Source organism: Oryctolagus cuniculus, chromosome 21, assembly GCF_964237555.1.
Source record: "Oryctolagus cuniculus chromosome 21, mOryCun1.1, whole genome shotgun sequence".
Classification (NCBI taxonomy): Eukaryota; Metazoa; Chordata; class Mammalia; order Lagomorpha; family Leporidae; genus Oryctolagus; species Oryctolagus cuniculus.
In genome coordinates, this window is record NC_091452.1 from 4,222,109 (window position 1) to 4,293,030 (window position 70,922).

At 56.2% G+C, this 70,922-nt stretch overlaps 1 protein-coding gene and 1 long non-coding RNA gene across 2 annotated transcripts in view; both read right to left on the reverse strand.

The window, feature by feature from the left end:
• Positions 1–9,961: 9,961 nt before the first annotated feature.
• LOC103345336 (uncharacterized) lies at positions 9,962–38,374 on the reverse strand. The gene is made up of 3 exons (XR_007915464.2): positions 38,195–38,374; positions 27,424–27,544; positions 9,962–10,856 (listed from the first exon to the last, which is right to left on the reverse strand). It is a non-coding gene; the product is annotated as an uncharacterized lncRNA (long non-coding RNA).
• A 26,459-nt stretch (positions 38,375–64,833) lies between these two features.
• LOC138847467 (uncharacterized) overlaps positions 64,834–70,922 on the reverse strand; it is a 16,043-nt gene continuing 9,954 nt past the window's right edge. The window contains exon 2 of the mRNA XM_070066293.1: positions 64,834–65,564. Within this exon, the coding sequence (XP_069922394.1) occupies positions 64,834–65,564 (731 nt within the window). The remainder of the gene's footprint in view (positions 65,565–70,922) is intronic.

Genomic DNA, 70,922 nt, shown 5'->3' on the forward strand with positions numbered 1-70,922 from the left:
ATTCTGCTCTGTCACACAGTAGTCCCTCAGAAGGGACTGTCACCTGCTTTAAGAACCACCATTCGTTATTTGAATGGAGAAGAAGAATTGCCCCCACCACAGGTGGAGTCCGGGCGAGATCAGCACCATGCGTCTGCTGCTGTTGACACGAGTAGTCCTTCCCTGCAGGGCACGGTGCTCGCTGCGATCCTAACGGCACTGGGGACGGGGAGACAGGAAGACAGGGTCACATTTCCGGGGATCAATGCACACGCTGCTCCCTGCTAAGGAGAGAAGATCCCAGTGCTTCTCTCTGACTTTTCCCAAGTTTCCAGTAACTGCGAATTTCGACTCCGGTGCGGCTACAGCCCGTGTTCCCCGTCCCTCTCCGTGGTATCCGAGGAGACGGCTGGTCCGTGGCAATGTGGGTGGTGTGGTCTTGCCATGCGATCTCACTTCCCCTCTGGCACCTTGAGAAACCTCAGCGTTGGCGGCCTCAACGCTGGTGCCTGATTAGCTGGAAGCAATCAGAGCAGACCAGCCTTTAGCGACTCCGTGCTCGGCCGATTATTTTGCTCAGGGACTCTGAGAGGCGTCCAAAGCCACCGGGCTGCCCGGCCCTCAGCCTTCCGGTTTGTGCCTTCACTTGGAAGGGACAAAGCCCCTGCCGGAAGCAGCGCATGTCCCAGCTCTCCTGAGACCCGCAGCCGCATTGCCATCGCTGAGTGGGCTGCCTGCGCCAGGTCGTGTCGTGGCCCCTGCATGTCCAACGCTTCTCCCACCACTCCCTCCTATCTGGGCAGACCCAGGGCCCCTCCCCCACAGTGTGCACCCCTCCCCCAGAGCCGCCCTGTCTGGGGGAGCGCGCTGCTCTGGGTGCTTTGGTCCCACAATGCCAGTTATCAAGGACCCCCGGGGGAGAAGATGGGAACTGGGTTTCGGGAAGCGTGGGCTGATTCCTGCTTCAGTCCAGGCCACTTCTGTGCTGCGCACTGGCTGACCGTGGGAACCAAGGGCCCCTTCTGCATTTAGGAAGAACGCACTGACCTCCTGCCTTCACGGCCTGGACCGGGGCTCCAGAACTCACTGCTGCACGTTGAGCTGTGTCGTGCCTTTCGGGGTAGTCGGGGCTGGCGGTGTTCATGGCCGCATGGTCGGAGCAGCAGGCCCAGCCCTCTCCTCTTTGCCCCGTGGCTGCAACCACGGATGTTCCCAGTGCTGCCAGCTGTTCCCTGAGGACGCCTGGGGCTAACAGCACCGCCCTCATTAACCGTGATCGCTGCATCTCGGTTTTCTGTGCCAGCGCCAGCGTATGTGGAACCACTGAGCGCCAGCTTTCAGAGGCCAGGCCCCCACCAACCGCAATGTGTGTCAGGCTCACAGACAGCGCGAGAGATAAAGAAACAGCCCTCTGAGTCGAGTTCCCATCCGTATCAGTCCACTCCAGGGAGGCACTGACCTCGGCCGAGCTCCGTCCTCAGCCACGTGGAGCTGTGGCACTGGCTCTCGTGTCCTCCCGACGTCCTTTCCTGATCCTCTGTGTCCTGGAGATGCCCACGCCTCGGCAGAGCCCCGAATAAGCCACGCCCAGCCGCCGCCTGCTTCGGAAGCCACTTCAGCAGGGGCACAGGCCGGCTGTGCCACGTCCCCACCTGGGAGCCACGACTGCTCCAGACCGCGTACTCTGAACCTCGCTCCCCATGAGCCGCCACTTCTCATCCTCTGTGCTTTTCACAGCGGCTGCGTCTTTCACCTTGAAAGAGCCGCTGCTGTTTCGTGACGTTGGAAAACTCCCGTGTTTTTAATCCCTCACAGCATGCCTGAGACAGCGTGTCTTTTCCAGAATCACAACCGGGATCATCCGACGGATGGGTCTCCGCATGCGAGGAAGGGACCCATCGATCGCCCTTGGACGCGGGAATGCGGGCGACGTGGATCCACGGCGGCGGCCAGGCTGTTTCCACGTGCGGCACATCAGCGCCATTCTCGAGTTTGCTTGGGCGGTAAGAGGTTGACACCCAAGTGGCTGCCGTTCAGGAATGCGCCCCTCTTTCCCCGCGTGTCCCAGTGTCAGAGGACAAAGGCAAGCCTGCTGGTGCGTCGCAGTCTTTATCCACACATCCCAAGACACTCACAGTGGCAGAGAGGCAACCCTCGTTAGCAATTACTGGCTAGATTAATGCGCAATCGAAAGAGGCAGAGCCTGTAGCCCGTGACTGTGCATTGTTTAAGCTCCTGGAGAGGGTCTCATTGGTTGGGGAAGTGCAGAAGGGTTGTCTCCGATGACACGCACCCTGGGACGGCACGGAAGCCACGGCTGTGACTGGTACCGCAGATGCTAAGAGCTGACAAGGAAGCAGTGGCTGCTTCAGACCTCCCACGCTGGCTGTGTGGTGTGAATTCCATACAACTCTCTCTCTCTCTCTCTCTCTCTCTCTCTTTTGACAGGCAGAGTTAGACAGTGAGAGAGAGAGACAGAGAGAAAGGTCTTCCTTCTGTTGGTTCACCCCCCAAATGACCACTATGGCTGCCACTGCACCGATCCGAAGCCAGGAGCCAGGTGCTTCTCCTGGTCTCCCATATGGGTGCAGAGGCCCAAGCACCTGGGCCATCCTCCACTGCCCTCCCGGGCCACAGCAGAGAACTGGCCTGGAAGAGGGGCAGCCGGGACAGAATCCGGCGCCCCAACTGGGACTAGAACCCAGGGTGCCGGCGCCGCAGGCGGAAGATTAGCCTAGTGAGCCGCGGCGCCGGCCACAACTTTCTCTCTTGAACTTCCAGCTTCTTACAAGTGTCTAAAAAGTTGGTTATGAGTTTGACATATGTACAGATTTTAGAGCCTGTTTATACAGCGTGCAAGCTGGGTATTTTTGCCGTGGGCGACTCTTGTCTGGCGCCCTGAGGACACTGACTGCGGCACGAACACTGTCCTGAGACTCTGAGCGCCCACCGTGTCTGCAACGAGATGTCAGGATGTTTGTAGACTCCCACTGTGCAATGACACGAAGACTTCGCAGCGTAGACTGCACGCCAGGTGGCAGACAAACCTCTCACACACTGTCCTCATGGCTCAGCATGCGAGCAGGACATTCGGTATGGAAAAGCCCACAGGACAAGGTGCGCGTTTGGACCGCACCACTTCGTAACAGAAGGGGAGCATTTTGCGCTTTCTACTTCAGAAGGAATGCCAGAGACCGTGAGAGCCAGGCTCTGATGCCTGCTAAAACGCCACATACCCAAGCACACGAGATACTGGCAAGCTTGAAAACACAGCGGTTCTGGGATCATTTTATCATGATTTGGTTAAATTTTAAAGCCGGAGGGAAGTTTTGGTGTTGACAGTTATCATAGCAAATCATAGCACTTGGGAACCTATGAATTATACTTACTAATTATAAGTTCAAGCAGGTGAAGTTGAATGTCCCCATTTAAAAGCCTTTTCTGTGGCAAAAAAAAAAAGGAAAATCCAAACTTTCTGTCATGGTGTGGCAGCAAACTGTACCCTGCACAGACGAGCCTGCTGGAAAGTAAAAGACAAATGGACACGAAGCGTCGGGGAGCAAACCTGAGCCCAGCCACGGTGCGTGGCTCCGAGACTGGGGGGCTGGGAGAGATCAAGACGCTTCAAGGGGCTCCATGCCTGGCTTCCACTGGTTTTTTTTTTTTTTGCATGATGCAAAAATGGAGAGGGAGAGAGAGAGAAAGTGGGAGAGAGAGAGGGAGAGGCAGAGATACAGAGGTGGAGGCACAGAGAGGGAGATTTCAAGTGAGCAGTGCACAGGGCCTCTTGGAAGCTGAGCTGTTGTGGGTCCTGGAACACTGGCCCCCACAGCTGACGCTGAGAGCCTTCCCCTGTCTGCTCTGGGGAAGAAGTCGGTCAATCACAAGTCACACAGCCAGCACTGTGATGCCGACGCATTTGCTTAAAATTTTATTTATTTTCACTTTACTTGAAATGGTAGAGAGAGACAGAGATCTTCCATCCACTGGCTCACTCCCTAACTGCCCACAACAGCCAGGGCTGGGCCCGGCCAATGCCAGGAGCCCAGAACACAAGTACTTGAGCCATCGCCTCAGGGCCCAGGGTGCCCATTCGCAGGAGCAGGGTCTGAGGCAGGGATGTCGGCATCCTGGACAGTGTCTGCACCGCTGCCGTCCCTGGGGACCAGCAGACAGAAGGCCCTGGGTTCACATCCCGACTTCGCATCTTACGGCTGAGGGGTTGGAAAAAATATTTCGGAGGTCATGCCCAGATGCCCAGCTGTAAAATACTTACTGCCTAGGGCTGATCAATAATTTACACAAACAGAAGGCTGGAAAGCAGCGCCCGTAGGCTCTGGGGAGCGTCAGCTGCTCTCAGCCCCACTTCTTTCTCCTGACCACGTCGCATCACCTCCAAAAGTCCTCAAGCCGTCCCCAAGAGGGGCTGGCAGCGGGCCTGTCACTCACGGCCTCGGGGACAGCCTGAGAGGTATGTGGGCCTCTTGTCTTTGTCTTTTATAATCGGAACAGCTGTTAAGTGGGAGGATGAACAGGCCGGCCATTAGCTGCAAACTGTCTTCCCAGATAACGCCACCAAGCGCGGAGCTGGGAGCCACTATTCAACACAAACGCTTTCCCATCTAACTCACGCTGTGGGTGCACCACAGGAAGGCCCATCCGGCCCCTTATCCTGGCGTCTCTGCTGCCTGGAACTCAGCCATGGCCCCCAGGCAGCCGCCTCCTCCCTCATTACGCCCCCATGCTGGGGACCCACTGCTGCAAGACACTTGATTTCTTGAGTGGATAACCATTTCCAAAACTAAGAGGAAGAACACACTCGATTCCCGTGGTGTTGGCGAGTCTTCCCTGATGCCTGGTGAGTTTACGATGCACCTCGCTCTTACAGACGCAGACACAACAATTGTGCGATGGCGTCGAGCGGCCCTCCCAGTTCTGAGCACTACTGCCCTCCCGTGGATGCCCAGTGAACTGAGCCACAGCAGTGGGTGGGGGCTTCAGCTCTCCTGCCCAGGGGACGCGCAAGGACCACACGGGGGGCAGGATAGCCTGAGAGCCACCGCTGGCACCGCCTGCCCCACCTGCACCTCGTCCCTCCCTCCCCCGACCTGCAGATCCTCCGGCTCTCGCTCCTCTGTGAGGCCGGGGCTCCTGCTCTGTGGCATCTCCTGGTGGTCAAAAGGGGATTCTCCCATCCCCAGAGAGAGAGAGACAGAGAGAGAGAGAGGGGATGGAGGGACAGCCAGATAGATAGACAGCAGATGAAGATGCATAGATGACAGATAGATGGTAGATGGAAGATGAAGATAGACAGACATGGAGCTGGAGACATCCCTAGACGCACACACACACACACACACACAGAGATGACTTCTCCAGAGATGACTGAAGGGCAAGATTCAGTCAAACTTCGTTTCATAATCTGAATTTCAAGATACTTCCCCGAGTCCGGTGCCCCACCCCCTACAACGTGTCCCAGTAGGTCACTTCCTGGCTTGGGATCATAGCGTTCCCCTCTGCAGAGCGGGACTGTGCCCCTCGACCCCAATCCATCCGACACTCTCTCCAGAAAGGCATGAGGAAGAGAACGGAAGGGAGGGGGCACATTCTCCTGGGTTTCGTCCCAGCGCAGCCCCCACCTCTCTCCTCAGAACTCCGTGGTGCCCTCCGTGTGCAGGTGCACACAGCCGGGGGACCCAGCAGAGTGAGGTCACCACCACACAGCCGGGGTTGAGGGCAGGTTCACAAGCCACCGGGTCTATTCCTGCCTCCTTCACAGGCGAAACAAGACAAGCACAAGCATCAACCCCAAAAGTTAGGAGAGCCACAGAGGCGGCAACACCGCTGTCACGGCTTCTCGGCTGTGCCTTGCTCCGGCCGCCCCCCTGGCTCCCCCGGCTCCCCGGGGGATGGACAGACAGGGCAGGGGAAGGATGGCGTCGCAGGGGATGCTTGGGGTGCCAGCAGATGTCTTCCTCCTCAGAAGCCGAGCTCCCACCCGGCCACAGAGAATCCACCTCCCTCCCGACACGCACAAGGAGCCGCCTGTGCACGCGTGCTCCCCACACCTGCAGCTTCGAGCCCGCCATCGACCAGGGCCCCGTGTTTGTCCCAGATCCTGCCTTTCCAAGCAGACTTGTGCGAGTGTGTGTGCATGTGTGTGTGTGTGTGTCTCCTCTGTGGAAGCGATCATCCCAGCACTGGCTATGTTTTTCAGCACATTCAGTCCTTTGTGAATTGCTTTAAACTTCTTGGTCTTTTGTTACAGCTTTCCCTCTCACTACCTTCCTTTTGTCCCAAGACATCACCTGTTCCGCTGCAAACTCGCTTCCACTAACGAGAGTTAGTGACTGCGCGGCTCCGCCCCCTGCCCTGGGCCCACCCTTCCTGGCAAACCTCTGGATAAACCCTTCGGAGCTGCCTCAAACGCAGGGAGAACCAGAGCCTTCGGCAGTCTCGCTGCTCAGGTTCAGGGCATATTGGAAGATGAGTGTCTATTTTCTGGCACAGGTAATGGAATTACGGAGGCTGTCTCCCTGTGGAAGGCGCAGGCAGGGTGCACTTACGGCCCGGGGGAGGAACCACAGTTATTCATGGGTTTCTCCCCGGGGGGCCTGCAGTAGTGGATTGCGCCTAGAAATAGCTGAAAATATGAATTGCAGGGAGGATGGGGGGATGAATGCCAGGAACAGAAAGGAAATAATGGGGCTGTGTGACCCAGAAGGCAGGGGCGACAGCCCCAAGAGAAGCAGCACAGTGAGAAATCACAGAAATACCTGCCCGCGTCTCTCCCGAATGCTGAGAGAGATGGTTAGCCACGGCACAGCGACCCACGCCTCTCCCGCCGGGGCCTCAGCTCCAGGGCCGACGTGGCAAATCCACGACCCCCAGAGAGCACCGACGCCAGGGCCCTTCTCAGATCAGCTGAACGGGACTCTAGGGAGGGAGGCCACGGGACTTCCAGCAAGATGAAAGTGTTTCCAGGTGCCTGCACTTCAGACACCTTGGTCTACTTGATGGGACGCCGTGGTCCCCGTCACAGGCCTATGGGGACCCTTTTTCCCATCATGTGACCTGAGCCTGGCTACACACCCTCCAAGCAAAGATAAAACTCGGGGGCCAGCGTCGTGGTGCAGTGGGCAAAGCCACCACCTGTGCCCTGGCGGCCCCTACGAGAGCCACGTTTCAGCTCCAGCTGCTCCGCTTCCGGTCCAGCTGTTTGCTGTTGTGTCTGGGAGAGCAGAGGGAGAAGCCCAAGTACTGGGGCCCCTGCACCCACACGGGAGACCCAGATGCAGTTCCCGGCTCTTGGCTTCAGCCTGGCCCAGCCCTGGCTGTTGAGGCCATTTGGGAAGTGAACCAGCAGATGGAAGATCTCTTTCTCGCCCTCTCTCTCTGTAACTCTGCCTTTCAAATACATAGAATAATCTCTTTTTTAATAAAAAGGTAATGCTTTGGATATCTGTATCGCATATCAGAATGCCTGGGTTCAGGTCCCAGCTCTGCGTCTCATCCAGCTTCCTGCTAACCACACTCGGGGAGGCAGCAGGCACTTGTCCCTGCCACCAGCTCAGGCACTTGCCCCCCCCACCAGGAGACCCAGCTCAGGCACTTGCCCCCCCCCCCAGCTCAGGCACTTGTCCTCCCCCACCCCCCCAGGAGACTCAGATGTAGCTCCCTGCTCCAGGCTTCAGCCCGCCCTCGCCACAGCTGCCACTGGCATTTGGTGAGTGAGCCATTAGATAGAAAGCCCCCCTCCCCCCGCCACCCTTTAAAATAAATGATTAAATATGACCGTCCCGCGCAGATCTCACATCTGATTCATTAGGATACAGTAAGTCACCATGTGTGAAGTCTATAAATCACGAATAAAACAAACCACCGCTGTTATTCTGAGTGGGGCGGGGAGCGGCGAGAGCAAACCCTACCCACAGAATCGAAGCGGGCCTGGGGCAGCGGCATCCATCTTTGTGTCCTCAGAAGGACTGGGAAAGAGGAAGCGAACACGGGGTGGGGTGGGGGACCAGGCTGAGGGGGTGACTCTGCATGGGAAGCCTGGCGGGGGCTTGGGCGCCCCCTGCAGTCCGCTGCTCTGGTGCAGGGCTTGTGCCTGCTGCCCGCCCGACACACACCGGGGCGGTCGCCCTGGCCTCGCGCCTTCCAGCTGCCCCCTTGACGCCCAGCTGGGGTGGCCCCGGGCGTTCCTCGGCCAAGTCCTCTGCTGCCAGTGCCCCCATCACCACCACCACTGCTCAAGGCTGCGCCAGCCTCCCTGCCCTGCATACATTGTCCCTGCTGTCGTGTATGGTCCTCCAGGTCCCCCCACGTGTCCTGGCCGCCGTGGTCCAGAGGAACCAGCTGGAGGCTGCAGCACGGCTTTGCCCTTGGCCGCGCCCTCTCCTCCCCATCTCCAGCGCCAACCCTCCTCCTTCCCAGCCAGCACCGTCGCCCTCACGGGGGACTGCGTAGTGTCTTTCCAGCCCAGCCTGAGACTGTGCTGCGGGTCTCCTGGACACTGCTGACTCCACACGCCCCTGCAAACCAGCCCTCCCGGCCTCTCACGTCTGCCGGCTGGAGGGACGACAGCCCGTTACGCCACCCTGTGCCGGACTCGTTTTCTGTCGGACTTTCCCTCTTCAAGCAGCGGCGTGGTTTCTCTGCTGTCAGGGCCCTCGGAGGACTGGAGGCCTGAGGGTGGCAGAGGCAGGGCAGGGGTGCCCCTGCGCCTTCAGCCTGTCGCAGCTCCCCGCACCCCTGCCTCTTCTGGGAGTCCCGTGGCTGTGGGGGACATGGACTCCAGCTCCAGGGGCAGCAATGGGCCAGCCTCGGGGACCAGCACGCCCCGTCCTCCTGACCACAGGGTTGGTTCAGAGAGAGCCGGGAGGGGACACCAGAGCCCAGGAGACCACGAGGGGCTGAGCAGGGCTCCGGAGTCGGGGCAGCCCTTCCAGACAGCAGCCGGGAGGGAGCCCGAGCCGGAGGCAGTGCCCCCGCTGCTGCGAGGGGGCGGTGGCCCAGTACAGACCTGGGGGCACCATGTTGCCAAGGAAGTCGCAGAGAAAGGCCTCGAGAAGTTGTGGGGGCCGGCGGCAGGGCGGGGGTCGGGGGAATAGAGGGGGAAGGACTGAGAACCGAGCCAGAGTAGAGGAGAGAGGTCCTCAAGGCTTCCCCTCCCCCACAAGGTGCCTGGGAAGCCCTGGGCGGGGGGGGGGGCTCTGCCCGGCTAAGAGTGCGCGTCTGCGCGTGCAAATACCCGGAGCCCAGTGGCGACCTCTGGAAGCCACCTCTCCATCCTGTTCCTTCGAGCCAAAACCTTGGCAGGGCGGGATCTCAGGTTGAGCACCCGCAGGGGCAGCAGCCCGTGCCCAGGAAGGACACAGGGCCCACGAGAGGGGCCCTCACTTGCTCAGCACAGCCTGTCCACCTCCCCACCACAGGCAGCTACCGGCCTGGGGGCTGGCGGCCCACTGAGGAGTGCGGACCTGCAACCGGAAGGGAAAACCATCCTCCTTTCCTTCAACAAGGCTGTGCAGAAACGACCCTGGCCCTGCTGCTGGCCTCCCTCCGTGCCCTAATGGGGAAGTTGCTCTGGGGAAGTGAAACGCGTCCCCAAGGCAAAGCCAGAGGCCTGACAGGGTCCCTCTCCTCCTACCCCGCGCCGTGAAGGCCCCTTCCTTTCCAGCTTGCTCCGAGGGTAATGCATTCCTCCTGGCCCACTTCTTTGGGGAGGTGGGTTAAATTGACCTTGCCGCCTGTGCCAGGAAGCTGAATCGATTCGCTTTTATTTCCAGGCCATACCCCGAGGCCATACACTGAGGCTGCACGCTCTGCTCTCCCCTTTGAGGTGAATAAATATTGAAGAGAATAAATGTTGACACCACACGGCATCTATCCTGTAAAGAGGCAAGATTTGCTTCAAGTAAATTGATTTTCATTTGCACATGACTCCACCGGAGCAAATGTCAAATGCATTCCCCTCAACCTTTTATTTTGTTCCTATTCTTGTAATCGTTACAACTTCATCTTTAGAGTTAAATCTTGGAACCACAGGACCCATTAGGCCTAAGTTTCTGATATAACTCTATTAAGGATTCATGTTTTATTCAGGCTAGAAATGTGGGCCTATTGATTTGGCTTTAAATAGTGCATTATTCGATTAGCGGGGATGTTTACTGTTGTGCCGCTTGTAGGCTCCGGGTGCCTAGCAGACCTTGGCTATTGGCGGCCCGCAGATGGGTGCAAACCACTGGTTTTATGGGTGACCCAAGGAGCAGTGCGAAAGGACTCGGAGCAGTCACGGTGCACTTCTAGCCGCAAACCAGCCACGTGCAGCTGCCCCGGGAAGAGGAGGACCCTGACGGCTGCTGTGGTCCAGGACGGGAACGTGTGCTCTTCCCCAGCCGGTTTTTGGGAAGCGATTTCTCCTGCTAGAGCTCTGTTAACTCTCACACACGTGTGTCCCACAGTCCTCAGCTCTCGGCGTAGAACCCCTGCTCAGCCACGTTGCTGGGTTGCTTCTGCCGTCTGCAAACACAAAAGAGCCCGCACACCAGTTCCCGCGAGAGTGGCCGTCTTCCGTGTTTTATAGACTCTGTCGCGCTATGCGCTCGGCCAAACACAGATCCCAGAGGGAGGCTGATCCAAGCCCAAGACTCAGGTCCATCAGACCCAAACCTCCGTTGGCCTGTCTTTGATCCTTGTGCACAAAGTAGATGCTGTGTTTGATCCTTGTGCACAAAGTAGGCGCCGTGACTCACTGGGAAGAGCTGGGAGAACCTTCTGGGAGAGCTTCAAGCTCCTGCAAGGTCTTCCACAAACTTGAGAATATTAATTCCAGTCGCTCCTGTCCCGACTGAAGGGAGGTGAGAAAGGACGAGCTGGGAAAAAGAGAGAGAGGGAAAAAGTCGTTCTTGGTGTGAAAATTAGACCAAGAGGCATTTGGAGTTAATGTCTCTGTGTATTTCATACAGTCTTGGTATTTTTTAAAACGATGTATTTAGTTATTTGAAAGGCAGACTTACAGGGGCTGGGGCAGGGAGAGATAAACTTCCATCCACTGATTTACTTCTCCAATGGCCACAATGGTCAGAGGTGGGCTGGTCCAAAGCCAGGAGCCAGGAACCCCATCCAGGTCTCCCACGTGGGTAGCAGGCACCCAAGCATTTGGACCATCTTCTACTGCTTTCCCAGGCGCGTTAGCAGGGAGCTGGCTCAGAAGTGGAGTAGCTGGGACTTGAACCAGTGCCCCATGGGATGTTGGCTCTGCAGGAGGTGGCTTTACCTCTTGTACCACAGCACTGGCTCTGGTCCTGGGATTTCACTACAGGAGATGGAATAAGGGTTGGGTGCGGCCCTGCTCTGCTCATCGGCCGATGGCGTGATGCTGTAGGTTAGTGGTGGCCTCTCTGCAATGACACGGTGCTTGCGGTATAGATGAGCCACCCCCCAGGTTTCTAAAGAAGGTCAGGGGACACAGGAATGTGTCTGCTAGCGGTAGCTGGGTCAGATCCCAACAGAACTCCAGCAGAAGGGTGACCCGAAGCTGGAGCTGCCAAGAGGCTTGATAAAGACGGTGGCTTCACCCTGCCAAGGCAGGAGTGCTGCACAGGCTCTCAGCCCCACAGTGCTGCTCTCACCCCCACCCCTCTGTAAGGAGATGCACCCCTGTGACAGCCGTGCGTGACCACGCCGGGGACGACTGACGGTTATTAAGGCCGGCCGTGTGCCAGGCCTGCCGCACTGTCCTGCTCCTGCTGTCGTGTGTTTATAGCCAAACGTCTTTGCTACAGACTGCAAGTGCTGGACCAGACTTCCTGGCATTCTAGCCTTCTGGTTGCAGCCATGATAGGAGGCCCGAGGAACCAGGGCCACCAAGTCTTCAGGCTTCCTGGTATCATGATCAGCGCCGCACAGGTGAGTTTTCAGACTCAGGAAAAGCTCATAAACGCACTTCTCGTATCGTTTTACACAACTGCACTCAAGGGAGGGAAGCAGACCGAGATGGCCAGCCATGTGTCCACTGAGGGCTGCGCTAAAAGGGGGTTAGGGGTCCTGGGATAATTAAGAGAGGGAGATGTGGGGGCCGGCGCCGTGGTATAGCAGGTAAAGCCACCGCCTGCAGTGCCAGCATCCTGTATGGGTGTTGGTTCGAGTCCAGGCTGCCCCACTTCCAATCCAGCTCTCTGCTTTGGCCTGGGAAAGCAGTAAAAGATGATCCAAGTCCTTGGGCCCTGCATCACGTGGGAGACCCGGAAGAAGCTCCTGGCTCCTGGCTTTGGATCAGTGCAGCTCTGGCCGTTGAAGCCAATTGCGGAGTAAACCAGTGGATGGAAGAATTCTCTCTCTCTCTCTCCCTCTCTCTCTCCCTCTCTTTCTACCTCTCCTTCTCCCTCTCCCTCTCCCTTTCATTCTTTCTGTGTAACTCTGACTTTCAAATAAATAAATAAATCTTTAAAAAGAAAGAGGGTTTGGCAATATTGGATTTACAGCAGACCCATCGTGGCCACAGTTTTCCTTTCCATGGTTTCACTTGTTCACGGTCAATCATGGTAAAAAAAATAAACAAATAAAAACACTAAAGCAAAGTTCCAGAAATACATGAAAATTCATCAGCGTTGCATCCCGTCCCATTTTGAGTAGCACAGGTAAGTCTTGCACCAGCCTCTTCGCCCTCCCGGGATGTGAACCATGCAATGAGTGGGCTGTGCACGCTGTCCCCCGCAAGTCACTCAGCAGGTGTCGTAGGTATCACATCACTGTCACAGCACTGCGGTCCTCGTGTTCAGGCAATTATGAATTTAATTAACTAACAGCCACGCTCCCGCTCCCCCACCAGGCACCACCGCGGTGATGTCAGCGATGGTATGGCCAACGAGAAGCGGCAGAGTGCCTCCCTGAAGTGAAAAGGTGGAAGTTTACCGTAGCTGTGGATGTATAGGGAAGAACCCAGAATGTCCAGAGCTCAGTGCTAGCCACAGTCCCGGGCATCCGCCAGGGGTCTTGCAGTGAGCAGATAAGGGGGCCACGGTGTTCGCCGTCCTGTGCTCTGTGACACAGTCACTGAGCGAGTTTAGGCTCGAAGCCCCTCACCAACAAGGGCGGCTGAAGTCCAGAGGGTGGGCTTGGACTGCGCAATACTTACAGATCAATGCCTTCGTTTGAGCAATCAGGAGAAATCAGGAGGCTAGCAAGGCTGGCCTTGCCACCAGTCGTCACACGTTGCTAGCTGACTTCTTTGCCTGGGAGAGCTGGTCTTTAAGAAATTTAACGCAATCTCTCAGGGAAGAAGAGAAATTAAAACAAAGACGCACGTTGAATCTGTGTTGTTTTCTTCTCATTGTGGCGCAGCCACAATGGCGAATTAAACCAAGCAGCAGCTTGGGAGATGTAGTCAGAAATGAGCGGATGTGGGCTAAGAATAGAAGCCAGCACAAGCTGGCGCCACAGCTCACTAGGCTAATCCTCCGCCCTGCGGCGCCGGCACACCGGGTTCTAGCCCCGGTCGGGGCGCCTGATTCTGTCCCGGTTGCCCCTCTTCCAGGCCAGCTCTCTGCTGTGGCCTGGGAGTGCAGTGGAGGATGGCCCAAGTGCTTGGGCCCTGCACCCCATGGGAGACCAGGAGAAGCACCTGGCTCCTGGCTTCAGATCAATGTGGTGCGCCGGCTGCAGTGCACTGGCGGCAGCGGCCATTGGAGGGTGGACCAACGGCAAAGGAAGACCTTTCTCTCTGTCTCTCTCTCTCACTGTCCACTCTGCCTGTCCAAAAAAAAAGGAAAAGAAAAAAAGAAAAGAAAGAGATAAAGGTGTCCCTGAAATAAGCAACCCCCTGTTCTCGCGGGGCTGTGCTCACTGGGAAATCGGAGCATCTGTTCAAGGACTTGGGTGAGAACACACATTCCTGGGTTCAAGCCCCCGCTCCACCATCTGCAGGGGCGTCTCTGGGCTAAGACAAGAACTCCCCAACAGTAGCCAGCCTAAGATGCGGAAAGGACCAAACAGGTCGGGAGACAGGCGCACTTGCTCGGTGCCTTAGCCGCCCAGCGCTCCTGTCTGACGTCCAGAGCTGGACTGGAGGGGTGGGCGTTCGGTGCAACGCGGTGTCATTGCTTGAGATGCCCCTCACCAGTGTGGGAGTCCTTGGGGGTGGGTTTGGCTCTACTCCAGTGCTACTCCCTGCAGCTGGTGATGGGTTCCTGCCACCATGGTGGGGGATGGATAGGATGGAGTTTCAGACTCCTGCTTCAGCCTGGCCCAGCCCTAACTATGGTGAGCATGTGTGAAGTTTCTTTGTGTGTGTGTCTCTGATAAGTAAAATAAACAACACAATGTTTAAAAGTTTAAAGGTCATTTGCACAGCTTCCTCAGAGAGTGACAGCGGAGCCGAGACACCCAACACAAAACCCGGGCCTCTTTCCGTATCCGCAGCCTGGTTTTCCGGACAAGTGCACTTCCCTAATGGATGTATTGATCCCTTGGGATGGGGACCTCATGTGCACCTGGCCTGGTTTAGATCTTAGTGTCCTTGCCTTGAACCGATAGCATGAAAGGACGAGATTTTCATGGGATCTTGGGACCTTCTGCTGTGAGAGGCAACCAGGGAGTGTGGGCTGGGCTCAGGCACGGGTGTGACACAGGAGGAGCCACGGGCCCTCTGGCACTCGGGCACTCACGCCAGGCGCCAGGCTGTCCTCCCTGCCCCCTTTTCTCCCCCTCTCTTCCTCCTTCACACTCCTCACATTGGGGGGCCCATGCCACACCATGGAAACACAGAACAGGCTCCCGTGGTGAGGAGCCCAGGGCCAGCCTGGTAGCCATGGGAGTGGCCACTTGGTAGTGGACTTTGGTGCCCAGAGAAGACTCAAGATGATGGCAGCCTTTGTGGGCATCTTTTATTTTTTAAGATCAATTTATTTAATTTGAAAGGCAGAGTTACAGAAAGACGAGGGGAAGAAGAGAGAGGGAGAGAGAGAGAAAGAGAGCCCTTCCATCTCTGGTTCCCTTCCCAGATGGCTGAAGCCAGGGTACAGAGGCCCAAGCGTGTGGGCCATCTTCCCATGCTTTTCCCAGGCCATCAGCGGGAGCTGGATCAAAGGTGGACCAGCCGGGACTCGACCCAGCGCCCATTTGGGATGCCGGCGTCTCAGGCAGTGGCTTTACCCGCTAGACCACAATGCTGCCCCTCCCGGGGGGGCATCCTAACTGCAACTTCGGGAGCTGCCCTGACCCAGAGCCTCCCAGGTGGACCAGGGCCAGGCTCCTGACCCTCAGAAACTCCGTGTAGCAGATGCTGCTGTCTCTAAGTGGCTCCCTGGTGGCCACTGTCATGCAGCCACAGAGAAGTGACACAGCCAGGGACTCAGCAAGTGTCTGGTGGCCCCCAGGGCTGTTCCCAGAGCAGAGGGCAGACATCTCTGAACACGGTGCACGGTGCCCGGGCGTGGCAGGCATCTCACCCCCCCGTCCTCGTGTTCTCCCCAAGAGAAGGCAGGGATCCTCATGGGAGCCATGACAGGTACCTCCCGTTCTTGGCCTGTCCAGCGCCCTCGCCCTCACCCCTGCCCTCGCCCTCGCCCTCACCCCTGCCCTCATTTGTGGGCTTTTGGAGGTTCACAGAGGAGGAGTGGCTTGGGTTGAACTCTCAGCCCTGGAACCATATTTGGACACCCACACAGGTCTGGCCCATGGGCGTATTTTCTCCTAGGACCATGGAGCCATCAGCTTGGAAATGGACCCTGACCCAAGCTGCTGGATCCAGGGGTTCTTGGTGAAGTGGCTGGGGACAGTGTCCTACGTGACTGGGAGCTGAGCGTGATGTAAGCCCCGGCCCTGCCGGAGCCAGTGCCAGCCCCGGGAAGGGCGTGAGGACCACAGCCTGGGGACGCCCCCTGGCAACTTCCCAATGATCTTAAAAGTCCTTTCTAGGGACGTGATCCAGCGAATTTCCTTTCTGTCTTAAGAAAACATGATTTGGGTTTTTGTCATTTGAAACCAAACTGTCCAGTTTCAACAGGGATGTGCATCAGGCCTGGCCGCCTCATCTCTGCCTACACGGTCAAGGGCGCCCTCTGCTGGGGGGGGCGTGTCTCCGAGCCCCCGGGAGCCCATGCAGACCATGTGCCACAGCCTTTAGGAAGGCATGGTCAGGGAGCTTTTCCTAACCGCGTGCTTTAAGCCTGGCGAGGCTGGTGCTATTCGAAAGCCAAAGTTTTCCTCTGTTTAGGAGCTGTCGGCTACACATGTCTAAGCAAGGCACGTGTGACAGTCCGTCCACGAGAAGACCCCCTCGGCACTCCTCAGTCAGGTTCAGAAACACAGGGCTTTCCTGGAGACGGAAGACTAAGCACATGCTGTCTCCGTGCTGGGTCCTTGCATGTCCTTGTCACCTGGCCCGGCTCAGCCCCGGCGTGGAGTTATTGCAGGGAGAAGTTAGTCAGTGTGCCTCCTCGCTGTGCTACCCTGGTTTTATGTTTTCAAGAAGGCACAGAATGAAGTAGCTGCTAATGACAGACTTCGGAGGCCCTGGGAGCCACCACCATCGATGGGCAAGCAACAGAATTACGAGCCCATGAAGGATGAGGCTATCACTTCATCCGAAAGAGAGGCATAAAGGCGTCACCACCATAAATGAAATTTTTTTTTTTTATTTTTGACAGGCAGAGTGGACAGTGAGAGAGAGAGACAGAGAGAGAAAGGTCTTCCTTTTGCCGTTGGTTCACCCTCCAATGGCCGCCGCTGCAGCCGGCACACCGCACTGATCCGATGGCAGGAGCCAGGATCCAGGTGCTTTTCCTGGTCTCCCATGGGGTGCAGGGCCCAAGCACCTGGGCCATCCTCCACTGCACTCCCTGGCCATAGCAGAGAGCTGGCCTGGAAGAGGGGCAACCGGGACAGAATCCGGCGCCCCAACCGGGACTAGAACCCGGTGTGCCGGCGCCGCAAGGTGGAGGATTAGCCTATTGAGCCACGGCGCCGGCCTCATAAATGAAATTTTTTTGACAAGCAGAGTAGACGGTGAAAGAGAGAGAGAGACAGAGAGAAAGGTCTTCCTTTTCCATTGGTTCACCCGCAATGGTCGCTGCGGCCGGAGCACTGCTGCCAGCGCACCGTGCCGATCTGAAGCCAGGAGCCAGGTGCTTCTCCTGGTCTCCCATGGGGTGCAGGGCCCAAGCACCTGGGCCATCCTCCACTGCACTCCCGGGCCACAGCAGAGAGCTGGACTGGAAGAGGGGCAACCGGGACAGAATCCGGTGCCCTGACCGGGACTAGAACCCGGTGTGCCGGCACTGCAAGGTGGAGGATTAGCCTAGTGAGCCACAGCCCTGCCAATGCAATTTATTTTATGCTTCCTGTGAAGGCCTTCAGAGAGGCTTGGCCACTTCACCTTTCGGGTGACGGAGTTGAAAACACGGGTGCTGTCATCTTCAGAAAGCTCAGAATCGGCCACTGACCCCTCCGTGGGGAAGCAGCAGGGATGGAGCTTTGCTGTTGCCCAGGACACCGCCCCTCCCACGCTGTGCGCAGCCTGGAGAGAAGACAGAGCCGCGTGCACAGGGCCACGGACGCAGGCGCAAGGCTCCGGCAGCTCTCGCACCTCCGCTGCCCCCACTCGCGGGAGAATGTTCCGGGCTTTTCTTACCCCCTTCACGCCTCTGATTCCTCACCTCTAAGATGCAGGCGGTCATTACCTCCCTAAGGGCTTGCCGGAGACTTTCCCAGGTTGACACGGCTGAGTGTCCACCATGGTTCCTGTCCACTGTCCACACTGTCAGGCGGAGGATTAGCCTAGTGAGCCAGGCCTGTAATTCAGTTTTTATAATCAACACCTGATTAAATTAAACAAAGCGTGTGCCAGCAGAGCTTTCAACCAAACTGTTAGCTGGATTTTGACCTCAAAACCATCATTGGATGCGGCTAAATATCACATGAACCCTTTGGGAAGCCTCCTGACTCAACTGACAGCCAAGAGCCCACTGCGGATGAAACGCCCAGGGCTTTTCTCATGGCCGTCGCCTTTCCTTCCCAAGTCCTGCGTTTGCTTTCCTGCTTCTACACCTACAGGCACAAGTGCCCTGCTTTGTTTATTTATACCCGAATGCAGAGCCTTGTATTTGCTTCTCCTAATCTTCTTGATTGAATCCCAGGCTCAGCCTAGCAACATCTGTTTTCTCTCCGTCCAGATCCTGTGTACTAAACCCGCCTGATTCCACTTCCCAAAGATCAGGCAGTCCTGGCCCACACAGGAGAATATGGGTTTCAGACCCGGGTTACCGTAATCGCATTTGCATCCGGTTCACACTGCTTCTCTGAAAAGTCAGGGTCCCAACAGTCTTCCAGAAACGCAGTCCAGAAACGCAACTGCCCTGCGGAAGAGCCCGGAGCCCGAAGCCTGCAGGCAGGTGTCCGCCCCCGGGTGCTCAGAGCGTCTGCACCTTTGGAGACGTCCACTGGCGGACACAGAGGTTGTTCTAAGACGAGAAAAGCTGCGCTGAGAACCGCTGTTCGTGGGGTTGCCATAATTCGCTGATGATGTAGACAGCCGGTGTGTTGCAGCTACTCCTGATACCCCTGCGCTGGCACAGGCCACCAGACTGGCTGTAGAACCTGGCTCTCCCCGGAAACGTTCAAACAGCTGCCTGCCTGAGATCCAAGGCTCCACCCATCATCCCGGCCCACGCAGGCTGGGGAGAGACTGACTTGGAACAGGTGACTTATCCACCCAACTGGGCTTCCACGCTTCGGCGCACTGCTGGGGAGGGCAGACCAGAAAGCAGCATGCATCGGGGGCTCCAGGCCTCCGAGGGCTTGGCCTGCCCCCTGCAGGGTGGCGCTCTCCAGGGCATGGCTTGTTCAGGGCCAGCCTGGCCTGGGCTGCAGACACTATGTCACTGTCTGGAAGCGTCTCAGCGATGCCCCTGCCCGCTCCGACACCATGATGGGGATGATAAATCGCACGGCTGTCGACGCAGCCAAGGGCAGCGAGTCCTGATCAGTGTCGTCTGCCGACGAGTTCTGCAGTTTGGATTAGGTCTCTCGAAACGCTGAATGGTGAAGCGCTTTTGACTTATTTAATCAAAACCTGCCCATAAAATGCGTGGATTTCAAGCAAGCCAGCCAGATTCAGGAAAGGAAAACACAGAATCATCGGTTAGATGTGAATTTCAAACCAACAACAAACGATTTTTAGTATAAGTTTGTTTCATGCAATATTCGAGACTAAAAAACAACAACAACAAAAACCTGTTGTTTGCCTGAAGTTCAAATCCAGCTGGCACAGGGAGTCCTGCGCTTTGTTTGTTGATCCCGGTTGCGAGGAACGGCCACCGTTTCTGTAAACGCAGAGTGGGCCAGTGTTCCACAGCGGTTTTCCCGGCCATGGAATCGGTGACGGTGGTGGCGCCTGAGTATTTAGGCTGCAGATGATTGATCTGGTGGTTTTTACGGCTCATTATTTACTTTTTTTAAAAAAATATTTATTTTATTTATTTGAAAGACAGAGTTACAGAGAGAGGTAGAGAGAGAGAGAGAGGTCTTCCATCCGCTGGTTCACTCTCCAGATGGCCGCATCTGCCAGAGCTGTGCAATCCAAAGCCAGGAGTCAGGGGCTTCCTCCGGGTCTCCCACGCAGATGCAGGACCCCAAGCACTTGGGCCATCTTCTACTGTTTTCCCAGGACATAGCAGAGAGCTGGGTCAGAAGAGAAACAGCCGGGACTAGAACCCGCACCCTTATGGGATGCCAGCACTGCAGGCCAGGGCTTTAACCCACTGTGCCACACACAGTGCCTGCTCCTCATTATTTACTTTTATTTGAAAGGCAAAGTGATAGATAGATAATAGATAATCTGACAGATGCATAGACTCCTCAAATGCCCACAACAGCTGGGGCTGGGCAGACCCGATTCAGGAGCCAGGAATGGCACTCGGGTCGCCCACGTGGCGGCTGTCCGAGCACTCAGGCTGCTGTCTACCTCCTGCCGAGGTGCACAGCAGCCAAAAGTGCATCAGAAGCAGAGGCCGCACCTGCTCCCAGCGCTGCGACAGGGGAGGCGGCACCCCAAGTGGCAGCTTAACCCACTGGGCCACAGCGCCCACCCTGCTTTTCTTCTTTTAAAATTTTCCTACTTTAATATCTTAGTACACATCAAGAAATGTAGCACACACAATACTCATTGATTATAATACACACTGATTATACACTTGGAATATGACTGCTTTTTATTTTTCAGCCTAAAAGTTGAAGTCATTTAAGAAAAAATACTACGTATATAAAGGCACAAGTTTCATGTTGGTTTGGCAACATTTATGAAGCTGGTGTGGAAATGCACTTTTTTTTAAAAAAAAAGATGTATTTATTTATTTGAACATCAAAGTTACACAGAGAGAAGGAGAGGCAGAGAGAGAGAGAGAGAGAGAGAGAGAGAGAGAGGTCTTCCATCCACTGGTTCACTCCCCAGTTGACTGCAACTGCTTCTTCCAGGTCTCCCATGCAGTTGCAGGGCCCCAAGCACTTGGGCCATCTTCCACTGCTTTCCCAGGCCACAGCAGAGAGCTGGATCAGAAGTAGAGCAGCCAGGACTTGAACTGGCACCCGTATGTGATGCCGGCACTGCAGGCGGCGGCTTTACCTGCTGCGCCACCGTGCCGGCCCCTAGGAAACGCACTTTTGGAAACAGCATCCATGAGATGGTTCTGCTACAGACTACGAACGTGACACCTGCTCCAGGGAGCAGAACTCCGCGTCTCCCTGAGTCGGCCGTCACTCACTCACTCCTGCGGCCGTCAGTCTGGCTCCAGGCCTTGGAGCACAGGACGCTAAGGCAGGACAAGAAGGAAGTCTACAGACAAAGCCCTGCGTGCTCTCTCATCTTCACCCACAGCTGTGCGCTCCCGAGACTCCTGGCCCCCGCCCCACATCAGCACTCACTGCCCCGGTGCAGTCCAGGCCTCTGCGTTGCTTAGCGATTGCTTTGCAACCAAGAGCGCCCCCTTCAGCTTCCTCATGATTTCTGTCTTTTGCAACCTGGCCCAAGTCCCGAGGACAGCCTGACCCTCCTTTCACGCATGGAGGGGGCACTTCTCCGGGTTAATGGTTTACGTTGTTCCCCCAGATTCCTCGTACATCAGTGGACACGAGGAGCCCACTCTCACTTCTGCCCCAGCTCTGAGTCTTACGCGTTACGAGCACGCTTGGGTTCTTTTACAGGGACCGGCTGCCACCAGGCTATCCCAGTAGTCAAGCAGTGGGAGGCTGTGTCCTGGCACCTCCAAAGCCCCTGGGGTGCACACGCGGGAGGCACTTGCAGCTTTGTGGAGGGTGGAGAGAGCAGCACACGGAATGACTGCAATGGGGCGGGGGAGTATTCAGAACCAGCACTTGCACACCACCACCCAGCGTCACAGCCGTGCCAGGAAGGAACCAGCCCCAGCCTCCACGCACATCGGAGAATTCGTCTCCAGCAACCTCCCAGATTCTCCCCGTGTGCTGCCCAGCGTCGCCCGAGGACAGGGCCTGCTGTGGATCCTGCAGCCGCTCTCACAGACCTGGGAACAGGTGCTGGGCCGCCACGGGGTAAGACGTGGCCCTGCCCACCTGGCCATCATGGGTGGGTCCACAGGTGAGCCCAAACAGAGGGGCCCTCTGAGCCAATTCTGGGGGGATTCTGGTGGAGAACCCATAGGTGCTGCTCTTGGTCTGACCCCCTCTAGAAAGCAGGAGACGGCAGCACAGGCAGGGCTGGGGGCCTGAGGCCATGTACGGCCACGGGGTTGGGAAGGAAAGAGCTTGGCAAGGGAGGCCGCAGAGATGCACACAGAGACTGAGATGCACAGAGACTGAGATGCACACAGAGACTGAGATGCACACAGAGACTGAGATGCACACAGAGACTGAGATGCACAGAGACTGAGATGCACACAGAGACTGAGATGCACACAGACTGAGATGCACACAGAGACTGAGATGCACAGAGACTGAGATGCACACAGAGACTGAGATGCACACAGACTGAGATGCACACAGAGACTGAGATGCACACACAGACTGAGATGCACACAGACTGAGATGCACACAGACTGAGATGCACACAGACTGAGATGCACACAGAGACTGAGATGCACACAGAGACTGAGAAGCACACAGAGACTGAGATGCACACAGAGACTGAGATGCACACAGAGACTGAGATGCACACAGAGACTGAGATGCACAGAGACTGAGATGCACACAGAGACTGAGATGCACACAGACTGAGATGCACACAGAGACTGAGATGCACAGAGACTGAGATGCACACAGAGACTGAGATGCACAGAGACTGAGATGCACACAGAGACTGAGATGCACACAGAGACTGAGATGCACACAGACTGAGATGCACACAGACTGAGATGCACACAGACTGAGATGCACACAGACTGAGATGCACACAGAGACTGAGATGCACACAGAGACTGAGAAGCACACAGAGACTGAGATGCACACAGAGACTGAGATGCACACACAGACTGAGATGCACACAGAGACTGAGATGCACACAGACTGAGATGCACAGAGACTGAGATGCCCAGAGACTGAGATGCACACAGACTGAGATGCACAGAGACTGAGATGCACACAGACTGAGATGCACAGAGACTGAGATGCACACAGACTGAGATGCACAGAGACTGAGATGCCCAGAGACTGAGATGCACACAGAGACTGAGATGCACACAGACTGAGATGCACACAGAGACTGAGATGCACACAGAGACTGAGATGCACACACAGACTGAGATGCACACAGAGACTGAGATGCACAGAGACTGAGATGCACACAGACTGAGATGCACACAGAGACTGAGATGCACACAGAGACTGAGATGCACACAGAGACTGAGATGCACAGAGACTGAGATGCACACAGAGACTGAGATGCACACAGACTGAGATGCACACAGACTGAGATGCACACACAGACTGAGATGCACACAGACTGAGATGCACACAGACTGAGATGTACAGAGACTGAGATGCACACAGACTGAGATGCACACACAGACTGAGATGCACACAGACTGAGATGCACACAGACTGAGATGCACACAGACTGAGATGCACACAGAGACTGAGATGCACACAGAGACTGAGATGCACACACAGACTGAGATGCACACAGAGACTGAGATGCACACAGACTGAGATGCACACACAGAGACTGAGATGCACACACAGACTGAGATGCACACACAGACTGAGATGCACACAGAGACTGAGATGCACACAGACTGAGATGCACACACAGACTGAGATGCACACACAGACTGAGATGCACACACAGACTGAGATGCACAGAGACTGAGATGCACACAGACTGAGATGCACACAGACTGAGATGCACACAGACTGAGATGCACACACAGACTGAGATGCACACAGACTGAGATGCACACAGACTGAGATGCACACAGACTGAGATGCACAGAGACTGAGATGCACACACAGACTGAGATGCACACAGACTGAGATGCACACAGAGACTGAGATGCACACACAGACTGAGATGCACACAGAGACTGAGATGCACACAGACTGAGATGCACACACAGAGACTGAGATGCACACACAGACTGAGATGCACACACAGACTGAGATGCACACAGAGACTGAGATGCACACAGACTGAGATGCACACACAGACTGAGATGCACACACAGACTGAGATGCACACACAGACTGAGATGCACAGAGACTGAGATGCACACAGACTGAGATGCACACAGACTGAGATGCACAGAGACTGAGATGCACACACAGACTGAGATGCACACAGACTGAGATGCACACAGACTGAGATGCACACAGACTGAGATGCACAGAGACTGAGATGCACACACAGACTGAGATGCACACAGACTGAGATGCACACAGAGACTGAGATGCACACACAGACTGAGATGCACACACAGACTGAGATGCACAGAGACTGAGATGCACACAGAGACTGAGATGCACACAGACTGAGATGCACACACAGACTGAGATGTACACAGAGACTGAGATGCACACACAGACTGAGATGCACAGAGACTGAGCAGACTGAGATGCACACATGGACTGGGATGCACAGAGAGTAGGGATCAGGAGACATGGGTGCACGCCCAGGGCCTGGTGACACAGCGCCAGCAGTTCTCACCCACGAGGGTGGAACCATGGATGCTCAGCCCACCAGGTCCCCCACCGTGGTCACGAGAAGCACGACAGCCATGGTCCAGCTGGGCGGGAGGAAACACTAGTGTGAAGGAGTCGTCGTGTAGCACAGACACGAGCCACGTGGGTGACAAATAAGACGAGAGCCGCCCGAGTGGGTGATGAGACCCCAGCAGGGACTGGAGAGGGGACGACACTTACTGAGGCAGTCCTCAGCAGGGGACGGGGCACCACGGCGTCCCAGCCCAAGGACAGGCCCCCAGATGCCACTTCTGAGGCACCCACCCCAAGCAGTCCCTGCGCAGCCTGACGGGAATCGCCCTCAGAGAGGATGAGTGGCTGCTGGGGCCGCAGGGACCAGACACCAGCCACGAGTGGCTTTTGCCGTGTGGACGTCTGAGCAGAATTGGACTGTTTTAACGGAGGAAGTGCCAGGCACATGCGCAAGCCACGGGCGTGACTCAAAGGATGGGTAAATGAAGTCGGGACGTTCTGGGCCCCTGGTCTACATCATCCGGGGCTGAACAGAGAGGGCTGTGTGAGGGACCAGCCCCCGTGCGACGGTCAAAGGCAGAGGCAGCTGCTTGGTGCTGGGCTCAGAGGGACAAGCCCAGGACCACTTCTCTGAGTAGGAGAGAGGAAGACGTGGAAGCCAGCAAGGCAGTCGGAGGGCCGAGACACGGCTTGGCGGTAAAAGAGACGGGGACCCCAGGAGAGGGCACAGGCGCTTCAATGGGGAGAAACGGACAGCAGCGAGACGGACGGACGCGAAGGAGACAGTTACAGAGACCGACAGAGAGCTGGGTCCTGGCAGGTAGGGAAAGAGAGCCAGCACGATGAGAGGCGGAGAGAGGACGGCAGGCAGACGGTGGCAGAGGGAGACGGAGGCCGCGGAGGGCAGAGAGCACCGGGTGGAGCAGACAGGAGGAGCCCCCTGCTGCAGAAGTGGGGATCCGGCTGCCATGGACAGAGAGAGGGGGCGGCGCCTTGAGCAGACAGAATGGGCACATCGCAGAAGGAGACGCACAGGTTTGAACGGTGGGGCCGTGCCGCCCCTGTCCTGGGCTCCAGCCAGCGCCGTCGGCCTCTGCACCCCAGCTCCGAGCTCCTCTCCCCGGCGCCCTGTACCTGCCCTCAGCGCATGCGCGTAGGCCTCAGCTCGAGTGGACCTCGACAATGGCACCCCTGTGCCGCCTGAAGAAAATCTGCTTCCCCAGCTTGAACGAAATTAAAATTTAAAACAACATCAGGTGGCCACGGGACAAACAAGCAAACGGCAGCTGTTTAATTAAAACTTAAACTTGATGAGACGGCAGGACAGAGAGATGCACGCAGGGGAAGCTCACGGCACTGAGCTAGAAATCAAGCCTGAATTACAGTCGTGGTGCACACGTGAGCAGGCCCCTGCCCGGAGGGAACTCCCGACGGCTCGGCGCCGCGCGGGCCCAGAGGCTGGATCCAGAGCTGACTTCTCCGGCAGCTGCGGAGCTGCCACAGAGCAGCGCATCAGGGCCCTTGCACGGCACCGGGAGCCCGCAGTGTGCGGGGCCTATGCCTGACACTGCGCTAGGGACAGGTGAGGGCAGAGGGGGAGACACGGCCCCTTCTGCTGCAGTCCTGAGCTGGCGCCAGGGAGCCAGGGCCGAGGCCCGAGAAGCATTCCAGAGGGGCAGGTCTGGGAGGAGGCCTTCGTAGTACTATGGGGGAGAGAGAAGGAGAGGGAGGGGGAGGGAGAGAGAGAGAAGGAGAGAGAGAGAGGAAGAGGGAGAGGGAGAGAGAGACAGGGAGGGAGAGGGAGAGAGAGACAGGGAGGGAGAGGGAGAGAGAGACAGAGAGGGAGAGAGAGACAGGGAGGGAGGGAGAGAGGGAGGGAGAGGGAGAGAGAGACAGGGAGGGAGAGGGAGAGAGAGACAGGGAGAGAGGGAGGGAGAGGGAGAGAGAGGGAGGGAGAGGGAGAGAGAGGGAGGGGGGAGAGAGAGAGAGGGAGAAAGAGGGAGGGAGAAAGAGGGAGGGAAAGGGAGAGAGAGACAGGGAGAGAGGGAGGGGGAGAGAGTGAGAGGGAGGGAAAGGGAGAGAGAGACAGGGAGAGAGGGAGAGGGAGGGGGGAGAGAGAGAGAGGGAGAAAGAGGGAGGGAGAAAGAGGGAGGGAAAGGGAGAGAGAGACAGGGAGAGAGGGAGAGGGAGGGAGGGAGAGAGAGAGGGAGGGAGAAGGAGAGAGAGAGGGAGGGAGAGAGAGGGAGCGAGAGGGAGGGAGAAGGAGAGAGAGAGGGAGGGAGAGGGGCCAGGGAGGGAGGGGGAGGGAGGGAGAGAGAGAGGGAGGGAGGGAGAGAGAAGAGGGAGGGAGGGAGAGGGAGAAAGAGGGAGGGAGGAGAGAGAGGAAGGAGAGAGGGAGGAAGGGAGGGAGGAGAGAGAGGGAGGAGAGAGAGGGAGAGAGAGGGAGGGGATATGAATGAAAGAAGGAAGAGAGGAAAAGGATGGAAGGAAGAAGAGAAGAGAGGGAGGAAGGGGGAGGAGGGAGAGAGGGAGGGAGGGAGGGAGGAGGAGGGAGGGAGGGAGAAGAGAAGGAGAGAAGGAAAGAAAGTCCTTTGTGGAAAGTTGGTGGAGAATACGGATCCCCCATCTGCCTGGGCGTCAGGAGCTCCATCCGGGCCTCCCAGCTGAGTGGCAGGGACCAGGCTGCCTGCGCCATCACTGCTGCCTCTTGGGGCGTACGCTAGCAGGAAGCTGGGGTCGGACAGAGCTGGGGCTGAAACCCAAGCGTTCCACCCGGCATGGGTGCAGGGTGTCCTAACCCCCCACTAAATGCCCACGGCAGCAGCAGGATTTTTAACCCGTATTTCCACCTGATTACATGCAATTCTGTGTTATAAATATGTGTCTGTCACTTCCACGTTGGATTCACAGATAGGAACGCGCGACGTGAGGAGTAGCTGGGGAGAACGCATGCCAGAGAGAATCAGATTCTTGCAATACCTCGTCTGAAAAATAGAAACTCAAGGCCAATCCTGAGAGCTGTCTTCAGTCCTGATCTGGGTTTGTGTGGACCAGCTGCTGGGCTAAATTATTATCCTCCCAGGCAATGTCAGTGTGAGAGCGGAGGGTGGCCAGGGTGGCCACGCCGTGCGCGTGTGCTGAAGGAGAGCCCGCTGCGAAGCCCATGCTGTCCTCCTGGACCGAATCCAGCCCCAGCAGTCCCTTACCCGAGTCTTGGAGCAGGTGCAGTGAGGAAAACGTTCTAGAAGCTGCTGGCTGACTCACCTGCCGCGGCTACTGAGCGTCCGACCGCGACTCCCGCCACTGAGGACTGGATCTTGAAATCATTCAAACAGCCGCAGGTCCATGGTCACCGTCCTGCCCAATCCAGCCTACGGGACAACACCTAACACTGGAGTTATCTTCCCTGATGTTGACCTCTTAGAAAAACACACAATCTTATGTCACTTATAACTGAAAGAAAACCCAGTCTTTCTCATCCTATAACAAATCCTCCCCATGAGCGAGAAATCATTTGTGTCTACTCATCTGCTTGCTTTGATTTTCTTTTCTCTTTTAAACAGAGGACTCAAAAATGCAGAATATGGTGTTGTGCCATATGGGCCTCGCTGCCACCTGCCATCCCTTACAGGCACCAGTTCAAGTCCCGGCTGCTCCACTCCCCAACCAGCTTCCTGCTAATGGCCTGAGAAGGCAGCAGCAGATGGCCCACGTGCGTGTGCCCCTGACGCCCACGTGGGAGACCCGGATGAAGCTTCTGCCTCCTGATTTCAGCCTGGCCCAGCACTGGCCATTGCAGTCATTTGAGGAGTGAGCCAGCAGAGGGAAGATTTCTCTCTGTGTCTGTCTCTCCCTCTTGCTCTGTAACTCTTTCAAATAAGTAATTTTTTTAAATGCAGAATGATGGAACGTTCGATGTAGGTGACAACTGTTTGACAAATGGAAGCACAGAAGTCAGCACCCTCCAACGCGGGGACAATCCCGGAGCTGTCACCGTTGCGTTTGAGCACCCAGCCCGGAAGCCGGTGTTGCCTGCCATCTCGAGAGCAGTGGGCCGGGCACTCAGGCCTCTCCTTTCTAAGTGTCGCCAAGGACACGCTCTCTCTACACTGCACCACCTGCAGGACCAGGGACCGTCGGGACCTGGAGACCTGAGACCCCTGTGCTTTGTCACTGCAGTGGTCAGACGGTCACTTCTGTAGCTTTGACGTTGCAGGGCACAGCCCATCAACACCAGGCACCTGGCGCTCCTCCGTCACTCGTGCTGGCCCCCCATCCCTGGGGCTGTTCCCTTACTCGTAAGCACGGCCATCCTACCCACCACACAGACTGTGTCAGGGCACTGCGTCCACCTCTCTCCGTGCCCCCAGCGTAGCTCCCACTGTCTGCTTCATAGATGAGGAGGCAGATGTCACACAAGCTAAGCATCTTTTTCAAGGTCAGGAGGAAAAACAATAGAACAAAATTAGAAATAACATCCAGGCTCAATGACCCATTCCCAGCACTACATAGGGCTGTGTCGGCAATGACCGTGACGTCACCGCGGGACTCACAGATACTTCCCATCACAATGCAGCCACCGCAGATGCTGGCAACTGCCCCTGGCGTGCAGCTGTCAAGCCTGCACTAGGTCTGGTTTCTAATTCGGCCACGAAACACACACTGCTTCGCAGACTGTGCTAACTGCCTCAGTGGACTCGTCTCCTTTGTCGTGTGATGCAATTTACTTTACCCGTTTAAGACCGATAATTTTGGGAGGGGGTTTGGTCTGCAGTTAAGACGCCACGTCCCTGGGCAGGCATTCGGGGCAACAGTTAGGACGATGCCGGGGACGCTGACACCGACATTGACGGCTCCAGCCTCAGCTTCCTGCCGACCTGCACCCTGGGAGGCAGCGCCATGTGGCTCAGCCGGTTGGGACCCACGAGGGAGACCTGGATTCCTGGATTGTGCCCCCAGCACACAGGTTCAGCTCAGCCAGGTCCTGGCCATCGGAGTGTCATTCTTAACAAGAACTGCTGCTCTGTGTATCTGTCAGAAGTGCCAGCTCTTAGAGGCAAATACGTAAGCGGCTCTACAGCTTCGGGTTGGCCATGCTGCTGGCAACGGCGTGATGAGGACTGAAACGTAGAGGTGCCTCAGCCTTGGACTGCGGTGTGAGGCCGGGAGCCCCACAGAGGGCGGTCAGTGTTGGCCAGGGCGCCTCCCCTCCGCCCAGACTCCACACAACCAGCAGCCGTGACCCACACAACAGCTCCTGACATGGGCGTTGGACCTCCATGGATGGTCGGCCTGGTCAGAAGCAGACCCGGGATTGAAGGAGGGGTACAACTGCTCCGGAGAGCTGTCTTGGAGATGAGGTTTCTAGTGGACTATTACTGTGGGCTTCTAGTGGAACTATTACTGTGGGCTTCTAGTGGACTATTACTGTGGGCTTCCAGTGAACTATAGTGGACTATTACTGTGGGTTCTAGTGAACTATTACTGTGGGTTTTAATGGCAAGAAATAGAGCCAGGACTCGCAGCACATCCTTAGAGCAACTGCTGAGACCACGAAGACGGATGCTGGACTAGGCTCTGTCTGCACCCTGAGCCCTGGTGTTGGGGGAGGGAGGCGGTCTGCTCAGAAACCCGGGAGTAATCATGGGGTGTAGACAGCAGACATCACATGGTGTAGACAGCAGGCTTCACGGGGTACAGACAGCAGGTGTCATGTGGTGCAGATAGCTGGAGCCACGGGGTGTAGACAGCAGGCATCATGTGGTATAGACAGCAGGCATCACTGGGTGTAGACAGCAGACATCACATGGTGTAGACAGCAGGTGTTGCGGGGTGTAGACAGCAGGTGTCACAGGGTGTAGGCAGCAGACATCACATGGTGTAGACAGCAGGTGTCACAGAGTGTAGACAGCAGGTGTCTCAGTGTGTAGACAGCAGACATCACATGGTGTAGACAGCAGGTGTCACGGGGTGTAGACAGCAGGTGTCACAGAGTGTAGACAGCAGGTGTCACAGGGTGTAGACAGCAGACATCACATGGTGTAGACAGCAGGTGTCATGTGGTGCAGATAGCTGGAGCCACGGGGTGTAGACAGCAGGCATCATGTGGTATAGACAGCAGGCATCACTGGGTGTAGACAGCAGACATCACATGGTGTAGACAGCAGGTGTCACAGGGTGTAGACAGCAGGTGTCATGGGGTGCAGACAGCAGGTGTCACAGGGTGTAGACAGCAGGTGTCACAGAGTGTAGACAGCAGGTGTCACAGAGTGTAGACAGCAGACATCACATGGTGTAGACAGCAGGTGTCACGGGGTGTAGACAGCAGGTGTCACAGAGTGTAGACAGCAGGTGTCACAGAGTGTAGACAGCAGGTGTCACGGGGTGTAGACAGCAGGTGTCACGGGGTGCAGACAGCAGGTGTCACAGAGTGTAGACAGCAGGTGTCACAGGGTGTAGACAGCAGGTGTCACAGAGTGTAGACAGCAGGTGTCACAGGGTGTAGACAGCAGACATCACATGGTGTAGACAGCAGGTGTCACGGGGTGTAGACAGCAGGTGTCACAGAGTGTAGACAGCAGGTGTCTCAGTGTGTAGACAGCAGACATCACATGGTGTAGACAGCAGGTGTCACGGGGTGTAGACAGCAGGTGTCACAGGGTGCAGACAGCAGGTGTCACAGAGTGTAGACAGCAGGTGTCACAGGGTGTAGACAGCAGGTGTCACAGAGTGTAGACAGCAGGTGTCACAGGGTGTAGACAGCAAACATCACATAGTGTAGACAGCAGGTGTCGCGGGGTGTAGACAGCAGGTGTCATGGGGTGTAGACAGCAGGTGTCGCGGGGTGTAGACAGCAGGCATCATGTGGTATAGACCCCGTGACTCTACACGGGGTGTAGACAGCAGACATCACATGGTGTAGACAGCAGGTGTCACATGGTGTAGACAGCAGGTGTCGCGGGGTGTAGACAGCAGGTGTCACGGGGTGCAGACGGCAGGCCCAACAGGATCTTCATCACAGATATTCCCCAAATGTGGGGCGTCGCTGCCTTTCGGAACCAGCAGGTGGAAGACCTCTCTCTCTCTCCCTCTCTGGTCCCCTCGGGCCTGCTCCCCACAGAGCCAAGGGCTGTGTTCCCACAGAGCGTGGCCCCGGCTGTGCCCTGCAGGTCCTGCCTGGCTTGGAGCCACTACTGTCACCCGGCCGAGCCTCAGCCACACTGGGAGGGAGTGTTCTCATTCCCAGCATTTCCCCAAAGGCCGCCCGGGGCCATGGGGAGGCCCACCCCACATGATCCCCGAGGCCTGGCGGCCACTCGCAATGACCAGAGACTTCTCCAGAAGCGGCCGTGCGGAGCAGAACTTGAGGCTCCCTGCTCGCCTTCGAGGACCGGGGATTTCAGGATCTCCCCACAGCAGCTCATCGGGTTCATCCTGACAAATGCGGGGCCAGCCATGGCGTGTGAGGCCGGCATCCCATATCGGAGTGCAGCTGGGGTCCCCGCCACTCCACGTCCCATCCGTCTTCCCGCCAGTGCTCCTGAGAGGTGGCGGGAGATAGATCAAGTTCCCAGGTCCCCGTCATCCATGTGGGAGACCTGGGTCAAGATCCAGGATCCTGACTTTGGCCTGGCCCAGCCCTGGTTGTTGTAACCACTGGGGAAGTGAACCAGTGGGTGGAAGATCTCCTCTCTTTCTCTCTGCCTTTCAAATAAAATGAATACTTTTTTTATAAAGCAAGAGCTTTGAGACACAAAGAAGACAATGATGTTCTCCCGAGGCTGAACGCATCCCAACAGGGACAGAGTGCCAGCCACCCACCCCCAGCAGTGTCCCAACCTCTAACTGGAGACTGACAGTGCCATACAAGACCCGTGTCCACGTGGAGTCGACGCCTTCTGGGGAGGGGGAAACAGGTGAGCAAAGACACACATGTCACACGCATCAGGCCAGTGTGGAGAGTGCAGAGGTTGCACACACGTCACACGCATCAGGCCAGTGTGGAGAGTGCAGAGGTTGCACACATGTCACACGCATCAGGCCAGTGTGGAGAGTGGAGGGGTTGCACACACTTCACACGCATCAGGCCAGTGTGGAGAGTGGAGAGGTTGCACACACGTCACACGCATCAGGCCAGTGTGGAGAGTGGAGGGGTTGCACACACGTCACACGCATCAGGCCAGTGTGGAGAGTGGAGGGGTTGCACACACGTCACACGCATCAGGCCAGTGTGGAGAGTGCAGAGGTTGCACACACGTCACACGCATCAGGCCAGTGTGGAGAGTGCAGAGGTTGCACACACGTCACACGCATCAGGCCAGTGTGGAGAGGTTGCACACATGTCACACGCATCAGGCCAGTGTGGAGAGTGGAGAGGATGCACACACGTCACACGCATCAGGCCAGTGTGGAGAGGATGCACACACGTCACACACATCAGGCCAGTGTGGAGAGTGCAGAGGTTGCACACACGTCACACGCATCAGGCCAGTGTGGAGAGTGCAGAGGTTGCACACACGTCACACGCATCAGGCCAGTGTGGAGAGTGGAGGGGTTGCACACACGTCACACGCATCAGGCCAGTGTGGAGAGTGGAGGGGTTGCACACACATCACACGCATCAGGCCAGTGTGGAGAGTGGAGGGGTTGAACCAGGGACGAGGACCATGAACTACACAGGCTGGGATGAGGTCGTCAGCAAAGGGTGCGGCCAGCCTCCAGACACGTTCCACGTGCAGGCCATCGGAGCTCCTTGGCTGGGATGGCGAGTATCGGAGAGTCGCTCTCGCACATGAACCACAGCTCGTGGTGGGTCACGGCGTCGGCTGCCACGGGCTGGGCGCAGGAGGCCGAGTCAGTCGGCAGTGAAATCAGAATGAGCCTCTCTGGTGAGCGCACAAATGGCTCCCATGGAAATGACTCCCTAATTGTTAATCAATGGCAATAAACTTCTGGTCCGCCCTCACGCCGGGCTGCATGTCCTGCCGGAGACGGTGCCGGCCGACGGCCATTTCACTAAAACCACGGAGGGCTCCGCAGAGGGAAAGAGCCGGGACCAGGGACACAGACGCACTGGTCAGTGCAGCCTCTTACGATTGTAATAAACACCCCTGGATCCAGCTGCCCGGAGGACCCTGACCCCACAACAAGAGCCCCTGGGAGGCTGCGCTAGGCGGGATCCAGCCCACGGCTCCTCCACCAGGACAGTCCCCGTGACCACAGCCATGGGTCCCAGGAGAGACAGCAGCCACGGCCCCAGGGCCAGCGGGAGCGGGGAGAAGCTGCCCCAGGGCAGCTGGAGAAGGCGGGGCAGGAGCTAGGGTGCCTGGGCCCCATCCTGACCTCCTGCCCCACCTCACCTCTGAACCTCAGTGTGCTCATCCGTAAAATGGGGCTGCGCTTGGTCCCTGTCCCAGGAGGTGGTTGTGGCCATGGTAAGGGCTCTGCAAGTCTCCTCGTGGCATCCCTGTCTCTGTACCAGGGACACCCACCCGGTCTGAGGGAGGCAGCCTCTTCCAAGCTCCCTGTGGGCAGCAGGCCCGGATCTGCCAGAGCTTCAAATATCTTGAATGTCAGTGTCAAGTCAAGTCGCTGGGCTTAAATCTTGACAATGAACTCATACGTTGTGAACACGTTGAGAGACCTGTCAATCATGCCGGCAGGCCGCCTCTGCCCCACAGCCCGAGTGCTCATGGGTGTCAGAGGTGAGACGGGCACGTAGCCTCAGTGCTCAGTGAGAGGCAGCGACACCGTTCCTGGCCCTACCTGTCAGCTTTACAGAACACCGTGTCCGGCGTTGTGGGCTGGCGGGTAGAGCCGCCACCTGTGACGCCAGCATCCCATATGGGCGCTGGCTCAAGCCCCAGCTGCTCCTCTTCTGATCCAGCTTCCTGCTACCGTGCTCGGGAAGGCAGTGGAAGATGCTCCGAGTGGGAGACCTGGACGGAGCTCCAGCCTCGGGCTTCAGCCCGGCCCAGCCCTGGCCATGGCAGCCATTTGAAGAGTGAACCAGCAGGTGGAAGACCTCTCTCTCTCCCTCTCTCTCTAACTCTGCCTTTCAAATATAAATCCTTAACACAGGAACACGGGGCACTCTGGTGAACCCTCTGGACAGGCCGTGCCCTGCCCCATTTGCAGACGGGAATGTGGAGGCTCGGGGGAGGAAGAGACTTCCCGTGCTCACGGCCTCCAGTGGCACAGCGAGGCCGTGCGCCGGCTTCTCCAGCTCAGTGCGGCGCTGCTGGTCCAGCACACGCCCGAGTCTTCAACCTCGCCACTCAGAGGAGACCAGGGACCAGACGACTCTGTGCACCTCCAGGCAGGCCTGGGCGGGGTCTCTGCTTTGTGACTGGCTCCCTCTGCCCGCAGCACAGGACACAGCCGGCAGCCAAACGGCTGAGCTTGCGGCCACACGCCCGCCCGCTGCTGCTCCCCCGCAGGCGCTTCTGGTCGAGTTTGTGTCCGTCCACGGTGGCACCCTGAAGTCGCCATCATAAGCACAGCGCCCCGGCTCAAACATGCAGCCACTGAGCTGCACCTGCCCCTGGCCGGCCCTGCCTCCCTGCCGGGGCTCCCCAGGAAGGGGGCGGCCAGGGAGACCTCGGGCTCTGTCTGTGGATGCTGTCGGAGGACACCAGGCCATCATCCCTGCCTCTGTTGGACTGAACACAACTTGTGCAGAAAAGGGGTCCTCTGAGTGCCAGCCCCTCCCACAGAGCAGACAAGGGCAGGACCCCACCAGGGGCTCTGCAAGGCGCTGGCACGATGGGGCACAGGGACCCTCAGAGAGGCGAGATGGGAGCGCTGACAGGGCAGACGCTGCGCCATAATCACCGCACGGAGGCACCTGCCGCGCCCGAGCAGGTGGGCGACTCTGTCCCCCGCGGCCCAGCTGATTTACTGTGTCCATCTGCAAGCTCTCGTCCCCGCCTGCAGGGGGCGCAGGGCCTGGCAAGCAGCGCTCATGGGTGACTGGTAAGGAAACCCCCAGAGCAAGAGGGGGTCCTGGGGAGCAGGGAGGCCAGCAAGACTGCCCTGGGGGCTTCCGCTGCTGTCTCCGAAGCAGTCCTGTTCGAAGGCCATTGGTGACGAGAACTCAGGGCAGAGAGGACCCGTGTGGCCCGCCCACCTGCAGGGAGCTAGGAGGAAACCAGCCTTGCGCCCCTGCGAGCAGAGCCCAGGCAGGCTGCCCGCCCCCACCGCTGCACAATGCGTGGATTGGGAGAGCACGGCCAAGGACAAGGACAAACGAGCTGAGATCAAAAAGGAGGAAAACAGTCCCAGTCTACGGGAGACAGGAAAAGCCCATGGAATCTAGAACACACGAAAGCAGAGTGCTGCAAGGTTGTAGGCACAACATGTACAAAGAATGACTGGATTTTTAAAATTTTTTTTATTTATTTATCTGAAAGAGAGAGGTCGATCCAGCTGTTGGTTTACTCCCACAACAGCCAGGACTGGGCCAGGCAGGAGCTGAGAGCCAGAAATTCACTCCAGGTCTCCCACACAGGCCACCGGTTTCAGGAGCTGGAGTGGGTACCAAACGCAAGTGCTGCAGGTGGGAGGCAGGCGTCTGACCCTCTAGGCCAAACACAAACCTCTGCTGGCTGCCTGGTTCCCAGTGGCAGAGAATCGGAAAGTAAAAGGGTTAACTGCATGCTGTCAGAGTTGGAGTGGGCGTGCTGCACAGGAGGCTGCTGGTGACCACGGAGCCGCCCGGCTGGGCTGACTTGGCCGCATCAACCAGAGAAGGACAAATCCCTGGAGCAGAGTGGGAGGGAGGCGGAGAGAGGGCCGGGGCCACAGACAGCCAGCGTCACCCATGGGGCTGTGTGTGTTTTTTTATTTACTTGTTCTCATTTTATTTGAAAGGTGGAGATACACACACACACAGACACACACAGATCTCTTTTTTTTTTTTGATTTATTTATTTATTTGAAAGTCAGAGTTACACGGAGAGAGAGAGAGAGAGAGAATCTTCCATCTGCTGGTTCACTCCCCAGTTGGCCGCAATAGAGCTGTGCTGATCTGAAGCCTGGAGCTGGGTGCAGGGGTCCAAGAACCTGGGCCATCCTCCACTGCTGTCCCAGGTCACAGCAGAGAGCTGGACCGGAAGTGGAGCAGCCAGGCCTCGAACCAGTGCCCATATAGGTTGCTGGCTCCCTAGGCAGAGACCTAACCCACTACACCACAGTGTTGGTCCCTACAGATCTATTCACTTGTTCACTTCCCAAATGCCCCAAACAGCCAGGGCTGGACCAGGCTGAAATCAGGGGCCCAGGACCAAGTCCAGGTCTCCCGTGAGGGTGGATGGACTCAGATACTTGAGCTCTCACCTGCTGTCCCCCCGGGTGTGCATCAGCAGGAAGCTGGATCGGAAACCGAGCAGCCAGGACTTGACCCAGGCGCTCTGCTTCGATGCTGATGTCCCAGGAAGTGAGTCAACCGCTCTGTCCCCTGCTTCCCTGCCATTGGCTGCTTCAGGGAATCGGGGACATCCAGTGGACATCGGCTCCTAAGCACATGGGAAGATTCAAAGCCGGATGCCAAAGAATTGGATCTGTGGGGAGCAAACCGGACTAGACTGAGTTACTGGAATTAAGACTTATTCTATGCATCTGCTCTCCCACAGTATGGCGCTGGGAGAGAAGTAAACAGCTTCCGCACAGCTGCCTCCAGTTCAACCAATAAACTGTAGGACTTGCTACTGATTGGAGGAGAGCAGCGTACTCGGCGTGTGGGCAGCCGAGTTGGGATTGGCGGAGGAGGACTATAAAGGAGGAGAGAGACGGCATGCACCGGGAACATCTAAGGGGAACATCTAGCTGAAGGAACACCTGTGCAGCCCCCAGAGAGCCGGCCGGCAGTGTGCCGCTCCCCTGCGGAAGTGGGGAATGTGGCCAGGGGGAACTGCCCTTCCACGGAGGTGGAAGGGATAGTAGCCAACCCGGGAAGAACCAGCAGCAAACCCGGGGAGGGCCGAGCAGACAAAAGAACAGCGCAGGGTCCTGTGTCGTTCCTCCACGAAGAGGGGGAGCGACAGGATCAAGCCCCGGTTGGCCCATGGCGGGAGCAGGTAGGTTCCGCTCCCCAGGGCTGCCTCCCACCGGCCTGGAATCAGGACGTTCTCGGACATTCATGTGCCACCAGGGAAGCCCCAGCCGGGCTCCAAGTGTTGGTGAGCAAGCCGAGGCAGAGACGCAAAGTCGCTTGCCCACCCACCGTCCAGCCGCAGGGCGCAGAGCCAGGATTCGGCCGCACTCTGCTTCCCGGTCTTTGCTCTGGTCGCCCAAGCTGCACCTGCTGAGGGCGGAGGCTCTGCAAGCGCAGGTGTTACCTGCATTTCCTGTGGCTCTGAGCCCTGTCCCGCTCGTCACTCAGGAACCAGGAGAGTTGTGCACTGTGTACAGGTGAAGAGGAGGAAAATAAAGGCCCAGGAGCCCTGCCCACCGTGGTGACACGAGCGCAGCCAGCGAGGGCCCCAGCTGTCCCAAAGCAGGCCAGCTGTGCCGCCTGGGACGGCCGGAGCCCGGGCCTGGCTCCCGTGGAGTTACAAACACAGGCGCAGTAGGATCCCGTAAGCTGCCTTCTGAGAGTGTCTGGACAATACCACAGCCTTATTGGTTTCCTTGGTGATACTCAGATGTTGTTGAGTTTGGCCCTCACCCCGACCCCTCCGTCTCTTCCCTCCACAGCAGCCGAGTGATCTGCCATTGTGGCGCAGGGGGTAAGCCATCTCTTAAATGCTGGCATCCCGAATCTGGTGCCAGTTCAAGTCCCAGCTACTGTGCTTCCAATCCAGCTCCCTGCTAATGCACCTGGGAAAGCAGTGGACGATGGCCCAGTGCTGGGGCTCCTGCACCCTGTGGGGGACCAGGATGAAGCTCCTGGCTCCTGGCATGCTTGCTCACTCACTCACTCTCTCCCCACCCCATATTTTTTTAAAAAGAAATTTAAGCCATATGACACACTCTCATCAAATTAGGAAAAAAGCCAAAGTCTTTATCCAAAGATAAAGCTCCCTGTAAAACTCACGTGAGACGTGGTCCCCAATGGAACAAAGCTGAGAGGTGATGGGGTCTCTAAGAGAGGTTAATGTTCTTCTTAGGAGGCTGGATTTGTTCTTGCTATAACAGCTTCACTCTGGTTTCATGACAGAGGCCTGGACCTCCACCGGTGCCTCCGTGGCTCACCCCGCCCACACACGCCTGCCCCTCCGTGGCTCACCCCGCCCATACACGCCTGCCCCTCAGTGGCTCACCCCGCCCACACACACCTGCCTGCCCTGCATTTCCCCCATGCCTGGAGCAGCAGGAGGCCGACGCCTGCCCAGCAGACACAGGCACCATGCTCTTGGACTTCACGAGACAAAACATGTTCTCTTCTTGGTTAGCTACCCGGTCTCCTCCACAGTGGGAGAGGTCAATGCAAGGCCCAGCTTGCCTGTGTGCCCACTGTCCACCTGCCACCGACTCCTGGCTCCTCAGCTCAATCTGCTCCAGCCCAAGTGTCCCCACTGCTCTGGACTCACACTGGACAGGCTTCTGCCTCTGACCTGGGCTGGCTCAGCGCACGGCCCGGACCACTGTCCTAGAGCTTAGACACCCCTCCTGCCTCCCCTCCTCCCTCCCCTGCTGCCTCCCCTCCTGCCTCCCCTCCTATCTCCCTCCCCTCCTACCTCCCCTCCTTCAGGCAGATGGAACCTCTACTTGATGTCCTCACAAAAGCCCACTCAGCCAGGCCGCCACTCCTCACCAGCATCCAATGCACCACATGTGTATTGCCACTTGTTTTTATTGTGTGTCTGCCCACTGGGTGGAAACCTGTGAGGACAGGTTTTTGTCTGTGTTTACTGCTGTTCCTCCAACAGCTGCTGGTGCACAGCAGACTCCCACTACAAGTCATGATGGACAGATGGATGCATGGATAGGTGGAGGATGGAGGAATGGACAGATGGCCAGACGGAATGGTAATGGAGTGAAGGACAGATGGATGGATGGATGGATGAGTGGGTGGATGAGTGGGTGGATACATAGATAGATGAACTGATGGGTGGGATGGATGGACGGATGGCCTGACAGAATGGTAATGGATTGACGGACAAAAAGACGGATGGATGGATGGGTGGACGGATGGATGGATGGGTGGACGGATGGATGGACAGATGCTAGATACGCAGATATCTGTGGACGAATGGCTGGGTGATGGATGGACACAGGGAGGGGTGGGGGTGGATACGTGGACTAATGGATGGTGGGTGGTCTGAAGATGTCGCAGGGCCGGAGGTGTCCCCCGGCAGAAGGTAACTACTTCACGTGACCACTTCTTCTTCCCGTCAGTCTGCTTCCTAGTCCAGTCCTAGTCCTTGGACGCTCATGCCCCGGCCAGTCCCTGTCTTGGTCTTGCTGCCGCCCAGTCACTGTTCCACACTTTCCTGTTTGAATTTCAGTTCTGGGCAGCCAAGCTCACCCTTACCAACTACAAAGGAAGATATTTCCTTTGTCCAGGAGTTCACAGCGCCAAAGCCGGGAGGCACCGGACTCTCAAGTAGCCAAGCGTGAGGTTTGGCCACAGCGTTTGTCATCTGTGCATCCCACGCAACAGTCTTCTCCCAGAGCATTTATTCAGCACCTACAGAGTACCCAGGCCTTGTGCTTGTCTGTCTGGGGAATGAGGTTCGGGCTACAGAGAGACCTGAGCCTACTGAGGTTGTACGTTCAGCTTTTAAAATCAAGGCTGCATCTGGTTTATCACTGAGTTCCCGCCCATTATACTAACATTTATTACGCTCCAGATTTCAGTGATGCACTTAAGATAACGGTGCAGAAGGAACCACCACAGCTGGGAGAAATTACTTAGAAATAATGTCCATCACCACAAGGCAGGCAGAGACATGCTAGTGATCCGAGAACAGCCCTGTTACAAGCGACAGAGTACTGACAATGAGAGAGGGAGAGAGGGAGAGAGGGGGAGAGGGAGAGAGGGAGAGAGGGAGAGAGGGAGAGAGGGAGAGGGGGAGAGGGGGGAGAGAGGGAGAGGGGGAGAGGGGGAGAGGGGGAGAGGGAGAGAGGGGGAGAGGGGGAGAGGGGGACGGAGAGCGCAGGTGCCCTTTCTCAGGGGCTCTTGTGACTGACGATGATCACCAGCTTCCTCCAAGATAGCCGGAGCTCAGGGCAACGTTGGGACTCTTCTAATCACAAGTGAATATGAACATTCCACTGAAACAAGGAGAGAAATGAAAGACATGAAATAGATGTGTATGCACACATAAACACACGCCTACACGCTGACATGCATGGGAGTCATTCAGAAAGCTCATGGAAAATGGAATTAAAAATGGAATTAAAAAGTCTATTTTGATGCAAAAATTTTTAAAGTCCTTTTATAGTTCATTCACAACACAGGTTGAGTTTTCATCAACTTTTAAAAATAATCCTTTTAAAAATTTCGAAATTTTGAGCCCTACAATAAACTCATTTCTTAAAATTCCACTTTTTACAGACTTCTGGAAGTAGCCAGATAGACTCAGAAGAAAGACCACAAAGACCACGACCACGGCAGCCCACGGTGTGTAGCTGGGGTGTCCTTTGAGTGCAGGGACCCCCGTGACCGCCTCCAGCCTAGGAAGCTGCGTATTTTGCGAGGGCGTCACGAGCAGCTCCATCTGGGTCAAAACTCGGACCTGAATGCCGATAACGCTCAGTTAGCCTGAGGTCTCGCTGGCACTTCTCTGGGCAGAAGCTCAGCGGAAGGGATCCCTCGGCTCTTGGAAGCTCCAAGTGTGTGAGCACACTCTGTCCCCAGTTAATGAGAAGCCGATAAACCCGTCCCATCTACTCGGCTCATTGAGCTAGTTACAAAAACTCGATGCTGAGAGCGTGAGATTTTTCCGTCTGGGCACCAGCCATGTTGCAGACAGTGTGTTCCCACAGGGAATGAGTGAGGGAGGCTGTCCGTGCATGGTGGGCGGCGTTCCCGGCCCCTCTGCACCAGGGGCAGCAGCCCCACGGGGCAGTGTGCAACGACCCCCGGGGGACAGAATGCCCCCAGTTGAAAATCACTGGTCCGGAAGAATTATCTGGAAGTAATGTGTCTAATCACGAGCTTATTTATGTAGATGCAATTTCTCCAAGGGCTCTCTGGCTGATGGCGCCTGTGCAAGCACTCCTGGAACCCTGGGTGTGGAACTGCGCCTGTGCCCTCACCGCAGCAGTTTGGGAAAGTTTAGTCTATTCTGGGTCATTCTGAGTGGGAGGCGTGGACGAAGAGGCGGGCACCTCGTGATCAGAAGTGGGGTGCTTGTCTTTTGTCCCTTGAGCCTGGCCCGTGGGTCCTGTGATGGGACATTGAAAACAGCACAGCTCCGACTAAGGGACTTCTCCATGTTCGTCGGAGGGAGAGTTGCTGTCCTGGGCTCTGGGGAGGAGAAATGAGCTCACGTTGAGATCACGAGTGATGACGGCTTTCGGGGCCGCCCCAGGAGCGTGTTCCCAGGCATGGTAGGGTCTGGATGGGCATCGATTCCCGGAGGACGGCTCCAGGATGAGAGGTGGTGCTCCCTCTGCCGGCTGAGTGGGCACTGTGTTAAGGAGGAGCTTGGGGCCACCCAACAGGTGCTGGGCTGAGGGACCTGTGCCCTCACCTTCCCGCGCTTGCTGCCACTGGGAGGTGGGAAGCTCCTGAGAACAACCCGGCCCATCCGAGGGCGTGGTCCCAGGTCCGAGGTCCCAACAGGGGGCCAACTGCTGCTTCAGCTCTGAAAACTCACTGTCAGAGGCCTCAAAGCCTCATCACGCCAAAGAGCACAGACCTGCCCCTCTCTACTGGAGGCTGCCCGGCTGGCCCCCAGGAGGGGACTGCAATCGGGAGACCACCACCTGCTTTGAATACAGAACCAGAACATGGGGTCTGCTAGGTGTCACCTCACTCAAGGGACACCGTATTTGAAGCTGGGACCACCCCAGGCCAGCAAGGTGCTGATGACACAGTCAGCAATGCCAGCCCTCCACACGCATGTACCCTACACATATGCCGCACGTCCAACACGCAGCAGCCGCCGTGGCCAGGCTCCGTCCCAGGCAGGCGGCAGAGATCCCTGCTCTTCTGGACCTTATATTCCAGTGGGGGAGTCACAGGCAAAGGAGAGATGAAGAGCAAGCAGCAGAGACGGGATGTACAGTGTGACAATCCCAGGCCCCCCCCCCCAGTATTCCCAGCTCTCCCCGGGAGTCACTTCCCAGGCCGTCGCGTTCAGCCAGACCCTGCACCGCGTCCTCTGGGTGCCCTCTAAGCCGCAGTGACGGACTCAGGGGTAGATGGAAACTTGCATGCTTGTCCAAAGGGTCATCTCTCTCGCTTGGGCAGAGTGGCACCGTGGGAATTTAAAACTGCCCAGTCCGAACCAATCTACGATTTCCAGGTTCAAATTAAAAGGGTGAATACATGCACACGTCTCCCTAAAACAACCCAGAACATCCCTCCCTGCTTCTGCTCATCTGGTGCCCTGACCTGAGTCTCGGACTTATCATTGATGATGCCACCCAAGGGCACAACCAGCTGGTTGCGGCTTCACGTGGGTGGACGGCCCCCTGCTCCATCCCAAGCTCTTGTCATGGTTGGCTCCCGTGCAGGTGCCCAAATTTAAAAATGGCAGAGGAGCAAAATGCCTTTATTCCAACCTTAATAGAGTTATTGGCCTTTGCTCATGTGAAAATACAAGGACTCTCAGCCCCAGATAGTCAGGGGAGGGGGAGGGTCAGGAGGAACGACTCCAGATTCATCAACACATTGCGAGGAGTCAAAGCTGTCAGCAGTCACCTTCCCCGGACCCTCACTGAACGCCCCCCACCCGACACACATGACTTCGGAGCACCAGGACTGGGCCCCAACGTCGAGTGGCCCCTGCAGGTCTCGGGCTTCAGCAAGGAGAGGGACCCTCAGGGCTCCCTGGGTCTCCTGTGGAAGTCCCATCACAGTGGCTGGAGTCTACCAGGACTCACGGCAGCCCCGAGCGCTCCCTCTGAGCTCCTCCACTCCGGGTCAGCCAGGCTGGCTCTGACAGCATGGGAGAGACCCATGCTGCTTGCACGTGGCTAACCTCAGCCATTCCTGTCGGAAAGTCGGGCCATCTGGGCCTAGCACGTGCTGGGAGCCATCAAGCATGGTGAAAACCAGCAGCCAAGAGGGGCTGTAATGCCTAGCAGACGGACCAGCAAGGGAGGGAGGGAAATGGGGTGTTTGGATTACACGAGCTGGTCTGTCTGCATTTTTGGTTTTAGTGCAATGGTTTGTTACACATGTAACTAGTCATGCTAAATCGTGAAGTGTCAAACTCCAGCTCCTCATCGCCCCATTTAAATTAAACTCGTACTTACTGTCCTTCTAATTATTTTCCCAGCCATCTGACCAGCACACTGTCCTATCACGTTGTAAACTGGCTGGCACACGGCTAATTAAAATGCACCAGTTCTTGGGAAGTCAAGTGTCTGCTACAGAGAACCCGGCCATTGACTTTCAGCTAAATCCTATCCGCTTTTTCTTTCCAAGATCATGTTTTGAAAACAACTATAAATTTCAAGCCATAATAATAAACTATAATTTTCAAGATCACGTTTTCAATGGGAAGAACAGCCTCCCAATGCGCAGGCTCTTGCATCTGTCCAGGCCCTTGGCCACACTCCCCACCACGATCTTCACGCAGAAGTCATGGGAGCCGCGTTCTTCAGCCTCACCCACAGTCACCAAACGGTCCCTGAGCACCAGGAGGCTGCGTCCCTGGCCTGGAGCCGGTGCTGGCAAGGGAGTGCTCCACTCTAAAAGCACAGCCACCCGGGACAGGGCTTCCTGCTGGTTCCCGGGCATGGTGCATAGAGGAGCAGGTCTGCTGTCCCTTCACGGGTGCAGGTGCGGATGAGTCTACCCCCCAGGGATGGGAGGGCTGAGTCTACTCCCCAGGGGTGGGGGGCTGAGTCTGCTCCCTAGGGGTGGGGTGGGGCTGAGTCTACTCCCCAGGGTGGGGGAGGGGCTGAGTCTACTCCCCAGGGGTGGGGTGGGGCTGAGTCTACTCCCCAGGGTGGGGGAGGGGCTGAGTCTACTCCCCAGGGGTGGGGTGGGCTGAGTCTACTCCCCAGGGGCGGGGGGGGGGCTGAGTCTACTCCCCAGGAGTGGGGTGGGGCTGAGTCTACTCCCCAGGGGCGGGGGGGGGCTGAGTCTACTCCCCAGGGTTGGGGGGGCTGAGTCTACTCCCCAGGGGTGGGGGGGGCTGAGTCTACCCCCCAGAGGCAGGGGTGGGGCTGAGTCTACTCCCCAGGGGTGGGGGGGGCTGAGTCTACTCCCCGGGGGGGGGGGGGGGCTGAGTCTGCTCCCCAGGGTGGGGGAGGGGCTGAGTCTACTCCCCAGGGGTAGGGGGCTGAGTCTACTCCCCAGGGTGGGGGCTGAGTCTGCTCCCCAGGTGAAGGAGGGGCTCACTGCCTAGCCCGGCCTCTGTGGCCATTCCACCCACCCAGGAGGAAGGTGCATGCAGCCCCCCAAGACCGAACGGCAGTGTGGGCACTAAAGGATCTTAGGGGAAATGCAGGTGGAGAGCACCTCTCTCTCCTGAGGTTCAGGGCTGAGAACTCTGAACTGCTGGGGCTGGTTCCTGTACAGTCAGCCTGAGAGTGAAGCCAGCGGAGGAAGCAGAGTCGAGAGCTGGTGAAGATGACACTGGAGCCCTGGACGTACTCTTGCCTGGTTTTTGCTTTAATATAAACCTTGTGTTTGGAGAATCCGTAGGTTCACAGCAGAGTCGAGTGAGGTTACAGAGGCTGCTGGCACTCCTGGCATCCCACTCACAATAGTACGCTTGCTACCGCCAACAAGCTTCTGTGACCTATTCACTACACCCAAACCCATAGTTCACAGCAAGGTTCCGTCCTGGTCTTTTATGTTCCATGGGTTTTGCCAAGTGCATAATGCCATGTATTATCACAAGAACAGTTTCATTACCCCCAGAATCCCACCCAGTCAACCCCCCCTCCCTCCCACGAATCCCAGGAAACCATTGAACTTTTTATTGTCTCCAGAAGTTTGTCTTTTCCAGACTGTCACACAATTATAGCTGGCATCATTCGGGACATCGTCAGTTTAAAGGGACTTCTTGTGGACAATGCATAGTTGGGTCTTTTTTTATCCATCCCATGATCTCTCTCTCTCTCTCTCTCTCTCTCTCTCTCTATTTAAGATCATTTAGGTTTTGTGCTAAGCATTGCAAAGGAACCACTTATGTTCACAGCCTGATGATTTGTTGGCTCCCTTCTGGATTTGTTTTATAAATAAGGCTAATTAAGAAAAATCAACAGCAAAAGATGCACCATCGCTTGCGTGTCTGGATGGGCAGCAGTTGGCTGGTCCACGTTCACCCTGGCTGGGAGACTGCGGGTGCATCTCTCTGCTGTTATCCCTCAGGGACCCCGGCCCAGTTGCTCCTTGTTCTTCTCATGAAGTAGGCAGAAGCTGGGGAAAGCAGGTGGAAATGTGCAAGGCTCTAAAGCCTCGTCCCCGATGGGAGAAGCAGTACTTCCTCTCCTGTTGATCAGAGCGAGAAGCGGGACAGAACTCCAGGTCAGGAGGCCAGGATACGTCCCTCCCCTTCAATGGGAAAAGTGATACATCCCTCCCCTTCAATGGGAAAAGTGATACATCCCTCCCCTTCAATGGGAAAAGTGCTACATCCCTCCCCTTCAATGGGAAAAGTGATACATCCCTCCCCTTCAATGGGAAAAGTGATACATCCCTCCCCTTCAATGGGAAAAGTGATACATCCCTCCCCTTCAATGGGAAAAGTGATACATCCCTCCCCTTCAATGGGAAAAGTGATACATCCCTCCCCTTCAATGGGAAAAGTGATACATCCCTCCCCTTCAATGGGAAAAGTGATACATCCCTCCCCTTCAATGGGAAAAGTGATACATCCCTCCCCTTCAATGGGAAAAGTGATACATCCCTCCCCTTCAATGGGAAAAGTGATACATCCCTCCCCTTCAATGGGAAAAGTGATACATCCCTCCCCTTCAATGGGAAAAGTGATACATCCCTCCCTTCAATGGGAAAAGTGATACATCCCTCCCTTCAATGGGAAAAGTGATACATCCCTCCCCTTCAATGGGAAAAGTGATACATCCCTCCCCTTCAATGGGAAAAGTGATACATCCCTCCCCTTCAATGGGAAAAGTGACAAAGAAAACAATGAATGAATCTACTGCATTTCTGTAGCCAAGAAACCAGACACACACAGACACGCGGACGCTGATGTGATGCCCAACAACACGTAGAAAGCACACAGAGAAGAAAGTGTGATTTGGGGCAGTAAGTACTCTAGGCTCAGCTCAAAATCTGGGCCACAATGATCAGTTAACAAGTGCTTGTTGTTTTTATCATTCTTGCCCACAAAGACAGCCTGTTCCCATCCTGGGCAAGACAGCAGGTGGGCACCTATGCTTTTCTTGGTGGTGGTAAGAAATACTGAATATGTTTTGCAGGCAGGTGCTGAGCTGGACATGTCCCTACGTCTGTGCTGTCCAGCGTGGTGGTCATCAACCACACGCAGCCACCCGCTGTCACATCAGCTACAGCAAAGCAGAAGGAAAGCTCCGCTCCTTCACGGCATGAGACACATTTCAGCTGCCCCGTCACATGTGGCTGCAGCATCGCAGAGAGTCCTGCGCGTGGCTGTTAGACCATCATAGAGAACACCACATACAGCGTCATTGCATCACACGGAACAGTCACATCATCATACATGTAGCTGTTAAACCATCATAGAGAAGGCCATATACAGCGTCATTACACCATACAGAATTCACATCATCACAGAGAGTCCCACGTGTGGCTGTTACACCACCATAGAGAGAACACCACATACAGCATCATTGCATCACACAGAGCCTTCTGTTGACTCTGGAACAGTGTGGTGCCATTGGAGGCACTGGTGAAGCACCTCCCATGTTAGTGCTGTACACTCAAGAACACACACGTTGTAAAATCGGTGCTGTTTTTTAAGTTGTTAAACTTGTGTCAGTTGATGATGCAACACTGTCACCTATGAGGCATCCCGTAATGACATCACAGTGCATTCCAGCTAACATTTGGGAAGGGATCATGATTACACAAAGTGTAAAAAATAAGAAGTGATACGTAGCATACAAGAACAAACATGGCTGTTAGCAATAATAAAGCAGTGGATTAACACAGAAGGCAGAATACAAGTTGGAACATCCATCTCCCAGGACTGCTGCTGCACAAACTTGACTTTCTGACATGTAGTCAACGGTGGACAGAAATCTGAACGTTTGCGTTAGTGTTGGGACCCGTGCTTGGATTTCTCCAATGGAAGAAATGGCTTGTGTGGAGCCTCGCATAACCAGTCTCCATCAACAGTGTGTGTACATACAGGCAGATGGGAAGTCACTCCACACCGAATGCCAAGGGCCTTGGGAAGAGGGGACTTCCAGGCACAGGACACATTGCTCTAATTCTGATTTAATATCATCTCTGTCAGAAGCGAGCTCTCACTCCATGCTAATGGTAATTTATGTCTTAATGGCCTCAACACTTTGCCTCCCACTGTTTGTTAAATCAAATTCAAGCCTACATTCCTCTTTTTTAGCATACATATTTTACTTTCGCTTAGAAGTGGCTAGATGAGTTATAAAAAGCTTCAGGCTCCAAAGGAATCATGTCCTGAGTTTTAACTTCTAGCAGAAAGCAACTAGGCTGAGCAGAGAGCAAAGCGACACGATTATTCCAGTTCACAATGCGGAATCTCTCCGTCCTGCTTCCCCACCCTCACGCCTAGGGAGAGACTCCAACGGAATCACTCAGTCAAGGGCGATGCTGATTTTGTATGCGCCTTTGTCTTTTTGTCTAATTTCGGGAGCTTTAATTATATTTCTTATGTTATTTTTCCAAATATTTAGTTGGTTAGTTTCATTTTGTTTGAGAGGCAGAAGGAGACAGAGAGACAGCCAGAGCTGGGCTAGGTCAAAGCCAGGAGCCCGGAACCCAGTCCAAGTCCCACGTGGGTGGCAGCAGCCTAAGGAGCCGAGCTGTCGCCTGCTCCCCGGTCAGCTGGGTTGAAGTGGAGGAGCCAGCACTCAGAACGGGCGCTGTGTACGGAAGGCAGGCTTCCACGGTGGTGGCCTCACCACTGCGTCCGACACCCGCCCTTGCTGGAATCCATCCCACTGCGCAGTCGTGAATTCAATTCTCTCCATTCCGGTGGGTGTTGATCAGCTACTGAGACCTTCGGTAGAGTGCAATCGTCACCACCTGAGACGTGGGATTTCATTCATTTCCTTCTGGTAGGGGCAGGACGGATTCTTCTTCCCTGTGTCACGCTGACTGTGGCTCTGATGTGGAATGGCCTGGTTACGATGAGCGGAACAGAACAGCACCATGGCCGGTGTAGCAAACCGTGGAAGGTGTTGGGTTCCTGTAGAAACCCCAGGCTGTGATGATAACGCCCGAGCCCTGAGAGCAAGGCTTCCCGGGCCCCGTTCCCAGCGCTGACCTGGTTTCCATTGCAGGCCACCTGCCTCTCACGGGATCCTGGAGAATCAGCCTCTAATCCACTCTTTCCCCCGAGGCCTTTCTGAGTAAATGAAACGCTAAGCACAGCTCTTCTACGTTGCTAAAACGGGAACCGCGTTATCAGGGCCGTGCGCGGCTCAGCTAAAAGGAGAATTCTAAAGGCAGCGCCTGGAACACCAGCTGAGCCCCGTCGGTAAGTCAGACTGCCAGAAAGTTCACCGAAAGGGTGGAAACTGAGCACAGAGGAGCGATAACCCGAACAGGGCCGTCATGGATCACCCGTCGTGGGTCGCCCATCGTGGGTCACTCGTCGTGGCCGCCCGCGCTGCAGCAGCTCCGACCCATATCTCTGCTTTCTCTCTCCTTCCCCCCACAGAAGGGGGGCTGGGAGGTTTTCCTTGTCAAACCTTGACTGGGCACATCAAACACTCGGACGACAGCCCCACTACGCCCCACACCTCCCACCTCTCCCAGGGCTGCCGTGACATCCCCGTGAGCCTGGGGCAGCCTTGTCCTCCACAAGTCACTTTCTCCTCGTAACCAGATGCCGTGAGTCCTGCAGCTGGTGCGACCCGACCTCTTCAAAGTGTCTCCTGCCTTTTGGTGAACGTCTGGGCTGGGGAGAGATTTCGAGGGGGCTTGATCTGCATCTCACTGGGGCGTGGCCCCCCCAGCTACTGCTCTCATAGCCCCATGCACTGCTCATGTCTGGGATTTCTGCAAGAGGGCCACAGGTCCTCGTGACCGGACTTTCCCTTGAAGTCTGTTCATGGACGTGGACACCGATGGCCAGAAACCAGCCCTGCACACAGGGAGCCTGACAGGCTTCTCCGGCCACAGAGGGGCTGCACACTTCCTCCTGGTCCTTTGATATCTCCCCTTCCCGTTGTCCTTGTCCTGCAACTGCCCCTTGACCCGAATGTCCTCCCACTGCTTCCAGAAACAGTGTCCTTCTTTGGTCTTTTGATGCTGAATATGTTAAGATAGTTAATTCATTTTTAAGTGTTTTTACCATGTATCCTTAGCATTACGGGATTCCCGCGTGCCTGGCATTTGAAGAGCGTGTCACATCCCCACCAGCAGGGGGCAGTTCTAGCGCCTCCTGTCCTGACCCCACCCCCCACCCTGGCGGTCCAGCTCACTGCGTGGTGGGCTCCCACGGCCGTTCAATCCTGCTCCTGCTGCTAGGCAGCCCTGCCACCTGAACACATTCCCCAGTGAGGTGTCTGCCCACCTGACTTCCACATTTGATTGGGTTCTTTATTTTCTGGTTAAGTTTTAAGTTTTTTTTTTTTTAATCTTTCCTTAAACAAGCTGTTTATCAGATATATGATTTTCAGCTATTTTTCCCAGTTCAAGACATGCTGGGCTTTTTTCTTCTCAGTTTTAGCAACCATTGCTACTACAAAACCTTGCAAGTAAAAGAAGGAGGAAGGTGAATTTTTAAAACTTTGTTGAGGGTCTTTTGTCAGTAGTGCATTTTGGAATAAAATTAAAATGAATAATAGCTTTTCTTCTTTATGAAATTCATCTGTATTTCTCTAAAGCACTCGACAGCAGCTGTAATTTAAAATGAGCAGGCATTTACGACGAATATTTTACCAACCAGCACTGGCAGTTCCATGCAGTAATAACATTCCTTTCAGAAAACAGTGCTGGAGCAATTTAATATCCATATGCAAAGAGCGAACTTTGGTCCACACCTTGAACTATATCAGAGATTAACTCAAAATTAATCAGAGCATAAACGTGGAGCTTAAAGCTTCTTGAATAAAACATTTCAGAGATCTGTGAGCCTAACCTTGAGGTAGGCGAAGCCATCTTAGATTTAATATAAAGAGTGTGATTCATTAAAAATAAACTTGATGGATTTGATTTGTTTAAAATGAAAAGCTTTGGTCATCCCAAGAATGCGTCAGGCACAAAATCACGAGCCGATGGCTAAATGTAAACAGCCTGTACTCTGTGACTTACGGGAGGGTGGACAGTGGACATTTATCCCCGGGGACAGCTGGGAGTTTGGGGTGGTGGGGGAGAGGGCAGGCGGGGCACGGGGCAGGGGGCGGGGCATGTGAAGGGTGTGTCGCTGTCCCCAAGGGAACATCAGGGTGTGCTGGTCAACAGCAATGTTGTTGTGCGAAGGGACAGCGGTCAGACAAAAGCTACGGACTCCATGATTTCACGTGTAGCTTGCCCTTGGAAAACCAGAGCTTCGGGGTAGAAATGAGATCAGCCGTTCTCAGATCCCAAGCAGGGCGTGCACGGACTGCAGAGGGCTTGGGGGGGCTCTGAGATGCGGGAACCCTACCTCTATCTTGTTACTTACATGACCGCACCCGTTTGTCAAAAGCCGTTGGACACCAATATGGATGCATTATTCTGTCCATATTCCGTAGCTCGGCAAACCTCATTAAAGACAAAGTGAAAAAATATGCAGTCACTCTGAGGGCTGGGAGACGCATAATGAGAATGTCAGTGGCCCCAAGGACACGGCTTTCAGGGAAGAAGCAAGTTCACGGAAGCCGGGCTGCGACTCAGGCAGGCAGGTTGCGGGGGGAGGCGTGGGACCGTCTGTCTAGAGCACGTGTTGGCGTGCCCGCCAAGGCTGTGCCGGGGCAGCCTGCACATCTGTGTTTGGTGGCCTTTGCCAATGTGAAAAGGAGAAGCCACTGTCCCGAAGCCCGAGGCAGGGTGGGAGACGTCCGACTTCGGGGACCAGGCAGAGTTTGTCTTGCAACTGAGCAAACCTTGAGATTTGTTTTGTCATCTCAGAAATGGGAGGCGCGGGCTGGATGGACTCGAAAGGCCGAGAGGAATGAGGCTTCTGCGGCTGGACTTGTGGCTGGGACCGCCGCATCGTCAGGGCCCGCTGTGCCCCAGGAGCCGCCGGAGCTCACATCCAGTGCTCAGGAACACAGCCTGGCAGTAATACCCACCCCAGCACGCATGAGTGACACGCTCCAGGAACCCACCCCCAGCACACATGTGTGACACGCTCCAGGAACCCACCCTTGGCATGTGTGTGTGACACGCTCCAGGAACCCACCCCCAGCACACATGTGTGACACGCTCCAGGAACCCACCTCCAGTACACGTGCATGACACGCTCCAGGAACTCACCCCCAGCACACATGTGTGACATGTTCCAGGAACCCACCCTCGGCATGTGTGTATGACACGCTCCAGGAACCCACCCCCGCATGTGTGTGTGACATGCTCCAGGAACCACCCCCAGCACACATGTGTGACATGCTCCAGGAACCCACCCTCGGCATGTGTGTGTGACACACTCCAGGAACCCACCTCCAGTACACGTACATGACATACTCCAGGAACCACCCCCAGCACACATGTGTGACACGCTCCAGGAACCCACCTCCAGTACACGTGCATGACACACTCCAGGAACCCACCCCTAGCACACATGTGTGACACGCTCCAGGAACCCACCCCCGGCATGTGTGTGTGACACGCTCCAGGAACCCACCTCCAGTACACATGTGTGACACGCTCCAGGAACCACCCCCAGCACACATGTGTGACACGCTCCAGGAACACACCCCCAGCACACATGTGTGACATGCTCCAGGAACCCACCCCCAGCACACATGTGTGACACGCTCCAGGAACCCACCCCCACATGTGTGTGTAACACGCTCTAGGAACACACCCCTGGCATGTGTGTGACATGCTCTAGGAACCCACCCCTGGCACACGTGTGTGACACACTCCAGGAGAGGTGCTGGATCTTTCCCACGGTGACTGAGCCAACAGCACCCAGAAAAAGCCTGAAGCCCCACATGGCTGCCCCCAGCTACAGTGCCTCCAGCACAGAGTGCCCGGCCTCAGGGGGCAGTCACACTGCGTGCACTCTGCGGCCAGGACGGTGGTGTGGACGGAGGGCTGGGGCCATCCCAGGCTCACCCCAGCCATCGCTATGTTCATGGGGGTCATAGAGGCCCTGCCCACTGCCAGCACTGAACACATTTCTACAAAATGCATAGAAATCAAAGATTGTGCCTATTAATGTCATGTAAAACGGTATAACATGTTAGATAAAAACGTAAGTAAAATATTAGCAATTATAGAAATAAAATGATGCAATAAATACATATAACATATTAAATAAATCAAACATTGTAAATATGTTATATAAAATTACGTAACAGCATACTAGAGTATACTGCTTGTTAAATAAGCGACACTTTATATTCAATCACACATGTAACACACTGTAGCCTTGTCATCATAGTCTCCCAGGTTTAGCTTTCTCACTGTTTGTAGCAAGAGTGCACCGGTGTCCTTCTAAAATGAGGCACTAGCAGTAGGGCTGGCTGGCGGCGGGGTCAGCGTGTCTGCACCACGTCGCAGCTTGCGTGAATCCAGAGCTGCTCTGCAGCTGAAGGTTTATTTAAAAGAAGACCAGCTCCACGTGGAGCACTGCATCTCAGCCAGGTGTGTGTCTGCGGTTAGGGCCCCCCACTCCGGGCCCTGAGCACTGCAGCCGAGAGAGAAATGGCTGCCCTCGGGAGCCCGCCTTCAGGGGGCGCGCGGCCATGCTGAGAGCAGGAGTTTGCCAGCCAGACCCGGGTTCAAGTCCTGCCTCCGACACACAGTCTCTGTGAGGCTTTGGAGGAGTTCCAGAACTGTCCACGTTTCAGTTTCCATGTCTGTGCGGTGGGAAGGAGAGTCAGGCCACCGTGAGTAGGTGGCTGTGGGCATTCCGTGGACTTCAACGCACAGCGCCCCCGCCAAGGTGCACACCAGACGGCACGTGCCTGGACATCCCTCGTGGTGGCTCCGTCTGCGTAAGTGAACACCCTATTTGCCATAGGCTCCGTGGGCTAAGCCAGCTCCCACCTAACAGTTAACCAGCCCACAAGTCTGACGCTAAACCGCCGTGGTCCATTCCAGGCAGTGAGGGTTTGATGAGGCAGGGAGGCTCACAGGGTCACCCTCTGATGGGAGGGAGGAGTCGCCCCGAGGGGCCTCACTCAGAAGCTGTCCCTTGGCGGAGCCCCCGCACCTCAGAGTGCCGGGAATGGAACAGCAGAACCACCGTGGTGCTCAGAGGCAGCTGTGCGTGCCCATCCCCACGCTTCCAGCAGAAGGAGCTCCTCTGGGCACTGCCCCCCGGGTAACTGCTGGACGGAAGGTGTGAAGACGCCAGGGCCGTGGAGGACAGGAATCTGCCCTCTGGACGACGGACTCCACTCTCGTTCCCACCACAGGGTGCCAGGAGCTGCCGTGCTCACCCCCAGTGTAAGACCCCGGGGTGAGACCCCTAAGAGGTGACACGTGCTCCCCCGGAGGTGCTCCGTGTGAAAGAGCTCCCAAATCCGAGAGCCCGGAGAGAGAGACGGTCGCTCACTGGCCCCCTCAGCATTCCACCCAGGCCACCTCACTCCCCGGCAGAGACAACCACCAAAAGGCTCACGGCGGCCCCGCCGCGCGGAGTCAGCCCACGACGGCAGCACCTCCCTCCCTGCGGGCAGACCTGTGAGGAGAAGGCCCGGCTGACATCTGATGGATGGCTGACATCTGATGGGAGGCTGACATCTGATGGGCGGCTGACAAGTGATGGACGCATGACATCTGATGGACGCGTGACTGGGGTAGAGCCCTGTGCTGTGCTGGCCAGACTGTGTCTCTCTGCCCTGGGCTCTGAGAAGCAGTTAGAATAACCGTGGGAGGACACTGACTTACAAAAGCAAAAAAGAAAATGACCCTCAGAGGAAAACAGGGGCATAAAACCCATCAGACGGCACAGGTCATTCCGTTTCTCTGCCTGATAGCCAGCCAGCAAGTCCAGAGAGAACCCAGCCTCAAACAAGACCCATCCAACGGTTCATTTCCAAAATAACCAGGGATCTCTTGTTCGCGATGTCTCTCTTCCACCCGTGGCTTCCCACGCTTTCCTGACGATCGAAGGTTCTCTTCAGCCGTGCCCACAGGGAGGCTCGGCGCAGCACTCACGGACAACAAAGCAAACATCACCTCTGGGCCTTTTGGCTAAGATCAGCTGTAGGAGAGGCAGATTCGCCTTGCAGCTCCCTCGGCACGGCGCGTTACCCGGTGCTGCACGGGACGCCGACTCCGCCACCGCGTCCCAGGCCCAGTCCCAGCCAACAAATCGGGACTGTGAATCTGTGCAGGCCTTCCAAGACATGGTGCTTGGAAGACAACACATGGCGTGCTTGAATGTCAGGGACCTAGAAAGCCATCCCTGGCTTGGCGACTGCCTGTTGCTGAAGAGGTTTCCCAGAGCAAAGCTGGCTTCGTCCGCGACCCGGAGAATGTCACGGGGGCAGGGAGTGGCGGCGCACAGCTCACAGCTCACAGCCGCGACACGGGGCAGAGCGTGCCGAGCGGCCGACAGCAGCGTGCGGCCATGCAGTTCCTGATGGAAGTAACAGAAGCACGGGCCATCGGCTTCTCCACGACCCCTCAGCTCCCACCGAAGCGGCCTCTTCCCTCCGCCGCCGGTAGGGGATTCCTCCTGCACACGGCGTGAAACGGAGCCCAATGCGTTCATCTCTTGAGGGGGAAACAGAGAGGAGAGGGCTTGGGGGCAACGGGCCCGATTCTCACATGGCCTCGCACGCGGCTCCCGGCCACCCTCTGGAAGGCAGAACCAAGGGCTCCCAGGATGTCCAGTGGGAGACACAGCGATGCCGCCGGAGCGCTCCCTGAATCAGGGGCTCCCCTCACGCTTCGCCCTCTGTGAGTGCTGCCGACACGAGGCCCAGGCTGCAGGACAAGGAAAAGCTGCCCCTCTCTCCCACCCAAGTACGATCCAGGCGCGACCCTGCTTAGCTTCTGGCATCAGACGAGACGGGGCGCGTTCAGCGTGGTATGGCCGCAGACAAAGCTGCCCCTCTCCCACCGTAACCACCGTGTGGCAGCTCCGCTTGTGCACACGCAGTGCTCAACGCCTCAGGCCTCCGTCCCTTTCTCCATCAAGCAGCCCTCCTTCCTGCGCGTGGCTCACCCGGAACCTCCCCCTCCGGCCAGCCGCCCTTCCTGCGACAGCTTCCGTACTTCCCGCGAGCAACGGCTCTTCTGCCTCTCGGCCCGTGGGCTACGAGGGGGCAGACGCCAGCTCCTGCGAGTGGAAGCGGGGCGTCCCGGGGCTGGCCGAGTGTTCACGCCTGTCAGCTCCCGCCCAGCTTCCGCCATCAGAACCCAAGCGACAGGCACCAGCTCTTCACGAGGACTCTCCACGCACTCTGTCCTGACCGCGAAGTGGGTGAAAGACAACCTGCAGGTGCCGCTGGCCGTGTGGTTCACCGCACTGGGGGAGCGCCGCACCAAGAAGCCAGCACGGGAGAGCACGGAGCTCAGAGCTGGGAAGAGAAAGCCAGGGTCCGGAAATCGTGCCAGGAGCCCGAATCCACCTACTCCCGAGACCAGAGCAAACCTGACTCTGCCTCCCTTCCCGCCCCTCCCCTCCCCTCTCCCCTCCCCTCTCCTCTCCCTACCCCGCCCCTCCCCTCCCCTCCCCTCCACTCCCCTCTCTTCTCCTCTCCTCCCCCGCTCCTCCTCCTCTCCTCTCTTATCCTCTCCCCTCCTCTCCTCTCCTCTCCTCCTCTCCCCTCTCCTCTCCTCTCCTTTCATCCCCTCCCTTCCCCTCCTCCTCCTCCCTTCCCCTCCCCTCCTCCCTTCCCCTCCCCTCCTCCCTTCCCCTCCCCTCCTCCTCTTCTCTTCCCCTCCCCTCTCCTCTTCTCTCCTCTCCTCCCCTCCTCTCCCCCTTTTCTCCTCTCCTCCCCTCCCCTCCTCCTCCTCCCTTTTCCTCCCCTCTCTTCTCCTCCCCTCCCCTCCCCTCTCCCCTCCTCTCCCTCTCCCTCTCCCTTCCCCTCTCCCTCTCCCTTCCCCTCTCCCTCTCCCTCTCCCTCTCTTTCTCCTCTTAATCAGGAACAAAGAGTTGTTGCCTGTCAGTGTCCCATGAGACCCAAACAGTCATCAGCTGCCTCGCAGAGTTGCCCTGAGGGTAAGCAGTGCAAAGAACTAGGAGAGGGTCCTTGCCAAAGGAGCCGGGGGTGGGGTGGGGCACAAAGACAAAGACCAGAGGTGCCTGAGCCAGCGCCTCCCTGGAAGGTGAACCTGGAACCCTAGGGCTGCGCCCTGAGATTCAACCAGGGACTCCATGCCACCCCGTCTACCCCCGACAAGGGTCCTGGCTTTTTAGTTTTGTCAGAGGCTCCTTCTGCTTACCCCGGTCTGCTTCCGTCTGTGTGCCTCCAGACAGCTTAGTGAATGGCGTGAGAACACAGGATCAAGCCCCGGGATGCCTCAGTTTCCCACCTGTGGAATGGGAACAATTGCTACCTCCCTCACTGAGTGTTGCACTGATCAGAAAACTCGGCACTGCCGTAGGCGCCACATTCAGCACATGGGGGATCCCCGATGCGTGCCTTCTTGGAGCTCCCCAGACAGAGTGGGAATGCAGAGATAGCAGGACCAGGCCTCCAACATTCACAGTCACGTACCTCAGCTTAGCAAAACGATGGCCTCAGATAGTTCTTAAAGCGAAAGTCTTATTTGGAAATTTAATCATTTTGAAGGATAGGTCTCCTGTGGCTTACTTATTCCAGGATGTGGGAATGGGAGAAAAAGTTAATAGCTTTCTAATTATATCAATTTTCCATTTTGCAAAGTCTGGCTCTCGTTTCTGAGTCTGTCGGGGGATTATCTAGTTAGTTGCTTCTTGTTCTGAAGTCATAGAGCAGAAATAAATTAGCGCAAGTACACGAGCTCTTATCCCCTGAAATGGCTGCTTTTTAAGTGGAAGCAATTAAACGCATGTTTTTAAAGATTTTATTCACTTGAAAGGGAGAGTTACAGAGAGGAGAGAAAGAGAGGGAGGGAGAGAGAGAAAGAGGGAGGGAGAGAGAGAAAGAGAGAGAGAGAGAGGGAATCTTCCATCCACTGGTTCACTTCCCAAATGGCCTCAACGGGCCAAAGCCAGGAGCCAGGAGCTTCTCCTGGGTCTCCCACACGGAGTCAGGGGTCCAGGAGCCAGGAGCTTCTCCTGGGTCTGCCACACGGAATCAGGGGTCCAGGAGCCAGGAGCTTCTCCTGGGTCTGCCACACGGAGTCAGGGGTCCAGGAGCCAGGAGCTTCTCCTGGGTCTGCCACACGGAGTCAGGGGTCCAGGAGCCAGGAGCTTCTCCTGGGTCTGCCACACGGAGTCAGGGGTCCAAGCACTTGGCGTGTTCTGCTGCTTTGCCAGGTGCCTCAGCAGGGAGCGGGATCAGAAGCGGAGCAGCCGGGACACGAAGCGGCACCCACGTGGGATGCTGGTGCCACAGGTGGTGGCTTTGCCTGCTACTCCTCAGCGCTGGCCCCAACTCATCTGTTTATATGAAAGTTGTTAATAAGCCCATTTATCAGAAAAGTGACTTTCTTAGACCTAACTAGTAGTTCTCAAGAAGCAACCTCAGAAAGGCTGTGGGGCTCCACCTTGTATCTTGCACATTTGATTTGACTTCAGCAGGACGCGCGACAAGACAAAGAGAAAAAGACGGCGAAGGGTCCAAGGTCGGTGCTGTCCTTGAGCTCAGAAACATTGAACACTGAAGCATCTGAAGACTTTCCCACCACGAGCTGGCCTTGCAGCGCATGTCAGGGGTGTTCCAGGCCTTGTACATGTGTCAGGTGTTCCAGGGCCTTGTACACGTGTCAGGTGTTCCAGGCCTTGCAGCGCATGTCAGGGGTGTTCCAGGGCCTTGTATACGTGTCAGGGGTGTTCCAGGCCTTGTACACATGTCAGGGGTATTCCAGGGCTTTGTACACGTGTCAGGGGTATTCCAGGGCCTTGTACACGTGTCAGGGGTATTCCAGGCCTTGTACACATGTCAGGGGTATTCCAGGGCCTTGTACACGTGTCAGGGGTGTTCCAGGGCCTTGTACACATGTCAGGGGTGTTCCAGGCCTTGTACACGTGTCAGGGGTGTTCCAGGGCCTTGTACACGTGTCAGGGGTATTCCAGGCCTTGTACACGTGTCAGGGGTGTTCCAGGGCCTTGTACACATGTCAGGGGTGTTCCAGAGCCTTGTACACGTGTCAGGTGTTCCAGGGCCTTGTACACATGTCAGGGGTTTTCCAGGCCTTGTACACACGTGTCAGGGGTGTTCCAGGGCCTTGTACACATGTCAGGAGTGTTCCAGAGCCTTGTACACGTGTCAGGGGTGTTCCAGGGCCTTGTACACATGTCAGGGGTGTTCCAGGCATTGTACACATGTCAGGGGTGTTCCAGGGCCTTGTACACATGTCAGGGGTATTCCAGGGCCTTGTACACATGTCAGGGGTATTCCAGGGCCTTGTACACGTGTCAGGGGTGTTCCAGGGCCTTGTACACGTGTCAGGGGTATTCCAGGCCTTGTACACGTGTCAGGGGTGTTCCAGGGCCTTGTACACATGTCAGGGGTGTTCCAGAGCCTTGTACACGTGTCAGGTGTTCCAGGGCCTTGTACACGTGTCAGGGGTGTTCCAGGGCCTTGTACACGTGTCAGGGGTATTCCAGGGCCTTGTACACGTGTCAGGGGTATTCCAGGGCCTTGTACACATGTCAGGGGTGTTCCAGGCCTTGTACACGTGTCAGGGGTGTTCCAGGGCCTTGTACACGTGTCAGGGGTATTCCAGGCCTTGTACACGTGTCAGGTGTTCCAGGGCCTTGTACACATGTCAGGGGTGTTCCAGGGCCTTGTACACGTGTCAGGGGTATTCCAGGCCTTGTACACATGTCAGGGGTATTCCAGGGCCTTGTACACGTGTCAAGGGTGTTCCAGGGCCTTGTACACGTGTCAGGGGTGTTCCAGGCCTTGTACATATGTCAGGGGTGTTCCAGGGCCTTGTACATGTGTCAGGTGTTCCAGGGCCTTGTACACGTGTCAGGGGTGTTCCAGGCCTTGTACACGTGTCAGGGGTGTTCCAGGGCCTTGTACACATGTCAGGGGTTTTCCAGGCCTTGTACACGTGTCAGGGGTGTTCCAGGGCCTTGTACACGTGTCAGGGGTATTCCAGGCCTTGTACACGTGTCAGGGGTGTTCCAGGCCTTGTACACGTGTCAGGGGTATTCCAGGGCCTTGTACACATGTCAGGGGTGTTCCAGGGCCTTGTACACGTGTCAGGGGTGTTCCAGGGCCTTGTACACATGTCAGGGGTGTTCCAGGGCCTTGTACACATGTCAGGGGTGTTCCAGGCCTTGTACATATGTCAGGGGTGTTCCAGGGCCTTGTACACGTGTCAGGGGTGTTCCAGGCCTTGTACACGTGTCAGGGGTATTCCAGGCCTTGTACATGTGTCAGGTGTTCCAGGGCCTTGTACACATGTCAGGGGTGTTCCAGGCCTTGTACATATGTCAGGGGTGTTCCAGGGCCTTGTACACGTGTCAGGGGTATTCCAGGGCCTTGTACACGTGTCAGGTGTTCCAGGGCCTTGTACATATGTCAGGGGTGTTCCAGGGCCTTGTACACATGTCAGGGGTGTTCCAGGGCCTTGTACACGTGTCAGGTGTTCCAGGGCCTTGTACACGTGTCAGGGGTATTCCAGGGCCTTGTACACGTGTCAGGGGTATTCCAGGCCTGTACATGTGTCAGGTGTTCCAGGGCCTTGTACACGTGTCAGGGGTGTCCCAGGGCCTTGTACACGTGTCAGGTGTTCCAGGGCCTTGTACACATGTCAGGGGTGTTCCAGGGCCTTGTACACATGTCAGGGGTGTTCCAGGCCTTGTACACATGTCAGGGGTGTTCCAGGGCCTTGTACACGTGTCAGGGGTGTTCCAGGGCCTTGTACACATGTCAGGGGTGTTCCAGGGCCTTGTACATGTGTCAGGTGTTCTAGGGCCTTGTACACGTGTCAGGGGTATTCCAGGGCCTTGTACACGTGTCAGGTGTTCCAGGGCCTTGTACACATGTCAGGGGTGTTCCAGGGCCTTGTACACATGTCAGGGGTGTTCCAGGGCCTTGTACACGTGTCAGGTGTTCCAGGGCCTTGTACACATGTCAGGGGTGTTCCAGGGCCTTGTACACGTGTCAGGGGTGTTCCAGGCCTTGTACACATGTCAGGGGTGTTCCAGGGCCTTGTACACGTGTCAGGGGTATTCCAGGGCCTTGTACACGTGTCAGGGGTATTCCAGGGCCTTGTACACATGTCAGGGGTGTTCCAGGCCTTGTACATATGTCAGGGGTGTTCCAGGGCCTTGTACACGTGTCAGGGGTGTTCCAGGCCTTGTACACGTGTCAGGGGTATTCCAGGCCTTGTACATGTGTCAGGTGTTCCAGGGCCTTGTACACATGTCAGGGGTGTTCCAGGCCTTGTAGCCTGTTCCAGCGTATTTCAGGGCACCTGTTCAGGTCCTTTGTTTCCCACTGGGTTTCCAGTGAGGAACAGGACACAGGAAGCCGGAAGAAGGGGAGCCGGGGAGTTCCTGGTGACGAGAGGACGTGAGTCCTGGTGCTACCCAGCCTGGCCCCTCTCCCGCTGCACATGAAAGCTGCCCTCCCCGGGGTGGGTGGGAGAGAGCTGTGTGTGCTGTGTGTGTACACATTCCATGTAGAACAGCACAGCAGGGTTTGTGGGGAAGCAGAGTTACAGGATACATTTACTTTGGCACAAAAATTTTGCAAGACGTACATGGGTTTTTTCTTTCATAAGCAGCGATTTCATGCGCCTTTTGAAGTGTGTTTGTGCCTAAGTACATGCATGAACATGTGTATACACATTTTTGTATGGCTCTGTGTGTGTGAGTTAGCACACAGACACGCATGTTGTATCTGCTGATGATAGGTATGTAGGTGTGGGTCGGTAATAGAATGCAGAGACAGACAGACGGATGGAGAGAGCAGGACTGCGTGTTCCAGAAGAATCCTACCCTGACTGCATGCTCACATCCTGACACCGGGTCGGCAGAGCACCCTGGAGGCTGCTTCTCCCTGCGCTCATCAGTGACTTAATTGTATGGAGCACAGTGCAAGAATTATGCAATTACATCCCACTAAATCTAAGCCAAGTGGAGATCTTGTTTAACTTCCCCTTGGTGAGCTCCCCCCAAAGTACCACACAGCTTGAAAACACCACCCAGCGCCAGCATAACTGGGTAAAGGGGAACGTTGGAGTGGAAAGAGAGCACGGTCTCACATGTCTGCTTCAGAATACTCCCTCCTGGAGCTGGGCTGTGGCGAAGCGGGTAGAAGCCCTCACCTGCAGCGCCGGCCTCCCATATGGGCGCTGGTTCGAGTCCCGGCTGCTCCACTTCCAACCCAGCTCTCTGCTGTGGCCTGGGGAAGGCAGCAGACGATGGCCCAAGTCTTTGGGCACCTGCACCCATGTGGGAGATCTGAAAAAGCTCCTGGCTTCACCCTGGTCCAACCCCAGCCGTTGTAGCCACTTGGAGAGTGAACCAGCAGATGGAAGACCTCTCTCTCTCTCTCTCTCTCTCTCTCTCTCTCTCTCTAGCTCTGCCTTTCAAATAAATGAAATAAATCTTTTAAAAAGCAAACAAAAGTCTCACTCTGCTATTGTACAGAAGCACTGGGCTGCTTCCTGCATTTCTGTATAGAAGAGAAGTGAGAGGCGTCATGAATGGCGAGAATCTGCCAGCCACGCAGAGTTCTGAGTAGAGCGTGGACAGAACCGTTGTCACACTGTCAGGTGCCCTCAAAGCTGATAGAGTCACACCCATTGTTCCCACTCCTCTCATTTCCATGAGACACAAGGAAAGAAGCTCTGTGTGTGTGTGTGTGCGTGTGTGTGTAAATCAATGAGTCAGCCAACATCAATTGACCAGATTAGAAGTGACATGTGCACGGCAGAGCTGAGAGGTGGCAGTCCTCTGTGGCTTGTACAGAGAAGGTTCCGCACCCTTTCCAGTTCTTCCCTGGTAAGCTCTGTCCTGGGCGAGCCCACGTGGAGGAGCCCTGTGGCTGCATGCCAGGCCAGGACTCGTCCAGGAACTTGGACAAACAGGCAGACAGAGCCCCCCGGTGCTCGGCAGGGGCTGAAAGCACAGAGCCCACAGCCGTCCCATGCCACCTGCCGGCGTGGCAGTCACTGAATCATTAGGGGGGAAGCAGAAATGGGGGTCTCCTAGAAGGGTCGATTGGAAGAATGCTCTTGACTGTCTATTACCAGCCAGCAGACTGCACTAGGTACCCAAGAGGGCGGGTGCTGCCAGGTAGGAAGGGAGTGGGGCCCGGGAAGCCGGGCTCACAGCCACACCGTGTGGCCTCTCCGCCAGTGGGGACGCCGGCACCCCAGGAGTGCCTGCCTTCATTCCCCCATGCCATGCCGGGAGGCAGCAGCACGGGCTCCGTGACGGCTTCCTGCGGCCACACGGCGCCGGGGGTGGCAGCTGCTGGGTTGAAATGCCGTGCTGCATTTCACCACCAGGAGGCACTTGAAGAGACTGCTGAGCTCCCAGCTTGGGATGCTGTGTTAGTTCTTCCCTCTTTCTGGAACGTTTTTCCTGAATTTCCAAAGCTGACTCTTTCTCATTCCAATTTCTGCTAATACGAGATTTCCCTGGCTATCACCCTCTGGTAGCCGCTCCCGAGTATTTCTCCCTTAAATTACCCGATTTTAGTTACCTAATGAAACCAAATCTCGCTTGGATATCTCAGACGCAGATTCAGGGAGAAGCTGACTCTCTCCTCCTGGGAAGCGGGGGCTCTGTGGAGGTTTCTGCTGCTGCTGCTGAGGCCTGGGGCGCGTGAGATGGTTGCTGAATCGCTGCGTGGCCCTGGTTACGTGGTGGGTGAGTACACGGAGCCCAGCGCCACTGACTATCTTGGCCAGGGTCACACACACCGCTGGTGGCCCAAATCTGCAGGAGATGACCGTCGGGCGCTTGGGTTTGTGGTGTTTGGGTGCCGGATGCTGGGCAGTCACTTGACAGCCCGTGGGGTGCAGACACAGAACAACCACGCGGATTTTCCCTCCTGCGCCTTGCCACCCCAGAAGATGCTGACGCGGAGACGTTCCTGGGGCCCCAGCTTTTCACCTGCACAGAGAGGGAACATTCCTCTCTCCCACAAACGACGCCGCAATTTAGGAAACAATGAAAACGAAAGGGCATCTCGCAATCCTGCCAGGAACAGTCAGCAAATCTCATCGATGAGCGGCTCTGCTGTGGAAATCACCGTGGGATTCTGGGATGAAGCCCATGTGTCCGTGCTGCTTAGCAAACGGCTGGTTGCCCTGTGCCCCTGCCTTGCCACCGCTTCGGAGTATCGGCTGACACCCCAGCAGTCTCGGATGGACTCGCTTTCACGAGTGATGCATTCGGGGCCACGTTCAGGGCATCGACCGCTTTGTGCAAGGAGATCTCAAAGCAGGAGCACAGCCACCTGTCGTGCCACAGCCCTGACACTGCTGACGCTTTCAGTTAAAACCAGAGCTGTCCGTGCGCTCAGCAGTGGTCACTGGGCTCCCTACAGGTGTAGGCTGTGCCCCGGACTCGGGGGATACGAGGAAAGGCCCAGGGTCGGTTTGAAGGTGTTCACAAAGAGATTACAAAATCGCCATGGGACAATGACAGGGTCGCCTCCTGTGCCATGGCGCCCATCTGCTCTGCCCCGGTCAGAAATGATTTTACCAAGGAGGCGCTGGGAATTCTGGGCCCAGGCAGAGAAAGCCAAGGGCACCCCTGGTCATCTTTGCAGACAGCGTCTGTGCTGGTTCCGAGACGACCCCGGACTTCCCCACTGGAACCGTGAGGAGGGACTGTCTGCAGCTGCCTTGGGTACACCCTCGGCACTGTCTTCTACCACAGCAGCGTGGGTGGACCACGACCCTGGCCACCACCACAGACGATAAAGGCAAGAAAAGGCTCCCCTCCGTTAGGGAAGGGTTAAAACGGCCCCTGAGATGACAGCCGGGGTGACTGTGCAGGGTGCAACACCAGTGGGGCATTCAGAAGTCAACCTCTGAGAAGCTGACATTGGCCAGGAGGATTCCTAAGAAAGGAAAAGCTGTCACTGGGTGACTCGAATTTTCCCGGCTCAGTTTGGCAGTGTGCAGGGGGTCGAAGAATCCCTAGAGCAGCGTCCAGGAGGGGAGTGGGTGCAGGGGTGGAGGAGTCCCTGGAGCATTGTCCAGGTCAGGAGTCAGGGCAGGGGGTCGAGGAGTCCCGGGGGCATTGTCCAGGTCAGGAGTGGGGGCAGGGGGTCGAGGAGTCCCTGGGGCATTGTCCAGGTCAGGAGTCGGGGCAGGGGGTCAAGGAGTCCTGGGGGCAGTGTCAGCTGTGACAGAGCCCCTGGGTCAGGAGTGGGGGCAGGGGGTGGGAGAGTCCCTGGGGCATTGTCCAGGTCAGGAGTCGGGGCAGGGGGTCGAGGAGTCCCTGGGGCATTGTCCAGGTCAGGAGTCAGGGCAGGGGGTCGAGGAGTCCCTGGGGCATTGTCCAGGTCAGGAGTCGGGGCAGGGGGTCGAGGAGTCCCTGGGGCATTGTCCGGCTGTGGCAGAGCCCCTGGGTCAGGAGTGGGGGCAGGGGGTCGAGGAGTCCCTGGGGCATTGTCCAGGTCAGGAGTCAGGGCAGGGGGTCGAGGAGTCCCTGGGGCATTGTCCAGGTCAGGAGTCGGGGCAGGGGGTTGAGGAGTCCCTGGGGCATTGTCCGGCTGCGGCAGAGCCCCTGGGTCAGGAGTGAGGGCAGGGGCTCGAGGAGTCCCTGGGGCATTGTCCAGGTCAGGAGTCGGGGCAGGGGGTCGAGGAGTCCCTGGGGCATTGTCCAGGTCAGGAGTCAGGGCAGGGGGTCGAGGAGTCCCTGGGGCATTGTCCAGGTCAGGAGTCGGGGCAGGGGGTCGAGGAGTCCCTGGGGCATTGTCCGGCTGTGGCAGAGCCCCTGGGTCAGGAGTGGGGGCAGGAGTGAACCTGAACAAACCAACCAAGCAGGCACAGCAAACCCTTCCCCTTGCTGCGTCCCTAACAAACAGAAAACAATACTATTTTCGCTTACCAAAGAAGTGTTTTAAAAATCTTGTGAGGCGGCCGGCACCGCGGCTCAATAGGCTAATCCACTGCCTGCGGCACCGGCATACTGGGTTCTAGTCCCGGTCGCTCCTCTTCCAGGCCAGCTCTCTGCTGTGGCCCGGGAGTGCAGTGGAGGATGGCCCAAGTGCTTGGGCCCTGCACCCCATGGGAGACCAGGAGAAGCACCTGGCTCCTGCCATCTGATCAGCGCGGTGCACCGGCTGCGGCGGCCATTGGAGGGTGAACCAACGGCAAAGGAAGACCTTTCTCTCTGTCTCTCTCACTGTCCACTCTGCCTGTCAAAAAAAAAAAAAATCTTTTGAGGCAATAATGACAACAATGAACTAAATAAATGGGAGAGCCATTAACAGTCTTAATAGAAACAAAATAAGAGGTTTAACTCCAATGATGTTAGGTCGCATCAGAAACTGAACAGACAAATCATGAACTAGGAGGCCCGCTCGCGCCTCGTCAGAGCTCTTCTGTGCCCCTCGCACCTTGGTTTCACTCACGCTGTTTGCGCAGATGTAAAATTTCTCAAAAATTCAGATAAATGCACATAATGCAAGATGCTGTCTGCTTACGGTTCATCCATGCACTGAAGCCTGCCCCGCATCTTGGTTTTCCTAGCACTGATTTTTGCACAGAGTTCAAGTGTTTGATCGCACACAAAGCAGTGTCTCCACTTGGTCAACCTTTCGGTCCTATGCCTGCTCGGTTGCCTACAATGTCTTCTGGGCTGATGTGTGCAGACAGAAATCCCAACAAGATTGGCTTCCGGCTTCCAAGTACAGCAGCACCCCCGTGAGACCCTGGCCTTGAGTTTGGTTTTCCTTGGGCGAGGAGAGAGGGGAGACCCTGGTTCTGTGAGAAGTCTGGGCTCGGGGTTGACTTCTCCCGAGAGAAGCAGAGTCTTCCTGCTTGGGCGGACCCCTGAGCTGTCACCCGGCTCCGTACCAGTCGTCGGGTCCAGACAGGATTTCTGTGATAGAAGCAAAGTTTACTTCTCAGCGAAGTGGCTCCCAAGGACACCGGCATCGATCATCCGGGGAACAGCCCACTGCTCTCGGAGGCACACGGTGCCCGCACGACAGGCCTGGCAGGCGGCTGCCACTTCCTCTGCCAGGCTTGCCCGCCTTCCCTCATCCCCTCCCCTAGCACCGCTGCTCTCTCCCGAATGCCTGTGCCTTTGTTGTCCACGTTTTTCACAGCGAGAGTTCCTCCAGGTGTTAACAATCAAGGGGTCATTCCCTGAATTTTTAAGGCAGTCTGTCCATCACATCTTTCCTAGGAGTATGGCTTTTTAACACCTACAGGCATTTCTGGAGGACCTGCGTTAGCCTTGCGTCTGTTGTCCAATACTGTCGAGTTACGTGAAGATGGAGAAGTTGGCGGTGGAGGAATCACCCGTCGCTGAGCTGGTCTCTAGCGAATGAGTGAGATCTGGCTTCATCAGTCGTTTTGATGTCAACGTTGACGTCTTCCCTGGTCAGGTGCTGGCCGTTGTCAGACACAGCGGGGTGCCCCAGGGCGCTGTGGCCGGTGCCTTCCCGGTGAGTCCAGGTGACACCGGAGAGCCCCGGGCATCCTAGCAAAGTAGCAGCGAAGACCCAGCAGGCCTCAAAGTGCACGGACGCTGTCAGCGACAAGGAAGGAAGCCAGCCAGGCCGGCCAGTGTGTGCCAGCTGGCCTGCAGCATCGACATCAGCCGAGTGCCCCGGGCTCCTCGGACTGCGCCCAGCAAAGCAGACACTGGGCGGCCTGGACTGGGCTCAGACCTGCACTGGAGGGGTTGGCCCTTCCCTTCCGGCAGGCGGGCTGCACTTCTCCTAAACACATCCTTCTTCTCCACGGTGTGTGTTGGCTTGTTCTGAAAATGACGGCTTTGGGGCCGGTGCTGTGGCGCAGTAGGTTAAAGCCCTGGCCTGAAGAGCAGGCATCCCATATGGGTGCCGGTTCGAGTCCCGGCTGCTCCACTTCCAATCCAGCTCTCTGCTGTGGCCTGGGAAAGCAGTAGAAGATGGCCCAAGTGCTTGGGCCCTGCACCCACATGGGAGACCTGGAAGAAGCTCCTGGCTCCTGGCTTCGGATTGGCACAGCTCCAGCGTTGCAGCCATCTGGGGAGTGAACCAGCAGATGGAAGACCTCTCTCTCTCTCTGGCTCTACCTCTCTCTGCAACTCTGTCTCTCAAATAAATAAAATAAATCTTTTTTTTAAAAGAAAATGATGGCTTCACTCCTTTGGCTCAGTTTCCCTGTATCCGTGATGAAACACAGTTTCAATGTCGCGCTTGGAGAAGTCTTCTGTTTCTACACGCTTATGCTCCACCTCTTTCACGTCACACGCTTGTGGCGACAACCCACACTTACGTCCCAATCACTTCAGGGACTTCAGTATCCACGCCTTCAGAGAGCTACACTTCCCATGCCAGAGGGACCGTATTTTGCTGACTCATCACCAGCCCCCAGCACGTAACACCGGCGTAGGCGGGGTCGTATCCCAGGGCGGCGTTAGCACGGCATAAGGCCGTGGAGACACGTGAGGAGGCTTTCCTGACACACTTGGGGCTGAGTGTCGGAAACTAGCGATGCCGCAGTCACTGGGCGCTCACAACCTGACATCTACCCCTCATCGTCGACGCACGATCTAATGCAACCGTGAAGAATGGAGACGTAAATACCGCCCTTCCAGGTGCGGGCACAAAACAGCCACGGCCACGGCCGCCGGGGCAGAAGCAGGTGCCGGCTGGCGGCTCTGGAGACGCTGCTCTTCCCTGATAAAGGAGGCAGGCATCCCACATCCCAGCCCGGCTCCGCTGGATGTGCGACTCTCGGAACACGTGGCAGTCATCCCGTGACCTGAGGGAGAGGGAGCCTACCGTGGAGACTCAGCTCAGTGCGTCTTCAAAACTGAACTGTTGCCCACGGCTTCTTACCTCCAGACAGCTTGCTAACTAAGAACACCAGGCACTTCCCTGTCAGCCGTGGGGTTTTCTGCTTCCGGCAGACACGGCCGTGGGTGTTGGGCTAAGCTACCTCAGCACTCTGCGCTCTGTTCCTTCACCCGTGAGATTTCGGGAGGATCCAGCATCTCTCACACCCACCACCACGAAGACAGATTCTACGACAAGTCGGAGTGTAGACTCTGGTAACTCGTGGAGACGGGAGGATCTGCGTAGATGTTGCTTGAAGTTATACGCTGCTCTCACCGGAAGGGCGCCCATCCATTTCCTCTCGCTCTGAATGGTTCAGTCGTGGCAAGTAAAACCCTCTAATGATGCGCGGAAAAGTACGGTGAACACGTCGAGAACCGTCGGCAGCCGCGGGCCGCGCTCCGTGCCCCACAGCGACTCGGGAACGGCTGACAGCTGCATCCGGGGCTCGGATCTGATCTTTGGATTTCCTGCTGTCAGTTCATTCTCGTTAGGAGTGAAAAAGGCAAAGGAAAGAGCGGCGTTTTTCTATTCTAGGGCCAGCTATAATTACCTCCCGAAATATCTGCCTTTTACCCCTTGCAGAACTTTTTATAGCCGTCGTGGGAGTCACGACGGGAGAGCTGACAGCAAGGCGGGAAGCAGGGGCTGCTCCTCCGCCCGTCCGTTCCTCAGCCCCCACCCGCTTCTAAAGTCTTAAAGCTTTGATGCACATTTTGGTGTGCAGGGTAACTTTCCCACACACAACGCAGTGCAACCGAGCAAACCGGGCCAGCGGCCTATGCGTTCCCTCGCCCTCCGGGGTGTGGGGAGCCCTGCTCTTTGCCCCTCTCCTCCAGCTCTTGGCTCAGCGTACGGAGAGCCCTGCAGAAGGCCAGAACCTGTCACCCCCGCCCACAGCACCGAGTAACGGCTGCGACTCCCCCAGGCTCAGCACCGATCCCGGAGCAGGTGCAGCAGCCGAGCCGTCGCCTCCCGCGGAAATCAGGAAGGAGCTGGACTTTGCACAGGCACGCGCAGGCACGAGCTGCCTTCATTGTCACGCAGCTTTGGTCGCAGTGCACTGTGCGCTGACTCAGGACAGTTTCTGACTGGGTGTGCAGTCATGGGCCATGCAAAGGGCAGGAGACAAAGTCTCACGTCCACGCCGTCGCCGGCAGCTGAACGGTCAGGGAGCCCTGCTAGAGGCGTCACGAACCTGCTCAGTGTGGAAAGTTACTATGCAATCATCCCTGACGCACAGTGAGTTCAGCATCCCGTGTGGTTGTGTGTGTGTATGTGTGTGCATGTGTGTATGTGTATTGTGTATGTGTGCAGGCATGTATGTGTGTGCATGCACATGCGTTTATGTGTGTGTGCATGTGTGAATGTGTCTCTGTGTGTATGTGTGTGTAGGTGTATATGTGTATGTGTGTATCCATGTATGTGTATGTGTGTATGTGTATATATGTGCATGTGTGCATGTGTGGGTATGTATTTATGTGTATATATGTGCATGTGTGCATATATGTATGTGTATGCGTGTGTATGTATATGTGTGTATGTGTATATTTGTGTATGTATATGTATATATGAATATATGTGTCTATGTGTGAATATGTGTATATGTGTGTATGTGTGTATGTGTGTGTGAGTGTGTATGTGTATATTTGTGGGTGTATGTGTGTATGTGTGTATGCATGTGTATATATGTGTGCATATGTGTGTATATGTATATATATATATGTATATATGAATGTGTGTGTTTGTGTGCGTATGCATGTGTGTATACATGTATGTGTGTATGTGTATGTATGTATGTGTATATATATGAATGTGTGTATGTATATATGTATGTGTGTATGTGTGTGTATGTGTATATTTGTGTGTGTATGTGTGTATATATATGTATGTATATATGTATATATATGAATGGTGTATGTGTGTGTTTATGTGTGTGTATGCATGTGTGTATATATGTATGTGTGTGTATGTATGTGTATATATATGAATGTGTGCATGTATATATATGTATGTGTGTATGTGTATATTTGTGTGTGTATGTGTGTATGTGTGTGTATATATGTGTGTGTATATATATGTATATATGAATATGTGTATGTGTGTGTGTTTATGCATGTGTATGCATGTGTGTATATATGTATGTGTGTATGTGTATGTATGTATGTGTGTACATGTGTGTATGTGTGTGTCTACCACGTGAAGTAATAAAGCGGAGTGGTTGCGTGCACGCCGTAAAAGCATCAGTGACGTCCACTCGATGTCTTTCTTTCCGAGCCCCGAGCAGGCTCCTTTCT